The sequence below is a fragment of the Cryptotermes secundus genome, unplaced genomic scaffold (genome assembly GCF_002891405.2).
Source record: "Cryptotermes secundus unplaced genomic scaffold, Csec_1.0 scaffold649, whole genome shotgun sequence".
Taxonomy (NCBI): domain Eukaryota; kingdom Metazoa; phylum Arthropoda; class Insecta; order Blattodea; family Kalotermitidae; genus Cryptotermes; species Cryptotermes secundus.
In genome coordinates, this window is record NW_019738882.1 from 2,154 (window position 1) to 67,947 (window position 65,794).

General features: G+C 38.0%; 3 protein-coding genes and 1 long non-coding RNA gene across 15 annotated transcripts in view; 2 read left to right on the forward strand and 2 right to left on the reverse strand.

Annotated features, from left to right (window-relative positions):
• The first annotated feature begins 2,712 nt into the window (after positions 1-2,712).
• On the forward strand, positions 2,713-6,987 carry LOC117282841. The gene is made up of 3 exons (XR_004513748.1): positions 2,713-2,821; positions 3,874-4,549; positions 5,327-6,987. It is a non-coding gene; the product is annotated as an uncharacterized LOC117282841 (long non-coding RNA).
• Positions 6,988-16,241: 9,254 nt separating this feature from the next.
• LOC111871233 (U4/U6.U5 tri-snRNP-associated protein 1-like) lies at positions 16,242-24,110 on the reverse strand. Of its 4 annotated transcripts, none has more exons than XR_002843994.1 (7): positions 23,877-24,010; positions 22,924-23,076; positions 21,063-21,141; positions 20,113-20,253; positions 18,910-18,991; positions 17,539-17,654; positions 16,242-16,761 (listed from the first exon to the last, which is right to left on the reverse strand). XR_002843994.1 is itself a non-coding variant. In XM_023864193.1 (7 exons), the coding sequence occupies exons 1-4, from the start codon at positions 24,088-24,090 to the stop codon at positions 20,135-20,137; spliced, it is 411 nt and encodes a 136-aa protein (XP_023719961.1). In that variant the 5' UTR covers positions 24,091-24,110; the 3' UTR covers positions 16,242-16,761; positions 17,553-17,654; positions 18,910-18,991; positions 20,113-20,134. The 4 variants fall into 4 exon arrangements, 3 of the variants coding, with proteins under 3 accessions (XP_023719961.1, XP_023719958.1, XP_023719960.1); XM_023864193.1 differs by lacking the exon at positions 23,877-24,010 and adding an exon at positions 24,031-24,110 and having other exon boundaries at positions 17,553-17,654; XM_023864190.1 differs by lacking the exon at positions 23,877-24,010 and adding an exon at positions 24,031-24,110.
• Positions 24,111-24,178: 68 nt separating this feature from the next.
• Positions 24,179-58,111, forward strand: LOC111871224 (guanine deaminase). Of its 9 annotated transcripts, none has more exons than XM_033754168.1 (12): positions 24,179-24,190; positions 24,841-24,941; positions 25,132-25,856; positions 34,099-34,261; positions 37,922-38,029; positions 45,358-45,621; positions 46,000-46,218; positions 48,867-48,974; positions 51,677-51,784; positions 51,893-52,058; positions 53,535-53,690; positions 56,562-58,111. In XM_033754168.1, the coding sequence occupies exons 6-12, from the start codon at positions 45,391-45,393 to the stop codon at positions 56,756-56,758; spliced, it is 1,185 nt and encodes a 394-aa protein (XP_033610059.1). In that variant the 5' UTR covers positions 24,179-24,190; positions 24,841-24,941; positions 25,132-25,856; positions 34,099-34,261; positions 37,922-38,029; positions 45,358-45,390; the 3' UTR covers positions 56,759-58,111. The 9 variants fall into 9 exon arrangements, with proteins under 9 accessions (XP_033610059.1, XP_033610056.1, XP_033610057.1 ...); XM_033754165.1 differs by lacking the exon at positions 24,179-24,190 and adding an exon at positions 24,199-24,430; XM_033754166.1 differs by lacking the exon at positions 24,179-24,190 and having other exon boundaries at positions 24,523-24,941; positions 25,132-25,296; positions 25,668-25,856.
• Positions 58,112-60,353: 2,242 nt separating this feature from the next.
• Positions 60,354-65,794, reverse strand: part of LOC111871223 (vacuolar protein sorting-associated protein 13) — a gene marked incomplete in the record, with an annotated part of 172,647 nt that continues 167,206 nt past the window's right edge. The window contains 2 exon segments of the mRNA XM_023864160.2: positions 60,354-62,831; positions 64,528-64,689. Of these exon segments, the coding sequence (XP_023719928.2) occupies positions 62,793-62,831; positions 64,528-64,689 (201 nt within the window).

Genomic DNA, 65,794 nt, shown 5'->3' on the forward strand with positions numbered 1-65,794 from the left:
TACTGTGGTGTCAGCTAGATTACCTAATTATTATATCTCCTTCTTTACTAAAACCGTCACAACACAACTATATCGAGGTCAGTGCCTAGTTTTGGCTATTAATAGCCATCATCAGGCAAATATATGGCTAACATATATACACCACTGAAATGCAGTACTAGTAAAATCGGTTACAATAATATTAATTATACAAAATACTTGATGTAAAAATACAATAAATTAGGTAATATAAAACAAAAGTTATAGTATAAAACAAGAATAAAATTCTTCGATTGATGCTTTACATCATCGAGTCATTTGTTGGTTTTTGTTATTTTGTTGTGTTCCCTCGGACAAGTTGGAGTATTCTATATTTATGTGTATATAAAAACTGTTATTGGAGGCTCGTGGTGTAGATGTAGTAATATTAATTTTAATTATTTAGTCGGTGCCTCATCTTACCAAGCACTGTCCGTTCTGTAGGGAATGTAAACAACAAACAGAACTAACTTTGCCAACAAATGGCGGTCACTTGGTCAGTATAGTTCGCTTGCGGACTACAGGCCATGGAGTTTTTTTTTTTTGGAGACAGAAGATAAAAGCTCCTGGATTGAATGGTAGCAAGCACTACCCAAAGTCAGCCTCCTCTTAATTTCCTCCTGAATCAAATCTCACTGAGATTTGGTTGCGCAACCAAACAGGGAACACACAACACGAGACACGATATAGTACACTGAGAGTAAGAGGAATGACTCCCATAGTGGTGGAACTATGCGCCGTGTTAGAATTGGGACAGATAAGATAAATAATCTTAACAAGTTTTTAGTATATAAATATTTATTATAATTGATGAACATTTTAAATCATTTTTAAATTTTACAATGACATAATGGTAGGCAATGAAATAGATTAGCGTAGATGGAGCACCTGATGATGGCACTATAGTGCCGAAACATGTTGTGAAATAACAAGTGAAATTGAGTGCACTAAAAGACGGACACTGCATGCATATCATGGACAACTGATGGTTGCCTGATGATGGCCTTGTGAGGCCAAAACACGATGCAACAAAATAGAAAATGTTATTTTAACGACATTTTATGAATTCTAAATTTGATTATAAATGACACATGACATGTGTTTGCATCATAGACGGAAGTTAAGGAATGAGTTGTTTTATATACTTTGTACTTTTCCCCATACACCAAGGTTTTTCTATATCTGGATGCAGTCTAATCTCCTTTCTTATATTTATTCTGTAAATAATTTTGTGACAAAATCTAAGACCAAGACATGGTCAAGTGACTTCTTTTATTTTGTGAATGACTAACACTTCTTAAAGACAGTCTGTCAGTTTCCTGTACACTGTGATGTACAATCACCCCACAGATTCCAGGCAGTGAAGTGTGGGACCAGAGTACAATACATCACATTCAGAAATCAGATTTAGTACATGCACACGCACAGAATGCTCTCTCACACAGTTCACTTCATTGGTTTTCAGTTTGTAATAGTTCTCTTCATCACTACTATACTACCATAATTCCAAACAGCCTTCACCATTAATCACTACAACGTATCACCAATTCAGACTCACACCCAGCCAACAGTTCATTCACTCATTTCATTTATTTATTTACTGCAGAAGCTGAAACTCATATCTTATAAAGAAATTGTTCTCAGTATTTTATAACTTAAGATTATGAGAATAAAAAGTGACTTTTTTTGCAACAGTCCATTTCGTGTGTCTCTCGACTTGAGTTGCATAATAATTATACAAATGCAAATGTTAGTGGTTTTAAAAAATGTTTCATGCTCTCAATATGTAGAAGCTTGAATGAAATGACAACATTGATCCAATACATTCAAGAGAGTAACAGCATAAAGAATATTAACCTTTAATGTTTATATAGAATGTATGAAGAAAATGTCTGCACAGCAGTGTCAGGTTCACATGTGTGACCATACCGCAGACACTGTACAGCTTAATGTTTATTCTGTGTCTCACATTCATCTGTAGATTTCTACTTCGCTGGGATGAATGTGAGAAACACAATGCTATAGCATGCATTGCTCCCAACATCATATTACAAATGCTGGTTATTAGAACATGCATAAATTTAATATATACATTGTACATATATTTGAACAAATGTAATATTTAATTCGAAAAAGAATTCTTGCAGGACCAGCAGGGCATTTGGGTCAGAAACTTACAGGTAATTCCATGTAAACATGTAGCTACATCCATCACTACACAGTAATATAAACACTTATAATGGAGCAAAACTAACACCCTCATCAGTTTATCCTGAAAGTGCACAAAAAGCTCTCACAGCTTTTGTTGCACTAACACACAACGGAGTAAGAACCTCTGCAGTACAAGATATCAGGTTGCAACATTATTTATCTGGAGAAAGTTTCCCACCAGTGCCTGTAAAATATGAACATTTCATTTACATCGATTATTAATTCTAGCAATACGTGTAAACCAGTGATTTTGGAGGGAGCAGTAAAAAAATGCTGGTGGTATAATAGCATACTTTCTTACCGACAGGGCTGGTGGTAACATAGCATACCCTCTTACCGACAGAGCTCTCGGCACTAGCGGAAGCTATTTTGTAAAAAGAGAGTGTCCGCTGGATGGCGGCGGCAGTGAAGCTACATGACGTAAGGTTGGCTATGTTGTCCGCTAATAGAATTGAGTGACCGTGAGTGACCACCCCCTGATCTTCCGTTATCTGTGGAGGATCCTTCGGCCAATAGAGAAGAGGAAGGGGCCGACTTAGGTTATGTTAACTTGAGTGGAGATTACAGGATTTTAATTAATTAATAATATTCGGTAATATATGTTTGTAATTTAAAAGCTTAATGTGCATACTGTGATGATTTTTTTATATGAATTTCTTCTGTAAGCACGAGATCAGGGTAGTTTACAAATATTGCTCATCATACATCTTCATGGATATATAAATTTGAGTCATATAGACGACATAGACTCTTATTAGAAGTGCAGCTGCAGTTCTGCAGTTGGGGTGTGGTTGAACGTGTCTGTGCTTGAGCTCCGAGGTGCTTGTAAACGTAAGCCCGTCATTGTGACCGAATGAATTAACAGACTCACAGTTAGTATGCTGTGGAATGAAACATATATATATATAATGTGATGACAAAGATATAGATGTTGATTTTATGTGTAAAATAATGAATACTTTTTTGATTTGTTTCATTCTGGTCCATCACACTAATTTATGAAAAAGTTAAAATAGTTCCGTGAAAACAACACAGCGGGCCACAAACAGATACAGGACAACATTAAAGAACCGTCTTCTCGAGAACGACAAGGTGGCATACATTCGGCCCCCGTCAAAAGAAATAATAAGAGGGACGACACAAACCAGCTTGGTTTACGATTCCAATAGAATCTTAACAAACTATCTAAAAATATTTTAATGTATTGGAACAGCCGCTGTAGTTGTAAAGACTTTAGATTTTACAACCAATTGTATATTATTTATATTGTATGTATATGTTTTAACTTTTAGAACATGTACTGTAATGGTGGCTTCTAACAGTATTGATGTAAAGGTGTCCATCTGAAGATGGTCGCTGAAGAACGAAACATGTAAGGGCATGAATAATTGAAATAAGAAAATCTTAACTAGTCACACTGGATGGAACTATTTAACTTTTTCATAATGAACACTCTTATATTCGTGTTAGAAATTGAGAATTTGAAGTATGCCATTGTGGGATCATATGTTGGAGAGAGAGAGAGGGTTTAAATGATTCATTATTTGTTAGAAGAAAGAAGGAAAGGTAATTGGTCATAAATGTGTAAATTTATTAATACGGAAATAATGAAATGCTCGGAATTACAATGTCAATGTTGTGTAGGATTAAACTTGGAAGTGAGTAAGATCACAATGGAATTGGAATCTGCTCTAAAAATTATAGAAATTTTGAAGGAAGAGCTGGGCAGTGCGGTTGCATTGTCTAGTGCTAATAAAAGTGTCATACAAAATAATGAAAATGGATCTCAAATATGTCCAAGTGAAAAAAACTGGATCCAAATACAAAGAAATCAGCAAATGAAGATAACAGATAAGTTAAAAGACCACGAGGAAACATATGTAACAACAAGTAATCATTTTGAAATTTTATCTAACCTCAGTGAGGTTATTAAGTCTACTGAAGCAACAAAGGAAGAAATTCTCAAACCAAGTAAAACTGTACAAAATAATATCAACAAAAGTAATTTTCAAGCAAGAGACAGTAAATACAAGGCTGATGCAAAAGGACAGATGATTAATAATATTTCAGTGATAATAAATGGTCTAGTAACATCTAATAACAATAAAGTTCTGAACAGTGACATCTTGCATTCATATGACGGTGAGGAAACCGTTGAGGCTAATGCAAGGAATAAGAAAGAGGCTCCCAAGGAGAAAGTTGCTGTTCAGCAGCAAGTGCTTCAAAGAACAAAGGAAACCACACTATATTAATTATTGGAAACAGCCATGTAAGGAGATGTGCAAGTAAACTGAGAGAAAATCTTGATAAAACTTATAAGGTAATTGCAATTATAAAACCAGGAGCTGATTTATTTACCTTAAGTAATTCTGTAAAAGATACTATTTTAACCTTAGGAAAAAATGATGATCTTGTATTTAGTAGAGGTGCAAACGATATCTCAAAAAATAATTCTAAAATGGGACTAAGACAGATTTTAAACTTTATAAGTAATAATACTCATACTAATATTATTCTGTTAGGTATACCACATAGACATGACCTGGCAGATTGGTCTTACGTAAATAATGAGATAAATGCCTTTGATAGGAAACTGTTTAAAATCATGAAATGTCATGAACATGTCACAGTAATGAACTGTGAATTAAACAGACACTTCTTTACAAGACAAGGTATGCATCTGAACAGGAGAGGAAAAGAAGATATATTTAAACATATAGCAGCAACCTGTGTGACAGTTTCTCAGTCTAATAACAATTTGACCCCAATTTGCTTGCTCTGGAAGGAATCTGAAAATTATAATGCAAATGATACTAGTTTGTTAGTTAAAAGTTCAAACTATGATGATCTCTGTGTAAATATAAACAACACTTTTCATAGTATAAATGAATGGTTCAAAGTAAACCAACTTTCTATAAATTTTGACAAAACCCACTACATTCAATTTACAGCTAGAAATAGTAACCCTAAAACTGAAATAAAAATAGAAGTTTTACATTTTGTTGAAATTAAAAGTGGATCAAGTTTGAAACCATACATACAGATTCACATGCAAATCAGAACCTGTTTTTTGATGCTATTCATGTAATTGTTTCAGGCCTGTGACTCACCAGCATGAGACCTCAAGGGACTTGTCTGCCATAAGAGCAAGGAGCTGTTGCTGTGCATTCGTAGCAAGCAAGTTACAGCGTTTCTCTGACATCCATTTTGCTGCTCTATCATCCATGCTTGGCTCTTTCAGATAGCCTTTTCTCTTGAGGTTATGCCATAAAAATCTGGGCATGTCAAGACTGAAGCGAAAATCTGTGTATGTCAAGACTGAAGTGAAAATCTGGGCATGTCAAGACAGAAGTGAGAATCTTTGCATGTCAAGACTGAAGTGAAAATCTGAGCATGTCAAGACTGAAGTGAAAATCTATGCATGAAGTGAGAATCTGAGCATGTTAAGACTGAAGTGAAAATCTATGCATATCAGAGCAGAAGTTAAAATCTGTGCATGTCAAGACTGAAGTGAAAATCTGTGCATGTCAGGACTGAAGTGAAAATCTGGGCATGTCAAGACTGAAGTGAAAATCTGAGCATGTCAAGACTGAAGTGAAAATCTATGCATGACAAGACTGAAACATGGCAGGAAGATAATATTACAATATTACAGGAAGAAATATCAGTTTGATGTGTGCCGCCATGTCAGACTGATACTTATTTGTTCGACAAACTGCCTCTCTTGCTTTACTATGTTTGCATGTAGGAGGATAACACATATGCATAATATCATCTGACTTTGTGTTTTGCTTTGATGCTGTCTGTGTGCGGCATCGGTTACTATTCACTTGCTATTCTTTGTTGCCGCTACATGTTTCGGCCTAACTGATGGTCATCAGGTGTACAGACTGTTGTGATCATAGAACCTGCTGCTTACCGTGATGCTGTTCTGTTTCTGTAAATGTAGAGGACTCGGATTGCATCTGGTTATGTGGGTTAGTCATCTGTTTTTTGTTTAGGTGTCCTTGAGCTGCTGGTGTTTGCTTCATGGTTTTGTTTGGCTGTGGCTGTCTTGAATGTTCTTGCTGGGGCAGGAATTTGTTTTGTTGATGGCCAGCTAGTGCACAACAGACATGGGCAGCTCAAGGACACCTAAATAAACAACAGATGGTTAACCTAGATGCAATCCAAGGCCCCCACATAACAGAAACAGAACAGCATTACAGTAAGCAGCAGGTTCCTTCATCACAACAACCTGTACACCTGAAGATGACTGTCAGTTAGGCTGAAACATATAGTGATGACAAAGAGAAAACTATGAGAGAATAGTAACCGATGTGTAACACAGATGGCATCAAAGCAAAGTGCAAAGTCAGATCTAAGCAGTGCAACAGGATGCGGCAATATAACATTATGCCTGATATCAGTTTATGTGAAATTCATTCATGGTCTTCTGGCTTATGGCATGGTTACCAAAGTTTTCTGCTGGTCTGTTGAAGCCAGGGGCAGTATGTTCGCTGGTAACCATCTACCAAGCAACACACTGTCATAACTTAGGAGACCAGAATAAGATTTTTCACCATTGTGAAAGATTTAAATCTGATAATGTGTAAACTTGTTTGTATATTCAAATCTGGTGGATACTGTAAGGAAGTAATCACTAAATCACAGGAGTTCTGTTTTTCCGTATAAAGAAAAGAACTTGAGAGGTAAAGTTATCCCTGTAACAGGCTGCGGAGGCCCCTAGGGTTGTCAGATGTCGAGGGTCCCACATTTTCTCTAGGCATTCAGCTCAAAAATGGCAGGAAGGTTGTCAGCCTTATGCACTGGCCACCCTTAACCCCCCCCCAGGAAGTTTGCTGGTACTCATTTCTGTTAGAGGTCAATTACAGACACTGCACAGTGTAGATAAAAGTAATTGCATATGCCAAGACAAAAACACCACCATCCAGTGTGACTGTTTAAGTTTTATCATTTGAAACTCATCACCCTTACATGTTTCGATCCCTATGGATCATCCTCAGAGGGCATCAATACTTTTTCCGGAGACTACTATTACAATAGGTGTTAAATTATATACATACACATATATTGTCTGAAATACACAATGTACACAATGTTCATCCTTTCACAGTCACAGCAGCCTTCCTGGTATTAAAAATTTTAAAGTTTTTTAAAAACTTTTTGTTTAAGAATAAAATTTATAAGCCATGCAGGTCCATGTCAATTCTCCTATTGTCTTTCTTGTAGGTGGCTGAGCTTGTGCCGCCTGTCTATCTTGAGAGAGGAGATTCTTAGTATTATCCGTGTTTACTCTTGGCTTGCTGTGTTGTTTGCTGTGTAATGATAGCATGACAAAGCTGATATTCGTGGCTCAGATAATTTAGCATTTTCTGTGGCAGAACTGTGTCTCTATTCCCATTGTTGTATGTTGCAGTTCTCACAGGCAACATGCATTTTGATGGAGTGTGATATGGGAGTTCCATAATGAAACCTGTCTAAAGCATTATATCAGCTTCCGCTTTGGTTGGTCTAAATCACTTTCATGTATGACTTACAGAAGTATTAGAAGATACAAACATTTGGTAAAGTTTTAGTTGATGTGTAAGATGACTCTGTATGCTTGCACCGTCTCTTTTGCTAGTTTTTATCGAATAAAGTACAGCCAATGATGCCTCTTTCCTGAAACTCGTCCTGTAAACTATGGCTCTCATATCTGCATACAGTATCAGCATGTGACAATTTGGATTAATTGATGGGCTTTTCTGAACACCTGGTAACTTGAAAAAGTGTTGTCTTCTTAGACGTGAGGCCTTGTAGACTGGTAGAATGTTACCACCATTTTGGAGGAACATGCAAAGTGATAAGACCCTGAAGATGGAGGCCTCATATTCGTAAGAAATGTTGGTAACATTCTACCAGACTACATGGTATCACATCTCAGAAGACTGAAATCTTTGTGGTTACAGCCAAATTCCTATGGAAGATCTTAGCCGAAGACTTGTTCGCTTAGAGAGTATACATTGTAATTGCACATACAGGGAATACACAGTCATGAGTAGATAACAGTTGGTTTTGATACGTAAGTTGCTGTCTGATTGCAGAGGTAATAGTAAGTATAAATTGGATAGGAACTGCTGCAGCTTTGGGGGTTGGGTAGGGGGTGATGTTAAGGCATTTTTCTAATTGGTACAGTTAGAAATTTCTTGGCAGCTAATTCCTCAATACTCTGACAAGCCATAGTGGACAGTTTAGGCATCGTATTGATGTAGAATTCTGTAATGTAAGTGTATGGAAGTATGACTGCCATAACTTGGCTAAGGTAAAGACGGATGGGTTGTAGCACAGTGAAAGCAATATGAATCATTTTGTTGAATTGCAACGTCATCCATAGAATGTTTGACAGTTTAGGACTTTACACTGTTGCAAGATATTTTACATTAATTGTATCCAAAAATTATATACACTGAAGCGAATATAAACATTCTGATGTATGTGAGGCTGTTTGGATCCTTCTGGGTGGGATATTTGTAATTTATTTTAATAAATACTCTTCAGAGCTGATTATGTCTTTGCTTCATGTTTTAGGAGAACCTGTTACGTGTACACCCTAAGGATGTCTATAGATAAGATGACACATGTAAGGGGAATTAAGAATTTTATGCACATTGTCAAGGGTTTTATTTGATAGATCCATACAGGTCAGTCGACTCCTCTGATGCAGGAGAGATTGATGCACTACGAGCCTTGCGTTGTCACAGGAAAATGCGGATCAGTATGGGCAGAACATTAATGTCCTGAACAGAGTTTGAGGTCACCTGAGACTGTATTCATCTATGACAATGCAGCCAACTAGTTCAGCCTTCATCCTCTCTGATACATATTTCTGCTTTACAGTGTGCTGTCAGGAAGGACTGGAATTGAATGACCCAAACTGAGTGCTGATGACATTAATACAACCAATAAAGAAATAAAAACAAGTAAAGTTATCCCTGTGCTCAATGCAGTACCACACTCAGAATATGTATAGGGTATAAATAAAATGAAGTATATGAGAACACACAAAACATCTGCCATAAGAGTGACATTGTAAATGCAGTTAACAAATAATTTGAAAATATTTAAGAATTTTAATGTGTGAGATGAATAATAATAAAAAAAAATTGGATTAGGAGTAAATTCTGGAATTGTCTTTTTATAAAAACACCTCTCTTGAATACTTCAAAACATTAAAATTCAGTAGCATGTTGAAAGAATACATGTTGGTAGTGTTTATACAGGTAAGTAAAAATGCTTTCACTTTGATGCATAAAACGCTGCAGTCACGTTCCCTGTGGACATGAACTTGGAACCTTCAGAAGGTAAGTTCACTGCCTCGTTCCTGAGACCCACACATCTACTGGTTGAATTTGCATATAAAATGATGTGCAGTGAATTTACAACTATCCTCAGAGCCTGGTCAGAATAAATCCTTACAAGACCAGTCATGTTACATGACAATATGAATGGTATTTATAAAGATCAAGACTGGATGTATCAAACTGTTTAACCTGTACTGAATACAGCAGTCATGACAAACATTCGCTCAGTGGTAAGGCAGTTGGCTTGTATGCACCAGAACATGGGTTCAAGTCCATGTGGAATGGGAATAGAATGAAGTAACGACTCATCATGAAGGGGTGGGGCCAAGATAATATACATGTAGTCAGTGCTTAATGTACAATTTGCAGGTAGAGTAGGAAATGCAAACAAAACCCTGTACTTTTTGTTCCAGTAACCTACAACCTTCAAGAACACAGCACTGCCGCAGCCCCAAGCTTTCAGCCTGGGATTTGATAGTTTGGCTGCAGATGTAGATGTATTTCTGAAGATTGGGATGCAGTAGCCAATCAGCATCAACGGTCAGAGCCAAGTTAATAGGCATGAATCTAGTGCTAACTGCAAGAAATGTAAACAAACCTCTGAACTGTCTGAACTTGTAACCTCAAAAATACCTTCAAGAGTACATTTATAGCTACAGGATTACTGAGCAGTGTTGCAGATGAACGTTTATGTGTTAGACAGAATATGAGGATAATCTCTGCTAGATTCACCATCTGTTCAAGCCACGTTCAGTAAGCTCTCTTAATTTGTGCTGAAATGCCTGCTCTGGGAAAATCATTTATTCTGTATGTCTCCTGTGAGGCATCAGCAGACTGGTTGACCACAACCACTTTAATCTCAGGGCTAAAGCACAATTTCCATGTGCAGCAGCCCCTAAGTTCGCTCAAGAGGTTTCATGAAGATACTTTTCATCCATTACTCTACTTGGTATTGGGTGTGAAGCTTGCTTTCAGTGTAAAGCAGATGAGCCAAGTGGATGAGTACTGACCAGTTGGCTTGCAAGAATGGCTAATTGAAGAAATGAAGTTCATCCTCATACCCTATCTAGGAGATAAATGTTCAACTGTGGCAGTGATGTTTAATCCTCATCAGAACGTTCACAGCTTTGGCTTGAAATGTGCTCTTGAAGGTTTTAGAGGTTATAAGATCAAAACAATCAGGGTTATATCATTTCTTGTATCTTCAAATATTTGCATTTAGCACTACATTCATGTATTTGTACAGAGACTTGGCCCCTGACCATTGATGCTTAACTGGCTACTCATTTTTCGGAAATAAGGCAACATCTGCGGGCAAATGCCCAGAGCTGCAACAACTCTTGTGTTCTTGAATGCCCTTGAGGGTTATTACATAAAAAAATTACGGGTTTTATTTACATTTCCTATAAATAGTGAAGTAAGCACAGAATTCATGTGGACTTATGTGTCCCCGCCCCTTAATGTTGGTTGGTTCCTCAGTCTACGTCATTGGGGGGGGGTACGATGATCACACCTCTGCCCTCCCCCGAAGGCGTGGTTTCGCTTACTTTTCCCACTGAAGTGGCCCCGCCCCTTAATGCTGATTGGCCACTCATCAGTCATGGTCGTGTAACTTCCGCATGTTCGTGTTCCTGCCGCGGGGCATCGGAAAGTACCGGGTTTTTGTTTACATTTTGCCGCGGTGCATCGGAAAGTACGTGGTTTTTGTTTACATTTTGCCGCGGTGCAACGGAAAGTACCCTGGTGATAACAAAAAGTTCCGGGGTTTGTTTACATTTCTTGCTGTATGCACAAAATGTGCTCAAATACTGTCTTGCTCCGGGTTTTCCAAATAACCTTCGGGTTTTCAGAAAAACCTTCCGGGTTTTCCAAGTAACCGGGTTTGTTTACATTTCTTGCTGTATGCACAAAATGTGCTCAAACACTGTCTTGCTCCGGGTTTTCCAAATAACCTCAGGGTTTTCAGAATAACCACCAGGTTTTCCAAATAACCGAAGTCCATTAAAACGAAAAAGTACGGGATTTTTAAATTTAATTCATTTGCGATCAATACTGTGCTCCTGAAGGTTGTTCAAGGTACAAGGTTTTCCTCATAAAGGAAAGCCATCAAAATAAAAGTACCGGGCTTTCCTGCTAACCGAAGACCATTAAAACGTGAAGTACCGTTTTTTTCTTTCATTTTATTCCTGATTGCCGAAAGTTTGCTCAGCTTCGTCCATAGCATATGTAGTGTGGTGAAATATGAAAGAAAAAGAATCTTCCTGTGGGTGGTGCATCTTGAATACTTTACACATTACCCATAGACAACTGCTGTCATCCTTGTTAATAGCAGCAGTAGTAGTAGCAGCAGCAGCATCGTTGCAAAATACTCATATTTGTAACCGACTTACCTGTAGGAATGTTTTAACAATACATCAATCATGGATCAATAGGTTCTGGGGAGCATACACAGACAGCAATGTGATCTCATAATCGTGTTTCAAAGGAAAAAAGCTGTGACATAAGCTGATAATATATTTCTGGGCTATCAGCCATGTCTGATGATGGGGAGAGACGTTTCCTGCGACATCTGTGATACTTAACCAACTGACATGGCTGAAAGCCAAAGCAGATTTCATCCACTGTAGCTGCCATGAAAGCTTCATATCTTGTGTTTGACGTGAGGTTTACACTGTAGTTAAAAGGTAAAGCAGGGTAGTTTTATTTCAAATGTACACAGAATTTGTTACATGTCACAGGAAATTGCAAATGTGACTAGCCATACATGAATAGATAGCTTATAGCATTTTTTTAAATGTGCATGCTGAAATTAATGACTCCTGATTTCTTTTCCATAACAGCAATTTCATTGAAACAGAAATGGCTACCTTCCTTGAACTTTGTTCCCTAGGTTATACAATTACTTCTCAAACAAATATTTCTGCAGTCCAGCCACAGCTGACATATTTCATGTACAGGTATTTGTCAATTAATGCACTAGTTGTGTTCCCAAAAGGAGTCACAGGGGGTGCAATGACATAAATTACATCAGGCAGGCCGAATTTTCTATCTCCCTTTGCATTCCTGCTCCACACTTGTGCAGCATCCTAACCCCCCCTTTCTTCTAACCTCTCTTGATGGGCCAGCAAGCAGTTCATACTAAAGAGAGTGTTAATAGGTCTAAATTAATTGACTGCATTAAAATGAAACAACATATTTCTAACTTGCATATACCAAGGAGTACCTGTACTTCTGTAAGTGTGGCATGACAGAACTACATTTTCACCACTGTCTTATGGAGGCATTACTTTTCAACATACCCGTCCAGGATGAATGTTGCTAATAGCAAAGCCCACCAGTGGACACATCATGATCCACAGTCTTATACTCAGTTTTGTCAAGATGTGGTTTGATATCTTCCTTCCACCACTTTTGATTTCCCAAGTGGATGCTTTCCAGCATGTTCCAACAAAAATATTGTATGTATTCGTGTTCCCCCATCTCAGCTACAAGTCCTTGATGCAACTTTCCTGACAAAACTGGAAAGCTGTATAATCATCAAGTTCCTTGGTGGGGACGTTGCGTGCTATAACACTGTGTTGCAGTCTGGCAGGCACACACCAGGGTTCTGGCGAAACACACCATGCTACAGTCTGATAGGTGGATATTAATGTTCTGGTGGAATGTGTGCCTCCAGCTTTAGGATGACTCCAGATATCAGACATTTAGATTACGTATGTACAGATGTTTGACCTGTTCCCATTCATGAATAATATGCATTGAAGCGTCATGTTGTGTTTGCAGTCACAATATGAAATCAGGTCATCCACAAACAGCAGTTTCATTTGGCTGATGATACGGGATATGATACTGTGTAGGTTGGTAGAAGTTTAATGACATTTCAGAGGAACACACTGCCTTCAGCTTCAATTTTCCATCCTGAAGATGGAGGAAGTATATGTCTGCAGTGTTGGTAAAAACAAATTACAGAGCATTACATTTCAGGAGACGTAGCCTCAATAATACTGCTGAAAAGTCAGGATGTGATAGAATGTATGTAGCAGAAGTCTACCCTTATGAAGGCAGCGTTACGTTCCTCCAAAATGTTGGCAGACTCCTACCCACTTATACAACGTCACTCCCAACTTCGTCATGATCACTGCCATGAATATCTCACATCTCACATGTAACACTGGTGTTTGTAGATGACTGTACTTCCACTTATGAACAAGAAATATTGGCACACTACAACACTACAGTAATTGTGCTTTACTGAATAAACTGAACTGTGATCAGTTCAGACGAATTACATTACATAAAGAAATCAATTCTCAGAGCGTTGTTTGAATGAGTCTTCATCACAGTAGTGAGTTTGTTAGGAAATCTGTACAAATTAATAAATGGCAAGTCTACCACTACAACCATTTAAAGCTATTGGCCTGACGCTTCAGTGGCCCTGCCTGGGCTCCAACTGCATGTGGCCACCTCAAGTTTACAGTTAAACTTTTAGTGCATTCAAATACATTATGAAATTAAAACATTTCTATATCATTTTTCCTAAAGCTGATATACATTTAAATACTACACCAAGTGAAACTATTTTATTGTACCTTTCTCAACATGATACTGACTAATAAAGAAACAAAATCTTCAGTTTCTTTTGATAGGTGTGTCATACCTTCTGTTTGAAAACCATTTACTGAAAAATTAATCACCTATGGTGAGGATAAATAGTAATGACCATCAGTAACCATAAGCAGACTGCTCTGAGTGAGAATGTTAGAAACTAAAATCAACTCCACACATAATTCCAACCTTGCAAGTAACCACACTAACTGAACAACACATTCTGCATGCACCTAACGGAGTAGGTGTACATATTTGAAATTATATTCCCTATTTCATGAAGAAATACACAAATGTAACAACTTTTGTAATAATGTGATTTCAAGTTAATTTCTATTAAAACTATTTCTATTAAAAGACCAAAACATATTGAAACTATCTTAAATAATTAGGTGGCTGGAATGAATGTTGCTGAGGATATCAGTTATACATTACTGATATCAAGAAAATGTAAGTTTGGGAACACCTGGAGTCTGTCTGTGTACCTTCTTATGTGAAGATTAGTAACACATCAGGATTACAATTCAGACTTCAGATAATGTCCAGCATTGACTTATATATTCATTTTTGGTACAAATCATTATCACCACCTCCAAGAAGATGCCTTAAGATCAGTCTTACACAGTTTCATGACCTGATATTACTATTGGCCAAGTCTTGTGTGTCTTTCAAGTTTTCATATACCTACAGAAGACACTTCATCATCTGCATGTGGATTAAACACAGGACTTCTATAACCATATATAAGATTTTTAACCACTGTCCATTGTAAATAATTAAAGCTGTTTTCAATTCTTCATCCTTTATGTTCCAGTTAAAATGACCATCTTCATAAGGCTATTATCAACACATAAGGAAACTACTGTTACCATGTCATACTTACTGTATATATGTTATGTCTTTTAACTAATACTAAGATGTACAGTGATTTGTTAAAACATCTAAAATTATTACAGAAGTGCAACAACATGAACCAAATTGATTCTAGATTAAAACAAATACTGAACATTATTTTGTAAACAGACTAATTGTAATAATTTTTAGATGCTTATCAAATCAATGTACATCTTAATATCACAGAACTATAACGCTTATTTTGGACTCTATTCATCATCTGGTATATATAAGACAAAAAACCACAACGTTTCAGAGACTGGATCTCTCTCCGTCCTAAGGTGGATGGGGCAAGATAAACCTACTCAGTTAGGCCTGTTAGAAAGAGCTAGTCTCAATCAATCCAGTGATTGAGACCACAAAAAACCACAACGTTTCGGAGACTGGATCTGTCTCCACCCTCAGGTTGATGGGGCAAGATAGACCTACTCAGTTGGGCGCATTAAAAAGAGCTTGTCTCAATCACTGGACCTTGAGATTTGCACCTCATCAGAAAGGTTATGTGATTCAGGGTTTTTGCCAACTGGAATTTTAGATGTTCTAGTTTCCTAAAAGAAGGGTATATACCGGGTCCATACCGGTTACACAAATAGACTTTAAAGGATTCTGACAATGGTGTATGCTGTACAGAACTATAAGGATTATTTTGGACTCTATCCATTGTCTGGTATATATATGACAAAAAACCACAACATTTCGGAGATTGGATCTGTCTCCATCCTCAGGTGGATGGGGCAAGATAGACCTACTCAGTTGGGCCTATTAGAAAGAGCTAGTTTCAATCAATCCAGTGATTGAGACTAGCTCTAGTAGCTCCATCCACCTGAGGATGGAGACAGATCAAGTCTCTGAAATATTGTGGTATTTTGTCTTATATATACCAGATGATGAATAGAGTCCAAATTAAACCTTATAGATTTGTACAGCATACACCATCGTCAGAATCCTTTAGTTAAAAAGATATTACATTTATATCTATGGCACGCAACAGTAGTTTCCATATGTGTTGATTATACCCTTCTGAAGATGGTCGTTTTGACTGGAACATGTAACTGATGAAAAATTTAAAACAACTTTTATCAATCACACTGGACAGTGGTTAAAAACCTTATATACAGTTACTAGTGTGATGGACCAGGATGAACAAAGTTACTTTTGTAAACCATTACAAATGTTTCAGAGATATATCAGTGGTGCTTTACAATGATTTGCAGTAGACTGTACACCTTCTGATTCTGTTGCTTGCATAATTTTACAGCTTTTCATACTGACCTACAACTGAACAAGGGTTTCTTTCTTCCCTTGGAAGGATACAATATTGCTATTGCAATCAAGAAAGGCCAAACATAATTACTTCATGTCTGATTTAGCATAGAGGCTGTTCATCTGGCTCAAGTCCTATAAGCAAGCAACTAATCACTAGAAATTGTACTTTCCAGCTTACAGGTGCCAACAGGTTACCTAAGGAAGCAGGAGAACCACTGTACTCATTTGAATGTGACATGAACTCTGTGGCCTTCCTTCCAGTACACATAGGCACTGTTGGCAGCTGCAAGCTGTGTCTTATTTAAAACAGAGATGATATTCCAGACAGTAAGAAACATTAAAAACATAAGTCTACGCCAAAGTTCAGAGTTGTTGCCAGCATATTTCATGAAGAATTTGCAGTTTTGTTTTTGAGATGGTTGCCCTGAAAAAGAAAGAAAGAAAGAAAATGTAGTAATGCTCGTGTTCCGTGCCATAGCTCAAGTGGTTAGACGCTGGCTTCCCATTGTGGTGGCCCATGTTCGATCCTGGATCTGGTCAAGTTGGATGTGTGGTGGACAAAGTTGTGCTGGGTCAGGTTTTCTCCGAGTACTTCAGTTTCCCCTGCCAATCTTCATTCCACCAATTGCTCCACAATCACCCTCACCTATCATCTGGGGCTGGTACAATAGGCCAGAAATGGCCACAGTACAAGGGACTTAGTCCCACCCCACTAGCAATAAAAAAAATGCCCATGTTAAACTTTAAGATTTCACAAAAACCTCACATGGTGATTTTCTTTTTGAAAATAAAATTTCATATTCTGCATCAAAAACAGAAATTTTTATTAAAGCTTCACAGTACCAAGGAGGAAAATCTTATTAATTAATCCATCATTAAAACGACACTTTATAGTGTACAGTCTACAAATTATAACAAGACAAGTGACATGCTCAGAGAAAAACAAATATATATACTTTGCAGCAGTATAATCACCATGTGACATTACTGACATTACTACATGGCTTCCCATCTACTCAGCCTTTAAGTTAAAGCTATGAATTACTGTTATTTGCAATGTCAAGATTAGACAAATTTTGAACTGAGTTCACTGGATTCTTCTAGTAATATGTGTTCTTGTGTCTAAGTCTGTCAGTTAATGAATACAATTTTTTTAATTAGAATGGTTGTTCTTTAGAATGAATGCAGACAAAAAGCATACTCATGTCTGTTTACCGCCACTAAGGACCACGAATGGAGACTGCATTTCTTTCTGTTTCTGCTGCAAGAGGCTATGCGGTCCGAGTGAGTGTCTGTTGAGCTCATCTGTTTCATCAACTGGAAGAAGAAGAAGAAGAAGAAGAAGAAGAAGAAAAAAAGAATTTATTTCCTTCAGATGGGGCACAGTCTGTTTGCACTTAAACATTCTGTAATATCTGCAGCTCCTGTCACTGATTATCCTAAGAGTTGGCTAAAAAGTTTAAGTGAGTCTGCTGCTTGAAGTCACCAATTTCCAACCCATGGTCTGTGTTTATGTCTGCTACCCTAATGACAACTGAACAAATATGCTGTGTTTTATGAGCAGGCTCCACCTGACTTGCCACAAAGTTGCAGTATTCACTTCTGTCCCAGGACTGAAGCTACTGTGTATGTTTGTAGTCAGCAGAAAATGAATGCACAAAAAGTGTGGATGGATAACTATCTGCTATGTGGAATCGTGGACATGTAACGATAACTACAATTTGATTCCTTATGGAGCACCATTTAGAAATAGCATCAGACGGGTTCACAGTCTCACGTGCAGCACGTCCTTCTATAGAATTTTCTAGAAGTTTTTCAGTACATTTTTTGACCTATAAGGTCACTGTCGAGTGTTTTAAAATTATAGATTATAAATGAGGAAATTGCTGTGCTTCCATATTGTGGTTGTTGGTCGTCACTATGCGGTCCCTTCTATGTGCATGTATATATGAAGTGGCGGGTTGACCTGCCTGTTGTGTTATGCTGCATGTCCCTCTTGCACTGCATAACACAACAGGCTGAACAACCCGCCACTTCATAGAAGGGACTGCACAGTGATGACCAACAACCACAATATGGAAGCACAGCAGTTTCCTCATTTATAATTTATAAGTTTAAAACACCTGATAATGACCTTACAGGTTGAAATATGTAGTGAATAACTTCTAGAAAGTTATATAGAAGGACATGCTGCATGTGAGACTGTGAAACAATTTGGTATTAAATGAAGTGCAGCAAGGTGCTACAATATACTAAAGTAAAGCAAAGCTATCCCTGTAACAGCCCGTGGAGGCCCATAGGGTTGTGAGATGTTGAGGTTCCCACATTTTCTAGACAATCGGCTCACAGATAGCGGCAAGGTTGTCAGCTCTATGTGCTGGCCGCCCTTTACCCCCAAGAATATTCCTGGTACTCATTTCTATTAGAGGCTGAGTCGACCCCAGGGCCATAATGTGGCTGGAAGGATTAGGTCAATTGAAAAAAGCCAATGACTTCATCGGGACTTGAGACCATGACCTTCCGGCTTGTATTAGAAGTAAGAGCTCATGACCAGATCTGGATTTATACTCACTCCCTCCTGTTCAGTTTTCTTCATTCATTTCTCCACTTTATTTTTGCCAGGTCCCTTTCCATGAAGTTTATGAGACAGGTATCTGAAATTAGAAACAGAGACAACATCAAAGTCACTGTATTTTAGGATCTTACAGAATGTAGCCATGCTTCCAAGTAACACATAAAATCCTTTCAGCCTGAAGTTTCAGCCAGAAAAAAAGGGTATGATCCAATTATAGTTCAATCTGTTATTTTGCGAAATAATAAAAATATGTTAACATTCCGTTTTCCAGCAAAACTTACTCATACAGCCAATAACCAGAAATGGGCAGCACGTCAAAGTCGGTGGGATTGAAATGATTAACGCTAAATATTTTAATAAAAGTACAATGGGACAGTAACAATTTCGAGGCATGTTTGTTCCTAATTCATGGAACTTATCTGCAAAATGAAGCATTCTGCCACATTCTATGCCTACACAACAAACTATATCAAGTACAAAGTATTTACACACTCAAATGACACAATATGTTGGCTAGTTACAAACTGTCACATACAGAATGGAGAAAAGGAAGTCAAAACAACAAGTATATGTCAAAATGTTCTACTGAAAGCATCTGAGGTGGAAGACAATAATCTCACCCCCCCTGATAGGGCAATCATGATAGTGCTGGTCAGCAGAGGGACCCTTAAATTTAACATGGGCTCTAACCCATTGGGGGGGGGAGGTACCCTTTGTATTCCTGAATCTGGTAGGTGTGAAGGCATCATCTGTGAGCAGAAAAATCTGTACACAGATATGACTGAGGACCGAACTCAGAACCTTCTGAATGGGTATAACAGCTTAACCCAGGACATTTTGCTTAAGGATCTACTTTAAGTTTCTCTAGTGTTGCTCTCAGCTCTGTCGTCATGTTAATATGGCTGATGGTAGACAACTGAAAGAACATGGGGTGTGGCAAGATGACAATACAGAGTTTCACATAAATCCATCAGTTGGTTCACACATTACAGTGATGATGGCATACATGAATGATAAACACAGTGTTCCCATAATCTTGTCTGTTTCCACTGAAAAACTGCTTCCTCCTTGTAATTTTTTCTTAAAATGGCAATTACTGTGGAAACTTTTTCTGCTCTAAAGAATGTACTACCATTGCACAGGCTACCCTCCACAGTGCAACCTATCTTAAAAAACTGATATGCTATTATCTGTGCTAACCTTAAAGCCTCCTTTGTATTAATTATGTGTCCATCATAATCTGTGTAGTCGAGTTTAACATTAGGTTTGTAGCCCTCCTTTTCTTTGAAGTCTGAGTTCGGACCACTGTAGCGCTTGCGATGCCCAAACTTTTCATCATCTCTGAAAAAGATAAAGCAATGCTGTATATTAAATTCCTTAGGCTAATTAGTCTTGCTTGCTTACTTTGTCCTGTCTTGACCATCATGTACACCTCCTTAATACTCAAGTGGGTCAATCCTGAGACAAGACTAGACTTGCAATCCAGTTATAGAGGAGATGACAAAGTATTCAAAGCTCAGATATTCTTTACCCTTCAAAATCTCCTACTCTACTCCATAATCAAAGCAAGTGGCCAATCCTTGTGCCCATGACAACTCTCTTCCCTAAAGCCTACTGCGGAGAAGACTTGAGAGCTACAGGACAACTTAGGTGACTTAGTCTGCCCAGTTATCCCTGTAACAGACCGTGGAGGCCCATAGGGTTGTGAGACATTAAGGCTCCCACATTTTCTAGACAATTGACTCATAGATGGCGGTGAGGTTGTCAGCCTTACGCACGGGCCGCACTTTACCCCCATGAAAATTCCTGGTACTCATTTCTGTTAAGAGGCTGAGCTGACCCCAGGGCCATAGTGCAGCTGGAAGGATTAGGTCAATTGAAAAAAATTAATGACCTCGGGACTTCAACCCACCTTACAACTTGTAGCATAATGCCTCAACCAACTATCCTACAGCTCCTAATATTAAACAGTAATGATTAATGTGTTTCTACTAAAACCCCTAACAAAACTGCAGTATATGATTAAATATGGTACACCATTTATGAAATATTTAAAATATAAACGCACAATTAAAACCAATACCAAAGTGTCAATATCTCTTAATTTCAATAGGCCTATGTTATGCATAAAGAATCTGCTAATGACTCACCAATCTCAACTTCATTCCAAGCTCCATGTTTGCCTTCTTCCTGATGTTTCTTCTCTTCAATCATTTCCCTCTCAAAGTCCTGTAATGTAAATTTTGTATGAGATTAGCACAACGCAAATGTGCAGTCCAAAAATTACCATTTCATTACCTTGAGATAGACTGACACCTGAACTGCTTACCCACCGACCACTGTATAAAAAATTATTGCACTGTAAAGTACTGATTACACTGTGTAGGATTTGAGCTTCTGACAGCAGTGGATTTGAAGAGTTCTGTCATCTGGGATATAATAACGATATTTTAAGTGCTCTCAATGACAGATTAATTGTGGGAGGGATTTTCTGTGATCTAGCAAAAGCTTTCGATTGTGTTAATCATGATATCTTACTATCGAAATTAAATTTCTATGGAATAACTGGCAAAGCTAATGAATGGATCAAATCATACCTCAAAAACAGGTATCAAAGAGTTGAAATAAATAATAAAAACTCCAGTCATAATGCATTTTCAAACTGGGGAATTATAAAGCATGGTGTTCCACAAGGATCAATTTTAGGTCCCTTACTTTTTNATCAAAAAGGAGTCTACTTTACTGGCATAAAAGTGTTCAACAATCTGCCACAAAGTATTAAAAACTTGGGCAATGATACTAAAAAGTTTAAATCAGAGTTAAAGAATTATCTACATGCTCATTCCTTCTACTCTTTAGATGAATACTTCAATGTAAATAGAGAATGATCTAAAATTAAGTTATATTAATTTTTAAGCTAAAATTGCCTGTACTTATGTATGTAACCTTTTGACTTGTTCTGTATCCAAAGGTACTAACCTACTTAGGATTTATAGAATGTAAATAAATTTAATTCAATTCAATTCAATGCTGTGTAGTCTGTCGAAAGTCAACAGACATTTTGGAGACACATGTCGCCTTCAGGGTTGAAGAATAAACAAAGCAAAAAACCAGCGCTGGCAGGTAACAAAGCCAAGCTTCCTACCTGCTTCATGCTTGCTTCTTCTTTCGTTTATTCTTTGACCCTGAAGATTCAGGTGATATGTTCCCCTGGAAATTCGGATGATACCCCAGAAGACAATTCTTGTGACTATACTGATCATCTTGAAACGTCTTTGCCAAAATATATCTTTTTAATATCACAGTATGTTTCAAAGTTACAGTTCTATTATAAACAAACTCTCATTCTGCCAAGCAATGTATGCCTGCCAAACTAATTCTGAGTTTGCAGTGACAATATTGTGACAATTAATATTCAATTCACTTTGAAATGAATAAAATTACAAGAACTATTGGTTTTCCATTTAGTTATGTTCTGAGCTATTTATTCATCCCTATTTCAATTTCACATATAATTCCTAGTAGTGTCTTTTCTACCCTTGTATCATGCACATGGCATAGGGAGAAAAAAGAAATAAAAGATAAAAAAAAAGGCTGGATTTGAGATTAGAGGAGATTAAGAAAGGCACTGTCTTCTGGGAAGTAACATCCTGTAAGTCCACTGACATTCCTTCAAAATGCTTATGGACTTTACCACATTATACGGCACTTTATTTCAGAAGGTACCACTTGTCAAGAAGAAGAAGAAAAAGGTTCTACCATCTCAACTATCACATTCTTAATGTATAACGAGTGCTTTCATTTCTAGGAATTCTGTTGGATGTTTCCAGTTCAGTAATTTATATATCCATTATCATGGAATTCAATTGTAATTAAAATATATTCTAATTCTGTTGCAGCTGCAGTAAATAACTGTAGATGGGCAATGGACTGTATCTAGTCTTAACACATGCTGAATCAAAGTGCCTTGCCAAATGTACATTTATCTGCGGATGGTTATATTGCACTCACAAGTAGTTCCTGAGCGTCCTCATCCCTGTTGCCAGCCAGACCATAAGCGGGGATGTCACCCAGTGTGTGGCAGAATTCTGCTGTAGCATTTAGCACAATGGAACCACCTTCCGTGTTTCCCTCTGAGTTTATCTCCAATATTGATTCTGCCACCTACAAACATCACAAATCTCAAACAGTTAAATTATGTAGTTATACAGCATCCTGTTTTGTAGTATCCATAAATGCAAAGCTGTCTCTATGATTAATTAGTTATGCTCCAGATGGAGGTGAGTGGCCAGCTCCATGTGACTCCCACACCCAGGGAAACAGCTCCTGGTGCCTATTTGACAGGAGGCCATAACAGGACTCAATAACCAAAATACAAGAAAGGATGATAGTATTAAAAAAAAAGTAAAGCTATCCCTGTAACAGGCCGTGGAGGCCCATAGGTGTGCGAGACGTCAAGACTCCCATACTTTCTCAACAACAAGCTCACAGATGGCAGTGTGGATGTCAGCCTTACATGCTGGCTGCCCTTTAACCCGCAAGAATATTCCTGGTACTCACTTCTGTTAGAGGATGAGTTGACCCCAGGGTCAGTGTGACTGGAAGGATTCGGTCAATCTAAAAATCAAATTACCTAACTGGGAATCAAACTCATGACCTTTCAGTTTGTGGCACAGTAAGAAGGGACGATAATATTACTTAAATGTGAAGATATGATTTACTGGTTTGAGGCCCACCACAACAAACTGAGAGAAACAATTTAATAGCCCTCAGGTTAAATTACAATATAGTTTCTCTAGGGTACAATGGTGTTGTACAGTAACAAAGATGGAAACATCATAATGAACTTTACTACAAAGTTCTGTGCAACATTTAATAACTGGAACATATGGAAACACTGCAGGAACTAAACATGGCACAGGATTCTGTAGCTAGGGACAATTTCATCACCTCCTACCACCTACCCAGAGCTGCTCCTGTTCTGTCTCAGGGATAAAAAGCAGACACTCAGCTAAGGGGAAGATGGTCTTGACTGTTTATCTCTTCTTGTAGCAGTATAATAATTTTTTCTGCTGATTTGAGTTCTATTTTAAATTTATGACAACAAGTACTCGTTACCTCACGTGTTTCACGACCGTTCACGACTATCTTTGACGAAAACTTGAGTGTCGTCACCATTCTTCGCGGGACGAACTGCCATTTTGGACATCGATAAGAGATGAGTGATGATCAATGGATCGATGGTGATCGATCTCTCGGCTCTCGGGGATGGGTTAAAGTAGGTAGGGGTATGTAGCGTATGTAGTTATTGCAAAGTTAAGTTGTACAGTTTCGCGGTTGATTGTTGGGAAGTATAGAATTTGATTTGATGTAGTGAATAAGAGCTGACGTTAAATCGCCATGTTACTATTTATGAAATTAAGTTAGAAATCCATGATATGTATGCGGTGGCCGTCTTGTAGTGCACTCAATTTCACCTGTTACTTCACATGTTTCGGCAACATAGTGCCATCATCAGGTGCTTTATTTGCGCTAAGCTATTGCATTGCTTGCCATTATATGTCTTTGTAAAATTATTAAAGTATTTAAAAAGTACATATTCGTCAATTATAATAAATTTGTATACACTAAAACTTGTTAAGATTATTCATCTTATGTGTCTTAATTTCAAACTCTCGTATGGTTCTTCCACTACGGGAGTCTTTTTTTCTTATAGTCTGTGTATACCGTGTCTAGCGATGTGTGCTCCCTTTATGACTGCGAGTGTTGTACAACATTAAGTTAGAAATTTATATGAAGTGAAAAATTCCTTTTAAGATATTTCTGTAGGTTATGCATCTTTCGATGTAGCTTAAAAGGAGGTGTGTAGAATTTCGAAACTCACCGTGTCCTGTGATTGTGTTATAATATATGTATTGTTTCTTGCAGGATAAATGGGGAAAAAAGAAATTTTGCACTTAGCCAGGGTTTTCATCATCCAGTAGACAGACAGGTTTGAAACTCTTCAACTTTCCCAGGTATTCAGCATGGTAAGTCTGGTTTAATGCCCGATGTAATGGCTTTATTATATGTTGCTTCTCCAACGAAGACATTAAGTTTAGCTGCTGTCTGTATTAAATGTATTAAACTGTACCCCTCAACGTAGCATCAGCACTATGTTTGTAATACTTATAGATGAATTATTTGTAGGTTTTGAGACAATATGTAATACTCTTACAGGGCTGAGGTGTGGGCAGGAAGAGTTGGGATATCCTGTGCTATTGATTCTGCTAGAATGGTGGACTATAAATTTTTGTGTAGCTGAACAGATTTGCAGTTCCATGTAGCTCAGATTCTGCAGCACAATCACTCCCACAACCTCCTGATCATCACACACCATTCCAGGTAAGCGCTCTATGCTTCTTTTATGAATGCAGCGGCTAATAATGAGGACTAGTTTTCAAAGCTGTCCCTGGAACCCAGTTGTAATCAAACAAACGTCATTGTCATTATTTATTACTATTGAAACTGTATATCAGTATACAGGTCATGGATAATTAAAAAATGTTTGAAAAGCAGAACATGCTTTCAGTAATATGATTTATGAGAGAATGAGGTGGTAAAGACTTTACTATGAGGAGTAAAGTAATCAGTGAACAAATTTTTTATAGAGGCAGTGTGTTGTAAAGTAATATTTATTTCCCAATGCGAAGAATTATGTTAATGCTCCATGTACGGAAGCACACTAATTTCGCATTTTTCTTTTGTTCATTGAGCACGGTGCTGCAGTGAATACCTTGCAACAGCTGCACATATTGAGGAGGCTGACAAACTTTTTGAGAGTTTAAATGGTGGAATGCCTGTTGACCCTGGAGAGCACTGTGTTGCCCACTAAGCGATAACAGTCCCCAGTATAGAGCACTGGTTATCCACTTCAGCAGGATCAATATCAGGATTCAGTGTGGGTAGGACTTTTGTGGAATTTATTTAACTATTTTAATATTTTTGTTATTATTCTGTTTTATTATTATGGGTATATTCCTTCTTCTTTTCTCCATATTACTCTGTCCTGTATTGAACTGGTGGACATGAATATAAGATTTTCAATAATCATTGCATTTCCTTAAGATATGTTATTAATTTTGCCAAATATTGCCATCCAGTGTTGAAATGGAAGATGAGTATCAGATTTCCAATATTCTGTAAGATATTATAAAAGGTTAATTAATTCCATCCAGTGTGACTGATATTACTGATCTCCAGTCACAGTGGACAGACATAATTAACCTTTTATAATATTGTTAGTGTGACAGACCAGGATGAAGCAAATCAAGTCTGTAAGATATGTTGTTATATTTGCAATTTATTCTTGTCCAGTACTGAAGTGGAAGATGAATATCAGATTTCCAGTATTCTATAAGATGTGTCATTAATTTTGCCATATAATCCTGCCCAGTACTGTAATGGAATATCAGATTTCCAGTATTCTATATGATATGTTATTAATTTTGCCATATAATCCTGTCCAGTACTGAAGTAGAAGATGAATGCCATGTTTCCAATATTCTGTTAATTTGCCATATAATCCTCTGCATTACTGAAATGAAAGATCAATATTAGATTTCCAGTATTCTGTAAGATATGTTACTCTTTCCCATATAGATTTCAGTGTTCATTGTAATTCTGTAAGATGTGTTGTAATTTTGCCATATAAGCCTGTCCAGTACTGAACGTCATTCTAATGAAATTAATAATAAATTGAAACGTCAGTATTACTGCTTGCTATATGTGATTTATAATGATTTAATGTAACCAAAAACTATGTTCTGTGTGGCTTTCAAGTGTAAGTTGTTACCAAAGGTGTGAGGTTAAATAGAAGTATGTCTGATGGAAACACACTTTTCTTTAAAGTTCCCCACCTTCAGCTTTCCTAAATGCAAGTATTCTATGTATGTTATAGTTCAATGTCCAATGCATTTGGGTAAGGAGATGTTGGATTGGTAGGAATGAAATGTTATGGCTTTACAGGCACTGCTGAGAAACTTTCTGCTTTTGCAATCCCAACCTCTTGTGCTGCAGGCGTTCTTACTCCATTGTTTTTTTCTCTTCTTTTTCTGAATTGGGTTCAGTATCACCTCACTCATATCCTTTGGAACAGACATGAGTGAAGTGATATTGAGCCCCATTCAGAAAAAGAAAAAAACAATGGAGTAAGAATCTCTGCAGCACAAGAGATATGGTAGCAAAATTATTTATTGCTACTCATGTGAACTGTGTGGTCCAGGAGGTGGAAGAGGGTTTGAGGGGGAGAGGATGAGGCATAGGATGGTATGGTAGCATTCTATTTTATTGATCATGCTGTTGGTGGCCATTTCTCATTTAGTTAGGATATGTTTGCGTAGAGATGGCAGGAGTAATGCCACATGACATCACCACGGCCATTTTGCCCAACATTAACGAACATTTAATGGGTTGCTCGGGGACTACTTGACTGTACTTGACGTATCAGCTAGGCATTGTCCTTTAGGGACTGAGAAAAGCATTGAAAATCTTCAGTCAGGATACCCTCTCCCAGGCTCAAGATTCGAACCTGGCACCTTTGTGCCAGTGCATTAACGAGGCTACAACAAAATGCAACCCATTTTAACTGGGGTTCGATTCTCGGCAGAAATAAGAGATTTTTCTCTTCTCCATACCATCCAATCCGGCTGTACAGTCCACCCAGTCTGCAATCCAATGGCTACTTGGTGTGAAGTATCAGGAGCCTGGAGCTGATGATTTATTTCCATCTAGTACAGAGGTTAAGAATGCATGGAGCTATACCTCCAATCCCAATACATTTTCATGGCATTATGCATAATCAAGGACATATATAACTTTATTTTGCCTTACAGCTTATCCTAATATGGTACATTCAAACAGCCGTAATTATCATACCATAAGTCATTCTAGATTCATGTTAACCAAAATTACCTTGATGCAGCAGAACTTGCACCCGATTTCCTAATGAGTACTGAGTCTGGGAAATTGCATTAATAGAATTACACATAAACCTATCCCTGTAACAGGCCATGAAGGTCCATTAGGGTTGTGAGACTTCGAGGTTCCCACATTTGCTAGACAGTTGGCTTACAGATGGTAAGGTTGTCAGCCTTATGCGCCGGCCACTCTTTACACTTCAGAAAGATTCCTGGTACTCATTTCTGTTAGAGGCTAAGTCGAACCCAGGGACATAGCGCAGCTGTAACGATTAGGTAAACTGAAAGAAGCTCCACCTCATCATGGCTCGAACCCGTGACCTTCCATCTTGTAGCATAGTGCCTCAACCAACTACACTACTGCCGTGACTCACTATTACACATAAGATATGTCAAATTATATTGATTGCATTTTAAACATACGAGGGGAAGTCAATAATTATCCGCAATGCAGTTGTATTTGTTTCTGTTGGCAGCACTGTCGTTTTGCGCAGCATCGCCATGCGTGGTTTCCTTGTCATTACTTCTGTGCAGGTTTGATGTTGCTAGGTCAGTTCCATCGTCACTGCCTTGCCGTTAATCATGGCTGCTCCGCTTTCTGTTTGCACCAAAGAAGAGCAATGTTCAGTGATCTGGTTTTTGTGGTCGGAAGGTGTATCAGGGGCCACAATCCATCAAAGACTTTCAGCACAATATGGGAACAGTGTTTTGCCACAACCGAGTGTCTACGAATGGATTGAAAAATTCAAAAATGGTCGCACAAGTGTTACGCATGAGGAAGGAGCCGGACGACCATCCACAGCCACAAATGAGGACAACATTGAGCATGCATGTGACATGGTTCTGTTAGACAGACAAGTGACTATTGATGAAGTGGCAAATCGTCTGCAAATTAGTCAGGTTCTGCCTACGAAATCATCCACAACACACTCGGGTTTCATAAAGTCTGTGCAAGATGGGTCCAAAAACAACTCACAGTGTTGCATAAACAAACACACTTGGCCATCTGCCAACAACATTTGGATCGCTATGGTAAAGAACGTGACGTCTTCTTAGACAGAATCATCACTGGTGACGAAACATGGATCATCATCGCGAGCCGGAGAGTAAACGGCACAGTATGGAATGGAAACATCCACAATCGCCCAGCAAGAAAAAGTTCAAAAGCCAACCATCCGCAGGAAAACTGATGCTTACAGTTTTTTGGGACTCACGAGGCCCAGTACTGGTACATTATCAGGAGAGGAGCACAACAATAAACAGTGCTCGTTACAGTGAGATGCTTACTGACAGGCTAAAGCCTGCAATTCAAAGCAAAAGCTGAGGACTACTGTCGAAATGTGTTGTGTTGTTGCACGACAATGCCTGTCCACATACTGCTGAAACCCCCTGGAAACTCAAGTTTGATGTAATGGCTCATCCTCTGTATAGTCCTGATCTCGCCCCTTCTGACTACCACTTGTTTGGTCCACTCAAAGAGGCATTAAGGGGCCGTCGATTCACCTTGGACCAAGAAGTGAAGGAAGTGGTGCATGCGTGGCTCACTGCTCAGCCGAAAACCTTCTTTTCTGGGGGCATCAGGAAGCTTGTGCAATGATGGACCAAGTGCGTTGAAAAGCAAGGGGACTATGTTGAAAAATGATGTTGATGTAATTTTTCTATTTGTATTGAAATAAAATTTATAGCTACATTGCGGATAATTATTGACTTACCTACGTATTTATGACATCACATGAACTTTGCCCAAATACAGCAGAAATATTGCCTCACAAGCAAACAAACTCCATGGTTTTAGTCCGTGAGCGAACTATACCGACTGAATGACCTCTGCTTGTTGGCGAAGTTAGTGCCAACTTTTTGCAGATAGAGGGTGTCGCATGGTCAGGCAATGAATCCCTAAGGCCGTTAATTTCGGTTTTATAGACCGGAGCCACTATTTCCTTCAAATAGCTCCTCAATCATCCTCACGAGGCTGAGTTGACGCCATACCAAACCCATTATTTCTAAGAAAATCTGGTAGTGCCGGGAATTAAATCTGGAACCTCTGGGTCTGTAGCCAGAAACTCTGACTGCTAGACCACAGAGGTGGTCATATTGACCCACATGCAAAGAATAAATTACTGAATGCACTTTAAAAATTGGTACCAGAAATATTTAGGACAAAGATGCAACATGATCATGTAGGGATGTAAGGTTTTGAATGTTGAAGATTCAATAGCACTTGAAGTGGAACAGATGTTTATTATAGATATGCATGACTTCTGAGGTTCTATGAGTAAATCACCAATCAAACAAAACAGACACTGTGGTTTTAGTCCGCAAGCTAACTATACCAATCGAGCGACCGCCGATTGTCGGTGAAGTTAGTGCCAACTTTAGTGGATAGAGGGTGTCACATTTTATTAAAATGGTTGATGACTGCAAGTTAATTATAAACTCATGGAAATCGGTGAAGATAACTGAAGATTTTTTACCAGATAAATGTTTATGTTATTTTATGACACTGTCAGTATCTGAAAAAAAAGCAGTAACTAAACTGACATACTATCCCAGCGATTGAGGGAATTCATGAAAAATCTGATGTCCTGACTGACACTTGAACAGTGCTTCTTCTGAATGCGTCTAGAGAGCAATCACTAGTGCAATCCACACAGTAATATAATGTAACGGTTATGTATGATCAGCTTTTCACGGCACTAATTACAAAAAAACTGAACTTACCACAAACCACAAAATATTTGCTGCAACATCCAGTGTCATAAAAACGCTCATGAACATGAAAATACTCAATGATTAAAACTGACACAAAACAAGAGAGCTACATGGATTGGCAATGCAACATTACAACAAAATTAAAACAGTATGAGTCTCACAAATCCAGTGTGAGCTCTGCTGCATTAATATTCGTTAAATCAGCTATCAGACCTTACTATAATTTGTATATCATAATTAACTGCTATTATGTAAAAAAAACTGTGAAGTGCTGGTGATGCATGTAGTCTTACAGGTTACATCATATTCCTTCCTACCCAATGCCCTGTAGTCACAAATTTGTTTCTTTAGTACAACTCTAAAAATTGCCACATTTTTGGACATGCCCACAAAATATTTTGTATAGAGCAAGAACATGTCCGGTTACTTAAACATTTATGGTTTGTATGTAAACTTGGACACTTAGGGCAGTAGATCAGAAACACCTGGAGAGCTTCAAAATGTGGCGTTGGAGAAGGATGGAGAAGATCAGTTGGACCGATTATGTGAGAAATGAAGAAGTGTTAATTTAGAGTCAGTGAGCAGAGGAATATCCTACATGAAATAAGAAAACAGAAGGCTAACTGGATTGGTCATATCTTATGCAGTAACTGCCTTCTAAAAGAAGTTATTGAAGGAAAGATAGAGGGGCGGATAGAAGTGACCAGAAGACGAGGAAGATGCTGGATGACCTTGGGGACAGAAGAGGATATTCTCTTTGAAGGAGATAGCTCTAGATTGCATTAAGTGGAGGAAATGTTTTGGAAGAGACTGTGGACCTGTTGTCTTGACAGATTACTGATGAATGTAAACTTCTATAAATATATGTAAATTCTGAAATATCTCCATATTTGGGTTCTTATTCACTTAACATATGAATACATTTGCTAGCAGGAAGTTTTTTTCCTGTTTATATTCTTGCATCACTAAGATTTTTGTGGTCCACCAAATAAGCTATCATACAGGAAACTAAGCCTCAGTTTCCTTTTCTCTCATCCAGTTTAGATGACCTTCCTTAAAGTGGCATCTGTATTTCCGTGATTAACATGATCTATGTTATCTACAAGTGCTTGGCTGTACTTCTATTTCCTGCCAGTAGGGTTCACTATTACACATGTAACCAAACCAACACAAAGATAAATTACAAGTATACACTATTCCATCAGTACATACTGTTTGCGAGTTCTCCTGATGTTAAAGATATACCATGGCTAATGTATCACAGCAGGTAATTAACCCATTTACTTATACTTAAAGCTATTATTCCACAAATTTTACAACATAAAGTCTGTTGAAGTAATGTACCAGGAATGACACGGCTCCCAGAAAGAGCTTATCTAGAGAACTAAAGAGAGGTATAGACCACACAGCAAAGCATACCACATAAATTAGACAACACAACAATAGTAGCAATCAACATCCTGGTAATAAGAGAGAAGATAAATTTGTGCTCAATAAACAGTTAACAAAATGAATCTAGCCAATAATCGAAGAAGCAGACGAAGAGATGCATGGTCTACTACAGCAACAGACACTAAGCTAAAAATTAGTAAAATCAATTTTGTTTTTAACTTTCACTTTCATATGTATCTTGTATTTAAATCAACATCTAGCTGTCAGAATATAAATGCACACAGAAAGTAGTCATTTTAAGCCTATGTATGTAAATATGCACACACACTTTATAATTCAATAATGAAAAAGTGTAAATGACAACACCTGAGGATGACCCTATAAGGGTAAAAATATGTAATGGAATATAAGTTAATAAATTACAGTTGCACTGACGGTGGAATTTATATTATTAGTTATACTCATGCGACAGGATGTAGACATTAAGAATATTATAAGTTACCTAGAGAACAGTCTGTGGCTAGTAGCTTATATATGAAGGTTGTACCGAAAGTCATGAGCAACTTTTTTTTTTTTGCGTGCAACCTGGGAACAGCAGACGAAAGAGAGTATGGTGGTAGGTGGAACCAGCTGTTGTGTTAACCTTGAGTGTCTTGTGATGTCAATAGCTTGCATCATGTGACCAGTATCACTCCTAACAAAATGGCCGACAACAATATGTCGTTTCACCAGTGTGCTGTCATCGAATTTCTTGTGAAAGAGGAAATCCCTGCTGCAGAAATTCACCAGAGACTACAGCGTGCTTATGGAAGTGTGTGCATGGGTGAGAGCAGTGTTCGAAGATGGGCGAAACATTTTAAAGATGGGAACACCAGCATTGAAGATGAGTCTCGGAGCAGCCATCCTCGAACAGCCTCAACTGAACGCAACAAGGAAAGAGTGGGTGAGATCATTCAAGATGACAGGCGTGTGACTGTTGACACAATAGCCCCAAAACTTGGAATAGGGCACAGTGCAGTACAGGAGATTATTGAAAGGTTGGGCTATAGGAAAGTTTGTGCTCATTGGGTCCCGCAGTTATTGACCGAAGACCACAAAGGTCAGCGAAAAGCCATCACCTTAGAAGTGCTGCAGAGATATTGACATGAAGGCGATGATTTTTTGCTATATATTGTGACAGGTGACAAAAGATGGTTTCACCATTTCGAGTGTGAAACGAAATGGTAGAGTATGGAATGGCACCATTTGCATTCTCCATCAAAAAAGAAGGCAAAGACAGTGCCGTCAGCTGCGAAGGTGATGGGCACAGTCTTCTGGGATGCAGAGCGGTTTATTCTGGCCGAATTTCTGGAACCTGGGCAAACCATTAATGCTGCTTGTTATGTCCAGACGCTGCACAAGCTCTGTCGTGCATTGCGCGATAAACGTCTGGGATGAAACATCATCAACCTGCATGACAACGCTCACCTCACATTGGAAGCAATTGCAAAGATGGGATGGGAAGTTCTTCCACACCCCTCCTATAGCCCTGATCTGGCACCCTCTGACTACAATCTTTTCAGATTTGTGAAGCATCAGCTGCGTGGACGTTTTGAGACAAGGGAGGCAATTCAGAAAGCAGTGCGTCACTGTCTTCAGATGGCTGGAACGGAATTTTACAGAAGGGAAATTTTCACTCCTAGAATGCTGGGAGAAATATGTACAAAGAAGTGGTGATTATGTGGAAAAATAAAGAACGGTCTGTAGATTGAGGTGGTGTATTTGGTTCGTCAATAATAAAGCATGTTACTTTACAAAAAATTGTTGCTCATGACTTTCAGTATGACCCTCGTATGTGGTGCAGCTGATTATACTTAAAAAGTTTTGTTGAGTGTGAGGATTTGTCATTGCTATTACACGGTTTGGGATTACCAAGCACTGAACTGTCAAGTGATAACATGTTGCATGAACAGAAGTTATATAGGTCATGAAAAGCAAGCAGTCTTTTGTTTCAGTGGATCATCCCTGTCACATAGGTACTGATAATATTGTCACATGTTTGGAATCCAGAAGGGACACTTCCATGGAAACGCTAGAATAGACTCTTGCATAGGAAGTAACAATAGCGATATTGTAACCCTAACAGTGAGCCACTGCATAGAGAATGCCAAATCTCCCCAGAGATGAGTCTCCACGGTTATAACGAGGGCTCATTGCAGAGCAGTGGCCGAGGCTATAAGAAGGGTTGAAGGTATTCGCCAAGTCAGTCGGAACCTAGGCACCACAGCTGAAGTCCAGCATTGGCCGAGGTATAGTTGAACAGCAGTTGAGACACTGAATTGTATAAGGTTAGGAGTAATTATTATATGATTGATTTTGTAAGTGTAGAAGTGAAGCACAATAAAGATTCGCTAAATTCGAGACCCACGTGAAGTTATTTGTCGCGTGACATACTCAACATGTGACAATATTTTGATGTGGATATGTGAAGTGTCGTACATTACAAAATGGAAATTGTTTACAATCAACTATTTTGTATGTTATTTATGGGAGATGGTGTTAAACACTATGGACTGAACACATCATTAACATAGGACTAGAAAGGAATATATGGAAGAAAGCACAGGAAATTAATAGCACTTAAGCTTAGTGCTGATTAAAAAGTTCATGAGGATTTTTGCACTTTTTAATTTAATGGATACAATTTGCTATATGATATTCTCCTTTCTGAAATTTTCAGTATGCACTGCATTAACACACACCATGCATACTAATAGTCTGCAATGTGTCTGTAAATTCCTGTAATTTGTTTTAAACAAGGTGGCTGCAAAATAATATGTAAAACGGAATTTTGAACAGTTTTACCATTACCAAACATTCTTGAATTATTACATTTCCATGTCAATTGTCACTCACTACATTCAGTCTAATGTGACATTCACAATCTAAGGGATGGGTAACACAGCACCTAAGATACAATGTTTATTTTGCGAGGTCCCTTGGCTTGCTGTGTACACTTTACAAAAATACCCCAGATACAGAAGTCCAATTCTGTTAAGATTGGTTAAAAGGTGGTCCATTTCATAGGTTTTCCTGGACGAATGCAATGCCCTGGCAAAGTGTTTCTAAACACTTCCAAATTGGGCAAAGCAAGGAGTTGCTCCATCCTGACAAAATAACTCTTTGTAAAAAGTCAGGATTTTCTTATAGTTGTGGAATAAAAAGCTCTTGTAACATGTTAAGGTTTCATTTGTTCAATTTCACACTGGAAACATTTTACAGCCTGAATGACAACCAAATTCATGTACAGATCTCACAGCTTCTGAAATCTCTGAGAAACTGTCATTATATCAGAACATGGAGTTTCCACTGAAACAGAAAGTTCTTTTTTTATTGCTAGTGGGGTGGGACTAAGTCCCTTGTACTGTGGCCACTTCTGGCCTATTGTACCAGCCCCAGATGATAGTGGCACAATTGGTGGAATGAAGATGCCAGGGGAAACCGAAGTACTCAGAGCAAATCTGCCCCAGCGCCACTCTGTCCACCACAAATCCCACTTGACCAGACCCAGGATCGAACCCTGCCCACTGCGGTGGGAAGCCAGTGACTAACCACTTGAGCTATGGTGCGGCCCAAACAGAAAGTAAGTACCAGTTAATATTCACAACAAAATAAATAAACTTATCCACATCATACTTATATCAGTATCTACAATAATAAAACTACTGACCCTTCTTTTAGGCATATTCATTTTCAGATGCTCTGTATTCGTAGTTCTAATGACACTGTCAGCAAGTCACACCATACATGATTGAGTGTGTGAATTACAGTGAATAACGAAAGGGAAGGGATTTAGCAGTAAGTAAGTACATTAGGGTCTAAGGTAGTACCCAGCATTTATCTAGAGGGGCTCAGGAAAGCCATACAAAAATCTTAAGTCATGCCAGTCAACGCGTTCTGGCCTACAAACAAACTGGGCGCCTCCTGAATACAAGTCAACTTGATTGCTGCACAGCATGGCTGGCTTTTTTGTGGATTCTGTTGTATGATGCTCATACAGTTTGCATTATACATGCATACTATGCATACTGCACTTAACTAATTCAGATATATTTCAATTAACAGCACTCATTTAACTGGTAACTGCATGCCGGCTGACCAAGAAGCTGGGGAAAGCACAATAGACCACTGTAGGTCACGCTGCAAGGGCCGAGAAGGCACACCCCTTATACAAGAGGTTGGGGAGAAGATGAGTAGAGTATTGTGTGGGTGATGGTGGTGACAGGAGAATGGGGAAAATCTGACATAGCTGTGCGACGTTTTCTGTGCATCACGCTTTGAAAGGCTAAGGAAACTTCAGTATAGTACTGTCATCTGTTTGATTTATGCGGTTTCACCTGCTGCATCTCTTTCTCTTGGGTGGTGGGATGGGAAGGAGCAGGGGGGAGACAATAGTCATATATATATATATCGAATAGCACCTGTGTTCTGTTCAATTTTGTCATTAATATTAACTCTTAAGTTGATGGATGCAACATGTTCACATGAAACACTAGTATCCACCTCAAGACTACACGTCTGTTACAGCCCTGTGGACCCCAGTCTGGATATATGGAACCTGAAAACTTATATGACAGTGCATTCTTTAAGCTACTGTTATAATTACCACATGCGATGATCTACATACAAAATAATCCTACTTTTTGTGGTGCAAGTCTTTCATATAGCACTAACCAGAGCCTGCATGGCCTTTTAAATCCTCTTCTTTCATAAAGTCAGAATTTTGTGAATATGCTGAACACCAAAGTCCCTGTTAGTCTAAAGTTCAAATTCAAAGCTCTAAGCAGTATCTCCTAGTCATTATATCTGCATCACCATATCATCAGAAGTAAACTGATTCCTATCCCATAACTGTACTTACCTTAGAGTAAAAAAGAATTGTCTGTTTTATGTTTAGAAATCATGGAGGCATTGCCTCTGTATTTACTACAAGTATTTCCAGTTAATATGCTGACAATGAAATTAATGCCTCAGTCCAGACACAGACAACTGAAAATGGAAACAAGAACTGATCCTAGGACATGATGAAGTATCCCAAAGAACTAAACTGTAGTAATCATATCCCTCTGGAATTGTGTTATGTAATCTGATGAGTACCAGCATTTCACAGGACCCCTTCTACTCTGAGAATGGTGGCAGCAGTTTCTCCTGAAACTTTGGTACATATCTACCATACTCTATGGCATTAATGAATGTCAGGGTTGTGTTTAACACTCCCACTTTGTATTTGGGAAGTTCCACATCTCAGCCCCAAGACTGATTACCTTAATTGAGTTCTTTGTTGGATCTCTTTAGTGCCGTTAGGTTAATGCTGTGATAATACATAAGGCCGAGTCACAATGGCCCCTTCCACATTCTTTCCAACTCACTGTTCACCAATCATCCTGCCACCCACTGCTACAGTCTTACTGACAGTGTTCTCAAACATGCATAAATATGGAGGATCTGAGGATCTCACAGCAGAGGTTCAGGGATATAATGCCATACTGAAAGTCAACCCATGTTTTGGGGGAACATGTCAACCCCCTTTTCATTTTGAAATGTAAGAAGATAAATAAATCGTGGTTTATCAATCATTGGCTGGTTTCTTGCGCTTTAACCCTGAAGATGTACGTGACTTGTTCCTTTGACACACCAGTTGACCTTCAATGGCCTACACAGCATTATATCCCATAAGAGAGAATTCTTCAAACCGTAAATAATTAATCAGTGTCTATTATACATAAAAATGCATGTAAAAGTGGGTAGGTGAAGGCAAGGAAAGGAATGGTAGATTGTATATTTATGCTATCACTGATTCTGCATGTTCCTTGTTTCTTTCATGCCTCTTATCCCAGTTAACATATTCATACTTTAAGCCCCTGAAATATGTTATTCTTTTGTCTTATTTGTCTTGAATTTGATTTCAGAAAGCATATACTACAAGTTTCATAATAGCTGGCCCAATTGTGCACTCTGAAGATATCAGAGCACTGACTATTATTGAGCATGGGTTTATTGCAGTTGTGAGAGGCAAGGTAAGTGCATAAGTGCTACTAAAGGAAAAGTTTGTTCTAGAGAAGCACTTACATGTGGTGACTACATAAAACCTTTTCTGAGGAAACAGACTTAGCTTGCAACCCTGTAGAGACCAGTAGTAAGACTTAGATGCAAATGGGATGATAATATTAAAATGGAACTAACAAATATGATGGGGTTGTTTGGAATAGACTGAGCTGGCTCAGGACAGGGGCCAGTGGAGAGCTCTTGTGAACATGGTAATGAACCTTCATGTTCCATAAAATGGTGGGAAATTCTTGAGTAGCTGAAAAACTGGTGACTTCTCAAAAAAGAACTCAGTTACATGGAGTTTCTTGGTTAGACATAACCTGTACTACAGAACTGTTTCTATCAATGACATATTTATTTTCATATGATTTTAAGACAGTATACAGCATAGTCTTCTTAGGGATCTGTTGTGTCAATGTGGAGTTAATGTCTGCTGTTTCAGACAATGTATCCATCTCCATCATCAGGGCGACATGTGATGAGTGTCGAATTCTCATGCTATATTTATATTTATATAAAGCTCTCTTTCATTGCACCCCAGACTGCATGGGCAGAGTCAGATGGCTTGTTGTCATGTCCCAGCACAGGCCAGTCATCTGAATTCATGCTGCTTGCCACTGGTCCTTCCTTCTAATGTTTTTCCAAGTAATCTCATATGTTTTATTATGTTTGTGGCTGGGGGCCATTTGCTTAGGGGGGATCCCATATCTCTGTTAATGGTGTCGGAGTTAAGCTGGATCTCAATGACATCCTTAGCTACATGAAGTGTTCATTGTAAGACATGTATTAACACATATACCATGAAGATAATGTGGATCTATATATCTACTCCCACATACATCTTCATGGCGTAGTGCTTAATTAGTTAAGCACAGGGACAGTTTTACCTTTACCTTACACCATGAAGATACAAATAACTAAAGGTAGTACTTGCCTGCTTTCCCTCCTTCAGAGTACACAAAATACGTCCACAGTATGCTCAGAGAGAAATCGTTCTCCCTGCTCATATTGGTAGGGTAGTGGTTCACTTCTGCTGCATCTGTCATGAGCTTCTTCCTGAACCTGATTTCCTGGCCAGGATGCTGGTGTTACTGAGCAGGATATGATGACCCAGGTCAGTGCTGTGGTCTGACACTGTCAAGTTCCTCATTTGATACAGTTTGTTGTAACAGAGATCAAGTTCCACCCCAACAATGTGAACAGGAATGGCAGGTTCCCTCTGAGCAGATCATGGAAACCTCTATCCACTTCATGAAAGAAAAGGTGAGGAAGGTTCCCTAAAATGCATGATCATTACTTCCTCACAAGGTGACATTCCTCTATCCAGACCTTTGAAAAAAGGGCTGATTTCTCATTTCCCATCTGCAGGAGCCCTGAAATGGCCCATATTTCTACAAATTCTCCATGTTCTATTTTCCTTCCTGCAAGGAAAAGACAGTTATTGTAATGGATATAGATCTTGAAAGTATGACCATATCTAACAAGTCTGGGTGATCTACTGATGTTGCGAAAGTGCTGTACTATAATACATTATTCATTTCACTGGAAATGGTTAGAAACTAAACAAATTGTTTAAATTAACCATTTTCTCTCCCAACTATTTAATTTCACTTCTATATTCATTACAATTTAAAATACAGGGCAAATGTCCATGTGAAAACAATGTTACGAGGACATGAGACAATTCTGTCAATAAAAGAGGCCATTAGTAGGAACCAAGTCCTTGTTAAACAGTATGTAAGGAATAATTTAAAGTAACCAATATATTTATTCACATCATTATAGTAGTGGCATTTTAAAACTCAGCATTAAGTATCTTGCATGCTCTTACATTTCTCCTCCTTACTCAATATTCCTTTTGTACTGTACATATACAAGGTGTGGCAATAAAGAACCCGGATTACTTTTATGANACGAAACTACTGCACACCAAATGTAACCACATCCCCACAACCCATGAATTATCTCCTACCATACAAGATATCCATAAATGATCTTCTTGACTGTTTTACTGCTCAGAGCACAGTTAATAAATACAATCCATTTGAAAGAGTAACTCAAAAAGTATTACAAAAACCTATACTGTTCAATGGCGACACCATGAGCAGCCTGAACAATGTGACACCAATATTTATTTCATTTATTTAATGAATGGATCAATATACAGTTGATATTGGACAAGTGATGAACATCATAATAAATTAAGAGGCCTCAAATGAAACATAAAACAATCAAAATATACAATTAGAAAGATTTCATCCATAATCTTCTGTTTATGATTACAATAATTACAGACGATATTACAGGTCATAAGGACAACAATAAATTAAAATGATCAGAAATAAGGTTCTAAATATACTATAATAAAAGTATCAACACCCTATTATAAAACCCTCTTTCAGCTTCCTTTTGAGAAGGTGGTAATTTTTTACCTGTCCAATGTAAATGAAATTCAAAAAGGTCTTTCATGTATTTGGAAACACATACAAATGAACCTAAATACTAATGTAATTGTCTTGAGTCGACCCAAAAGAAGAGACTAGGAAGATCAATCTTGTGTGAATATAGAAATTATGAATTTTAACAGAAAGCTTGGCAAGCATTTGAAATCGTCTGACCATGAGCACCATAATGAGATTAATTGTGACAGAAAATATCATACTAGACATGGTTTGCAGTTGAATTTAAAAGGTAAGGAATATGTAGCTAAACAGTTACTTTTATAGAAACAAAATCAAATAAAAATGAACAGACTGTTATACCTTTAAACTGGAAGAAGGCACAGATGAAGGATAAAATGGAGAAGTGTGAAAGTAAGGATAGTATTAGTTCAGAAGAAGTTTAGGTAAACTTATCTGTGGATAAAGGGAAACAGTATGGAAGGATGTCTTCCTTGTCGTTAGGTAAGCGAGTCAGGAGACAAGCAGCAAATAGAAGTGATGATTTTTTATGGTAACACCTCAAAATATAAAGAATTTGAAGCCTTTGCATAGTATCTGGGATCTAACACAAATTCTATCCATAATGTGTATATATTTACCGTCTTTTAGTGAATTCAGTTTCACTTGTCACTTCACACTACATGTTTTGGCATCATTCTGCCATCCTCAGGTGTATCAATCACGTTAAACCATTGCACTGCCTGCCATCAAGTGTCCATTTATAAAATGACATAAAATGTGTGTTCTTCATTGTTCAATAATAAAATTTATATATTAAAACTTGCTAAGATCTATCATCTTACATGTCGTATATCAAACTCGTGTGTAACGCCATTCATCCGCTATGGGAGTCCTTCTTCTTATGTTTTACTTGTGTATATACTGTGTCTTTCTAATGTGGCCACACATATATATATGTTCTGGGCCCACTGCTGTTTAATGTCTATATTAACTATTTCCAAAATATCCTAAAAATTAAAAAAGTAAAAAGTAAAGCTATCCCTGTACCAGGCCGTGAAGGCCCATAGGGTTGTGAGATGTTGAGGGTTCCACATTACCTTGACAATTGGCTCAAAGATGATGGTAAGGTTGTCAGCCTTACGCGCCAGCTGCGCTTCACTCCCCAGGAAAATTATTTAATTAATTCCTGGTACTCATTTCTGTTAGAGGCTGAGTAAACCCCAGGGCCTAGTGCGGCCGGAAGGATTAGGTCAATTGAAAAAAATCCAATGACCTCATCGGGACTTGAACCCGCGACCTTCCAGCTTGTAGCATAGTACCTTAACCACTACGCTACCACGTACCCCATCCTAAAAATATAGCACATACTATTTTGTATTAGGATAACACCACAATTATAGTTACTTCAAATGATCTAAATACTTTGAATAATAAATTAAATAGAGTAATGAACTGCATTTCTAATTGGTTTCAAAATAATCATCTGGTATTTAATTTGGAAAAAACTCGATTTGATTAATTTACTAGCCTAAAGGCTCCAGAATATACATTATCAGTAACATATAATAATTTTGGTCTTAAAGTTGAAGATAATATTGAATTTTTGGGTATGTTCATAGATTGTCATCTTAATCGGAAACAACACTCTGAAAAGTTAATAACAAATTTAATACAGCATGTTTCATGCTGAGGAAGTTACAGTTCATAGTTAGTGAGCATGTCCTTCGAATGGTCTATTTTTCTCATCATCAGTCACAAGTTGAATATGGTATTATTTTTTTGGGGTTCTTCCTCAGCAAAGAAAAGCATTTTTGCGGCCCAAAAAAGGGCAATTAGGGTTATGTTAAGATTGAGTCTTAGAAGCTCTTGTAAAGAAAGCTTACAGAGAATGGGTATTTTAACTGTTCCTTGTTTATATATATATATATATATATATATATATATAGAGANACATGTTTCCTCAGTAAGACTATCTTTGATTTAGGGGGGGTTTGCTGTACTCATCAATCACAATTTATAATAATCTGCCACAAAATATACAAATTTTGAAAGACAATGCGAATATTTTTAGGCATATATTGAAAACTTTCTATTTCAAATGCTTTTTATTCAATAGACGAATACATTTCAAGCAAAAATTTTGCTGAATAAATGAATGTACTGTTGTTTGTAATTGCTGATGATGTGCCTAAACTGTGATTGATAATTTCACCCACTATATTTGGTAGTTATAATGGTGTATAAGTGTCTTTTCTCATTCATAATTTGTTTGTAATTGTTGTTGACTCGATTGTTTCTTTGCAATCAAGTCTTTTATAACGAGTTCTATACCCGGTCCGGATCGGACAACGGATCAATGAAACTATGTATGTATGTATGTATGTATGGGAGAGCAAGTGCTCACTTCTCAGGAATGACTTGGTTCCATGGAGTATGAATAAATATTGCATCTTGTAATTAGTAGCCTGCTACTGTAGATTTCCTGCTTGTGTGCAAGCTCATGGTTGTTAATGTGATTACAGTTTTACAACTGTATACTTCTTCTTCTACCATTTTATTTTGTAAATAAAATTTCTTCTTGTATACATGGAGTATGCAGTTAGTATATACTTGCATTTGGTGTAATAAAACAACCTTCTGCCACATTAGGGAATATTGTGATCAAATTTTGCAGAGGCGTCAATCAGCATAAAACATGAGGGAGATGTGGAATAGCAAAGTCTCGCGCACGCACAATACACACAGTTGCTTAGTACATACATGAACAGGCTATGGGCTGGATAGCTAGGGTTGTATTTCCCGAATGGGAATCAAATTCTTCTCTTCCTTACAGCTTCAAGACTGGCTCTGGGACCCATCCTACCTCCTATCCAGTGGTACCGGGGGGTTAAACGGCCGGGGCTTGAACCTGACCACTCAACACCAGCTTGTGCCCAAGCCAAGAATGTTGGAGCTATACCACTATTCCCACGCGTCTTAGTGGCATGGTGCTCAATTAATCAAATACAAGGGCAACGTTACCTTTGCCTTTCTACGAACATACTGTGTATGAGACACAGGGCATGCAATGAAGTAGTTTGCTGTACAACGAAAAGCACCTGAAGATGGCACTTTTGTGCTGAAACATGTACTGCAAGAGAGAAGAGTAAGGTGAATAAATGTATGCACTGTAAGACGGTTAAAATAAATCATGGACATAAATCAGTGCAACAGGACGCTAAAATATAACAATACTGTGTACAAATTATATCCAGATATAACGGAGAGCATGGTCTTAACAAACCTCCAAATGGAACATCCATGGCTGTGATATCACTCGTTCATGCTTCACAATACGCTTGTACTAACCAATAATTGATGATTTACATGGTGTATTCCGTGTGTTTACTATGGTCCTGTTACAACAAACTTCGTTTCAAGAAAGCCAACATGCTTAACACTTTGGTAGAACACTAAGCCATTTTACAATTCTAGCCAGGGATTAAATTGGAATCAGATTCACGTAGCTGGCACCGATTATTCAACATTATTATTCCTGTACTCCTTGAGCGGCCAGAAGATGGCACAGCTGAATTTCTGGCGCTAAATTTAACCTTGTGTACTGATCATTCTGGTAAATTGTACATGGCAGCGGTCACTGTGTAATAAAAGACTAAACTCGCAAGAAGTGTTTGCGGTCATCCTTTGTATGTAAACCAGCAGAAGTACCTGCTTATCATCTAGGATATGGTTTTCTTCCCTGTCAATATCATAATATGTGGTGGCATTTGCCAGTCATCTGTTCCCTGTCAACAGACTTTTGGGAAAAATTATAGATTATAAGAGAAGAAAATATACCGGACATAATTACCAAAAATCATAAGTTTTCTTAAAAGCTGTTGATCTATATCCTAAGATCTGTAAAAATAGTCTTAAATGGATGAAGCATAAGTTTTTAAGCAATTTTCCGGCTGCTCCCCCTAAGAATCTTGGTGACAACCCAATTGAGAACATCACAGTTCCTTGTCTTTAGCACTTTAATGATGGAAATGAAAAGAAAAAAAAACGTGGCTTCTCAATAAATAAATATACTATGCTGTTGACTTTAAAATAAATTAGAAATGAATCCAAAAAATATTTCTCACATCAATATTTAGGCATAATGGTCAATAAAAATGGAACTATATACATAACCAAATGAGCGTTTTTCCATTACTATACACAAGCAAAAAGATTGCAAGAAATTAAGAGTTACTTGTGTAATGAGGACTTGAACCACATCAAGAAACTTTTGCATTACCATAATATCCTCGGAGAGTCTAAAGCTGAAAATACATTCTGCATTTGTCAATGTATTTGCAAGTTTCAGCAAAACATTTTATTAGCAGAGACACTGCTGAGATTCTTTTTTTCAGAATGAATTTTCAGATTGTGATCTTTTATGTTGTGTGACACACATAAACAGGTCATGAAATCCTCTTATCTAGTGACAAGACTGACTTTTATCTACAGACGAGATATTTACTTTCTCCTGACATGACACTTTTCTATTTAAACATTTGGAAAATGGGCTACTTTCTTACACCCTGCTTCTGGTACACTACTTCTGTTCCTCTTGTGATGAAAGACAATATTATGGCCGAGAAAAGGGCCATTTTCCTGCTCACAGCACTTATTGGTCTGGATTGTTTTCCATTTCTCCTCCCACACCTATGGGTCTCAACAACAACCTTCCTTGCAATCTGCATATATTACTGATTTCTGAACTTTATTACTTCTGCCCTGAAGATGGAGGCAACATGTTCCTTCAAAGGGTTGGTATGTGCATACAAAATTGCGAAGTATTACAACCCAGGTGACCTAATCTTCTTTCTTTAGTCCTACCTTATATGGGCTGATACTCATGTGGATTTCAGATTGTGTCAGTATGCAGGAACACAGAGAAGCTGATGCAGACTCAGCAAGAATATGGAATTGAAGATGTGAATGTGTATTATCTTAATGAGGGAGAATTTGTAATGCCAGGCTTTGTTGACACACACATTCATGCACCTCAGTATCCAAATGCTGGCTTAGGCTATGACAAACAGCTGCTGGATTGGCTTACAACATACACTTTTCCTTTAGAAAAGAAGTACGTGGATGTAGATTTTGCCATTGGGGTTTACGAGTCTGTTGTGGTAAGTCAACATCACATAATGATAATTAGTTGGTATATTTTATGAACATCATAAATGTAGAATATGGTATACTTCAATGTTATGCACATTGCCTGCTTACTTGGTTTACCCTTCCACCCTGAAGATGGAGCCAATACATTCCTCCAAAATACTGGTATCCACTTACAAGACTACCCTGTGTCATAACCCAGACCACAATCTGAAGTTACTGCTGTGAAAACATAAAGTACCAGCAACATTATATCATAAAGATAAGAGTATTTACTAAAATTAACAAAATGAGGTCAGATTTATTAGACTAAGATATTATTTTTATAAAGATCTAAATTAACTGTGTACTGTTACCGACACCTTCTCTGCTTACTGCTGTACTTCCAGAGAAAAACACTGGCAAGTGGAACCACAACGGCAACGTATTTTGCAACAATCCACTATGAGAGCTCATTATTTTTGGCAGATATTGTGGAACGTCTGGGGCAACGTGCATTCATTGGAAAAGTGAATATGAACCACGGCACTCCAGAGGGATATGGGGAACATATATATGATTCATTTACCTGCACAGAGCAGTACATCAGGAATATTCAGTGCAAGAGGGTAATTAATACTTGATTTCTTATTCTAAACTAGCAATGCCCATGTGCTAATGTGCATGTCCATGGCCACTGGCCAAATGACGATTTCACCATCCCCTATAGCTGTAGCATTTGAGACCCGGGCATCTATCAACTAGTAACCTGAAAGAGAGACCTTCAAAATGAAATGTCATGTTTTACTTGTACCTTAAATTGCAAAATTTTACAATTTACAGCATTTTCTGTGTTCTATCAAAATGCATCTTCCATAGTAATGTTAATAGAGCAATGTACAGATGCATGTGTGAAAAAGATGGTTTATAACTTGAGATCTAGATTCCAACTTTAGCAAGTGGCACCATTCATGCTGCAACAATAAAAACAAGTTAACCTCATGAACGCTTATGAATTCCTGATTATGATATGCTGCACCATCTGTTAACATACTCTACAGTCAGTGTAAATGCAATCCATTGAGTGGTGCCTCCATCTGCATACCTGTGTGTACTGTTGTATCCTGCGGTTGAGGGATAAGGTTGGTCTTGGGCGAGCGGATCCCTTGGGAGGCAGAATGGGGTATACCTCTCAGCAGTTGTAATATACTCAGGTTTATTACTAACAAATGAATTACAAGAATCTTGAAAGAACGTAGAAGTGGTAATCTGCCTAAGCTAAGGGCAGTACCGACTCTTAGATGGAAATACAAGCAGCCGCAACTAATTGTCTGATCTAAAAAGCGCCCGGGGCATCAGTCCTTGGGGTTTTATACTACACTTAAGGACTCACTCCCAGATTATTACCAAATATGGTTACAGAAATGGTCACTTGGACTTCACTCCTTGCGGCTGTACTATTCATAGCGTTGTTCGCCCCTCGCTCCAAACGTGACGTAGTGTCTCGGGTCACAAGTTCAATTTATATCCGGCTGGCTGGCAGCACTTGAATGGAAGAATACAGCTTACAACAGCTCATACATACATTCTGTTAAAATAACCCAAATCATGTGCAATACCTCGGTATTTGTACCTATCCCTACAGGTAATTTAATATCATTATGCGTTAAACTATCCATCCTAGACCCCTATACAACACTACAGCTGGTGCACAGCAGACAATATATTCCTTATGTATAAGGGGCAGTCAAATGAAAACAGGTCACCACACATACCTCACACGGTGCGCAAGTTGGTAACACTGGAATTTTCTCACAGTATGAACATCTGGTGGGGACTCTGGAAAGCACAGTTACAATGTGCACTTACACACCTGTCGTTTGTTTATTGTGCTGGAAGTAAGGTTAGCACTATGTGTGGTCATCCAACATCAGTAATGGAGGTGGGTAAAGAAGAACAGTGAAGTGTGGTATGCTTCTTAACTGCTGAAGGAATAGGAGGATGAGAAATCCATCGTCGCATGTCTGTTGTTTACGGCGAACACAGCATGTCACGTTTGTGTGTGCTGGCATGGCATAAGAGATTCCGAGAGGGATGTGTGTCACTGCAAGGTGATGCTTGCCCAGGACAGGCTCATCGTGTCATCACTCCTGATGTTATTGCGGTGTTTGATGGTTGTATCCAGGCAAACGGATGGATCACTGTGGAATAAATTAGTCTTTTGATGGGTATAAGTCACGGTTCTGTAAACACCTGCTGTACCTCAAAATCTGCGAGCAGTGGCTTCCACATCAACTCCTGGAGGAACAGAAGACTCAGAGAATGGCTGCATCACTGGGTCACTTGCAACGATACCATGAGGAAGAGTATGCTTTTCTGTACCGTAGTGCCATTGGGGACAAAACTTGGTGCCACCATTTTGAACCCGAGAGCAAATGGCAGAGCCAACAGTGGAAACACGTGAATTCTCCCCCACTGAAAAAATCCAAAGCTGTACACACAAGTTCCGGGAAAGTGATGATGGCATTCTTCTTTGACTGCAAGGGCCCTCTGCTTGTNAAAGATGTGGTTCTGTAGACAGGCCACAAGCGTTTCCAAGGATGGGACTGACCGTCTTATCTCCCAGTGGGATAAATATATTAACAGTTTTGGATATTAATTTTGAGGTAAGAAATGTTCTTTAATATGTTTTGGCTTCTGACCCATTTTCATTTGACTGCCCCTCATATATTCAGGAATGTTATATGACCACTGGCAATCTCCAAAGCTAGCTTGCTAAAGCTATCCCTGTAACAGGCCATGAAGACCCATAGGGTTGTGAGATGTCGAGGCTCCCACATTTTCTCTAGAAAATTGGCTCACAGATGGCAGTGAGGTTGTTAGCCTGACACACTGGACGCTCTTTACTCCCCAGGAGGCAGTCTCTAAAATGCCTCTATATGTACACATGTGTGCAAGCATGATCATATACACAAATTTGCAGGTCTTAAAATGATCTGAATTGCTTTGAAAAGAGGGACACATTAACTTATAGACTGACACTTCCGAATTATTGTAAGCTGGTTGTTTGGATGGAAGATACATAGTGCAAGTTCACCTGTTTGATTGTTTGACAAAAATCATTGTAAACCCCAGTCCAAAGATCTGAATTTTTGTTATGACCAGAACATGATATACATGTCAATAATAAATTTGGAACATAATTTTATGAAAGGGAGGTACACTGTGACTTTATGTGGTTTTAATGAATTTCATGTTTCTGTTCTGTACACTACAGAATGAGCTTGTTCAGCCAATTATAACGCCAAGGTTTGCATTAAATTGTGACATGCAGCTCATGATGCTTCTGGGTGAACTTGCTGCTAAGTATAATGTGCACATTCAGGTGAGCACTCATTTTTATATGTACCATAATTAAGTGCTGTTGGTTACATTCTACTAATGGTAACGAGTTATATGTATTGTCACATGTCAATAGATGGCGTTTGGATTGGTAATCAGGTTTATTGGACTCTTAAATAGCTCATAACTACAAATGACCATGACAGTCTCACTGAGTGACATACTCCAAAGATCACTGTAACTACAGCACACACAAAGTCTCCTCAGTCTTCACTAGCCGTTGCTTGGTAATGGATTCCAACAGCGGATGTTCCCCTTTCTTTTGGGTTCTGTCCTCAGCATCTCATTTCTCACAATTGCAACTCTCTGCTGATTCCACCATGAATGTTCCTCTGCCTCTGTGGCTGACGTTCTCACAGGCCGGCTGCCATCTCGCACCAACCTCCTACTTTACTAGTTAGTTAGTTAGTTAGTTATTGGAGAGGTTGGGTTTCCCCATGCACTTAGACCAGTATTGGTCCATTGTTCTTCCCTCTATAATATTCTACGAGTCTCTATACCCTACCGATACTGGTGCATACCATCAGTCCCGACCGAGCCAGTGAGTTCGGCCTCTACTGGCTTGGCGGTATCTATAATGCTTCCCCCATCTATCAGAGGCGTTAAAGACTACTGTTGGGCGGGAAATGTCCTGAATTTTGCTCAGAGACCTCCTTTGGAGACATGAGGTTCTTTTACGTGCTGTAAAGCTACGACACGGGACCCATGGCTAACTGCCATTTCAAGACTGCCTGTAATGGCAGCTGGTCCTCATTATATAGCCCAAGCATGGACTGCACAGGTAACATCTCTTCCATTATTGCATGTTCTCTCATTGCCAGGGAAACATGTCCACAGAGCTGTTACCTAGCAATGGCTATTGTACTGTCACCTGTTTACACAACTGTTACTAAGTAATGGGTCTGTATTTTTGTTTTCGTTACTTCTATGTGCATCGAAGGATAAGTAAGAATCAGTGTTCAATCTAACCCTGCTTTATTGACAACTTTTGATACACAAGGGCGTTTTATATATATTCACACACATAACCATGGTAACACATAACAATAGAGAGATTCTGTTTTTACACATGTAACAGTAGTAACTCATAACAGTAGAGAAATTAGAAACAGCACATGTAGCGCAGTCTATTATTGAAAATTGTTTACTACGATGTTGTCAACTCTAGTATTATATTTTAACATTAGAGAGTTGCCAACATAACATGTATGTCACAATATGGCGTCTATCGGTGACAAATTGTGAGGGGCTCGAGGTGCTATAGTGCATGAGGAGAATGAGTTGTGCATTAAATACTTATGCACACACAAAATTGTCCATCTATTCCTTGAACCAGGGTACATCTTACCTTGTGTATGAACCTTATGGACTTGAAGTGGAATTGTGCTTGAATTTCTCACCCATGTAGGAATACTGCAAGTTTGTTGGAAACAGTGTCTTCTAACTTTCCAATGGTGATGGAAGTCAATGTCATTAACTGAAAATGACCCACCAAAGATAAAATGGAAAATCATTCTTTCTACCTAGCTTTTATCCCTTCATGTTCTCAACTTCTTCATATTGAAACACTTCCCTTATATAAATAAACGTTAAACATTCTTAGTTATAACATACAATAGCATGAAGAAGTATACATATTGTGATAAAAGCGACTTCCGTAGTCTAGGGGTAACGTTCCGACCTCATGACTCAAGGTACGCGGGTTCAAACCCGGCAGAGGTCGTGGAATTTTTAAGGGTGGAAAAATTCAGGGAACAAGTCCTCTGGGAAGGACTTTAAGCCGTGGGTCCCGTGTCGTAGATTTACCGCACGTAAAAGATCCTCATGTCTCTAAGAGACCTCTGAGTGAAATTAGGCAACAATTTCCTGCCCAAATAGTTTCCAATGCCTCTGGTAGATGGGGGAAATATCAGGTACCGATGGCCGACCTTGTTGGCTGAACGGGGCTGATAGCACGCACCAGTAAATTAAATTAAAGGGGGAGGCACAATGGACCAATAACTGGTCTAAGTGCATGGGGAAACCCACCCCCCTCTAATAATAATAATAATAATAATAATAATATTGTGATAAATGTGACAATTGCTAGGCAACAGGTTGGTATCACATGATCCTGCAGCAATGAACAAGTCCACTGCTAGCCAACGGCTCGCCAAACACACATTCCCATGACAACAGATGACAGAATGACAACTAACTGTTTGGGGTGGTGGTCTATTCGGTTTTCCTTAAGTTATAAAGGTAGGACATGTGAGAACACTGAGCAGAGTTCATTCATAGGCAAGTTGTGATTCTTCATTAGGTATCTGCAAGAGAGTAATAATTCAGTTGTAAGAGCATTCAGTGTTCTGCTGTGGAGTGTTAACCAGTGGACATTGGAAGCTGAAGAAGTGCCCGACTTGTAAATCAGAACTAAGTTGTCACACAGAAGAGAAGACGCACGTAGTCCAGTAAAGAATGGAGCAAGTTTTAGACAGATACTGCTTGTGAGCTGTTATAATTCACTGTAATTGTAAAGAAGTGCCAATAAATCCAATCATCCAATCCAGAAACCATTATTAGTAGTCATTCGTTTCTTATTCACTATTATCTGATCTCTCAGTGTAATATGATCAAAATAAACTATACATAAATGAAAGTATAAACATTTTTAAGGATACTCCTTTTTTAATTCATATGCTATAGACTCACATTTCTGAGAGCACAGGCGAAGTTGCAGCAGTACAAAAACTCTACCCTCAATGCAGAAACTATGCTGATGTGTATGACAGAGCAGGATTACTCACAAACAAGGTGATGTAATTGTTGGATTAAACAAAAATTTCCAATTGAAGCAATTTGTCCATGTTCAGTAATGAAGTCTGAAAGCTTTATTTTAATGAAGAAATGGGAACGTTGCAGACAGTGTTGGCCCACGGCATACACCTCAGTGATGATGAATTGAAAGTTCTGGCCGCTCGAGGTACATCCATCTCACACTGCCCCAACTCAAACACTTCACTCAAGAGTGGCCTCTGTGATGTTCGCAGATTGCTGGACACTGGCATCAAAGTTGGACTGGGAACGGGTAATATTTTATCATATGGTAGAACACAAATTCTGAAATTTGATGACTGCTGGCCTGTGAAATGGCAGTTAAGATTCATATTACACTCTTTAGGCTTATGATAGTGTGCAGTCTGGCATGTTGATATCAGCATTCTGCCTACATATTCAGAGTAGTAATGCCCGATTGGTGTGCTAGAAAATGCAAATATAATCTAGACAAATGTTGATTTTAAGCTCTCATTGCAATGACTGATAAGTATTGTCTTCTGGGCTGTAACACTGTCTAGCTTGGAGGCAGCCCAGCATGAAGGAACTTATCACCTCCATCTTGAAGTTGAGCTCAGCTTGCCACTTGCTTGGTTTACTCTTAGAACCTGAAGGTGGAAGCAGTATGTTCCTTCCTCTCTTGAACTACATGGCATTACAGCCCAGAAGACTGTGCTCAAGTTGCTAATTATTTAGTGTTACGGTTGTTCTGCAAACAATAATTTTAATATGAAGATTTGAGGTGCTTGTGGTGGTGACTACAAAGATTACTGTCTTATTAAATTTTGCATTTATATATCTTTAAAAGCACACAATATATTCAACCCTTAATGCAACTATTTTCACTTTTATTTCTTCTCCTCATGACATGTTTCAGCCTCAAACAACCATCATCATGTGTTTTGTCTATGCCAGTGTTCCTCAACCGCCAGGCTGCAGCCTGGTCCTGTGCCCTGGCATCAATTATATGGGAACTCGTCTTATAGAAAAAAGAATTTACCAGGCTGTTGTCTGAAAAAGGTTGAGAACCACTGGTCTATGCCAGAATCGTTGCACTGTATAAAATGTTCACTTATTTATATACTTATATATATACATACTTGCGAAGGTGATGTTTTTTGTTTAATTTACTTGATGTACACTCAATATTTATTTTCATTGATTGATATCACTTTTTAATTTAATTCTGGTTTGAAATTTCTTAAAATTATATCATTCTTGCACCTCTATTAGGGGTGTCATCCACTTGTCAAAATCATATAGCTCTATGTTCTGACTTGGTGTTCATGTGTTGCTTCTATTCATAAGCCCTTTGTGTTATTTTTTTCTATTTGTATGTTGTTCCTTTCCCTTGCATATGATGCTGTTACCTCTTGTGTGTGGACGTTTGAAAGTGTAGACACTACAGTACAAATTCAAATGTCCACATACAAGAAGTAACAATCTGCTGTCTCCATCTTCAAGGCTGAAGAGTCACTCTTCTTATTTTGAAAGCATATGATAACAGCACATTGTAGCATAAAGGAAATGTATGTCGTTCAACCTGTGTAATTTTTATGTCATTACCATCATGTAAATTTATTCTAAATATTGAAGAACCTGTACAACAGACTTCATGACTGTCTTTCTCTCTAACTGTAAAGGTCACACTATGCCATTATAAATTATAATCTTTAAGAGTGAGAACAGTATGGAAGCTTTGCTAGTAGCTGATGTTTTTTGCATCTAGATGTCTCTGGTGGCTACAGCATTTCCATCCTGAATGCTATTCGGTCTGCACTACAAACCTCAACTCATATCTTTTTTAAAAAGCACCAGGGCAGTGGCTATATTCCTTTGTCTTATCATGAAGCATTTTACCTTGCCACATTAGGGGGAGCCAAAGGTATGTGATTTAAAGCCTTACTGATACTAATACATAGAGGATTTTATCTTGAACATTCTGTTATTCAGAAAAAAGAAGATACATGGGATGAACAATTAAGAATTTCTGCAAATTTCTGCATAAGTGCAGTTGTTAAAACACCATGAACCATGGTGTGTAAGTAACTCTTCATACGTATCTAGCAGCGTATGAGTTTGTTCATGTAATAACAACTGAGTCAATTTTCTAAACACAGTGGTTCCAAAAAGCTGGTACAATGGATAAAGTCCACAACGCCTGAAAAAAACTTTGAATGACTGCAGTTCAGTTCTGGATAATAGTATTAGGATAGCTCTTTTTTTACTGACTCATTCAGCACAGACGTGATACCTGCCTATCCTAAAATTTAAAGTGTACGAAGGTTACTTCCACAGGAGTATATGTGGCTGGAATGTGAAATTAATTATTTATCATACAGTGCCAAGGTTAAAAATACATGGAGCATTACCTCCAAATTTATTTCATGGTGCTCAGATGCAAGGATATCTTTGCTCTAGCATATCAAAATTCTCTATCATTCCATAAAATCCGAATACGTTCTGAACCTCTGTAACTGTCAGCGTTAATATCTTCTACTCTTCTGAGGCTACTGGGATACTCAGTGATGATCAGTATTCTCTATGTAATACAGCAATTAAATCCTAAAACAGTAGTGTAAGGTAAAACTGTCCATGTGCTTAACGAATTAAGCACTACACCATGAAGGTGTATGGGGGAGTGGATTTATAGATTCACATTTTCCTGACCTCGGCACTAGCTGGAGATGAATGGTTAGCTTCATGCACCTGCCACTTTACCCCTGGGGAAAGAGCCCCCATAATCAATTTGACAGGAGGTCGGGTGGACCCCAGAGCCAGTCTGGATAAAGTGGAGAAGAGAAAATTCTTGTTCCTACCAGGACTCGAACTCTCTGAGTCTTCAGTCATCCAGCCTGTAGCCAGTCACTATGCTGAATAAACTATCCTGTCTCTTTGTTTTTTCCTAAACAATTAAGTAAAATAAAAAAGGTAAGAAGACAAAGTTATCCCTGTGTTTAACTAATTAAGTACCATGTCACAGAGATGCCTGGGGGACTGGAGGTACAGCTGCACCATCCATAACCTTGGCACTAGTTGGAGGTTAAGTGGCAGTTTCATGCCTTGTTTGCTTTACTTCCAGGAAAACAGGCTTCAGCACCCGCTGTATAGAAGAGTGGGTGGGCTCCAGAGGGGGGGAATCTGTCTTTGCTAGAATCAAATTTTGATTTCTTGGTAGTCCATCTGCAACCTAGCCATTGTACTGTCAGAGCTATCTTAGCTTGCCTAAAATTAATTTCATTTTTAATTTGATAGTCAGCACCTTTTAAGTTAAAATTTTTAACAATTTCAATAGAAACTAAGTGTCCAGACAAAGTCATACAACACCATCTTAAGCATTTACACACATTTCCTTGTTATTTTAACTGCTCAACTTACTTCTCACATAGGGCCACGCCATAGCTCAAGCGGTTAGTTGTTGGCTTCCCACTGCGGCGGCCTGGGTTCAATCCCGGGTCTGGTCAAGTGGGATTTGTGGTGGACAAAGTGGTGCTGGGGCAGGTTTTCTTCACGTACTTCAGTTTCCCCTGCCAATCTTCATTCCACCAATTGCTCCACAATCACCCTCACCTATCATCTGGGGCTGGTACAATAGGCCAGAAGTGGCCACAGTGCAAGGGACTTAGTCCCACCACACTAACAATAAAAAAAATAATACTTCACATCTCAAGTTGTAATCATTCATATTAATGAATTATCTAGTGGGAAATGAAAAGGATTCACATTTCAAATTAATACGAATCAAGCTTTCATCACCTGCAGCAATTTAACATTTAAAAAGCCTTTACATGTTCTGGCCACTATTGGCCATCATCAGAGTGCACAGCCAATACTACAGAGCAAACACTTACAAGTATGATTAACAAGTTATTTAAAAGGGATTCCTACAATCAGAAATTGAGAGATTAAAATATTAAAGTAATTAAGATAAATTATAAAATGATCAACAATATCAGTAAAATTAATTGAAAATTCTTATTATATGGGTATGTGATTCTGGTGGTGGCTCTATCTTCTTACTGCTGGTATGTAAAATCTCTTGCATAGCTGGCAAAATGTTTGTCTGTAATGTTGTGTGTGTTCCAGAGGGCCATGGTGGTCAGTGGAATGTGTTGTAGTTCACCTGTTAAATATTGATTGCTGCACCTGATGGACCTTCATACTTACTAGTCATTATAAACATTTCATTTGTTTGTGATCTCCTAGTAGAACAAAATATGAAGTGTAAATCAAGTGCTATCTACAAATGAACCGCAAAACATTTATTTATCCTCAATCATTCCTGCTTATTCTGTGCAATGGAGTGCCAAGTTTTGTTGCACTGAAAAATAATTTTAAGCAAAGAGGCACACTTGCTGCAAACATAATTAACAAATTCCACTGGGCAAAGTCCTTGAGACGCCAGTAGTTGCTCTGCCAGTTAAGACATTTCCATCATCTGGAACCCAAGGGTTCATTATTGTGTGCACAAAAGTCCAGCTGTTTCACTCTCCTGAGCCAGATTAATCCAGTCCACACCTTCTTATTTCTTTAAAATCCATTTTAATACTATCGTCCCACTCTACTTCAATGTTCCAAAGTGATCTCCTTCATTCAGGTTTCCCTGCCAAAACTTTATATGCATTTTTCTTCTTTCCCTTGTGTGAAAATTGCTCTCCTCAGCTCATCCTCCTTAATTTGATCATCCTAGCTAACTTAGTTATCACATTATAAAATGGCAAGAAATATACCATTAAAATTATTCTTTGTATTTCAGCTCTTTCTGTGGATGACAAGACTGGAAATTTTAAAGTGGGGAAGGATTTTGATGCTTTGATTGTTAACATGAGGAAACCTGGACCTATTGACATCCTGGACAAGACAGATATAAAGGACCTGATACAGAAGTTTCTGTACACTGGTGATGATCGCAACATCAGCAAGGTGTATGTTGCTGGGCGTCAAGTGAAATAATGTCTGGCTACTACTGAAGTACACTTTTAATTCTGGGGCAATACCTCTAACTAAGCTACAACACTTCTTACCACACCTTCCCCAATTCATTATTTACTTATGACCCTACCACTCAACATTATACAGCACTGTTAAGTAAAACATAACTAAATAAATAAGTAAAGTACAGTGTGGTCACAAATTATGCAAATCTGAAATAGCGTGATATAATAAACTCTCACTTTATGTGCAAATTTTGAAATAATGTGAATCCCAAAAAATTTGGCAACGATCAATTCCCATGAGAAAACTCGTCTTGAATTATGCAAAGTCTTCAAGAATGCATATTCGCATAAAATGAGACCACACTGTACATTATAAAATGCTGAACATTGAAAGGATGACATGGAATTTGAACAAAATGTTTCACAGGGTTCAAGTTATCATGGAGACATGAAGAAAAAAGTTATTTGTGTACAATTCAGTTTTAATAGCAAAATAATGCTATGCAAGTTTTGCATATGGTTTTTAACTTCCCCTCATTTATTCAAACTATTGTGAGAAGAAAGCTAGTGGTAGTCAATAAATATACAACTATGTATGTATACACAACAATGTAGGTACAGCTTATGTAAGTCTGTATCATAATCTGACAAATATAAGGCCTTGCACTATGTGAATGTAATTTTTTGTATGTTATATGCAATAAAGGCCACAACCCTGAGCTTCAGAAATACTCTGGTTGACTTTCCTCTGCAATTCATGGCCATAATGAGGTGATGCATAAATGGGTAAGTCTATTCTATCAAACAATGCACACATGAAAAAGCCCGTGACTCAAAAAACAGCACTGGGTGAAAAAGAAAAGAAATCAAGTGCAACGTTTCAGAATTGGCAGACAGACATGCATTGTAAGTCCAATGTAGTATGTACTACACTATGACTAACCGTGGTTTCACATGACACACAAAATCTACACTTGTGCAGCCATCAATGATGCAAAGTTGGTGTAAAGGTACTTGATAAAAGGTGAGTCAGAACCTGATATATTTTGGGTAAACATATTGTACTACTGTACTTCTTACATCAAGTGTGATTAGCAATCTTTTCACAAGAATGCTGCCATTGGAGGCACATGACTGGCCATACATGGGACAAAAACAAATTAAGCATTCCATATTAACAGTCAGCTATTCAGTCCTTGCAGCTCTGAACAAAACACCTCTATGCCCATAACAATTATGTGAGTTGTTGAAGTCTTGTACATTTTAGATTTAAGACCAGAGTTAAAAATTAAGTCTCTGTATGTGCATATGTGTGTGTGTGTGTGTGTGTGTGAAAGAACCACGAAAAAAACGTTATTCTGAACTTTCATGGACCCTGTCCTTCCTTTAAGCTGTCTGGAAGGGTAGCATACTTCATTATAAACAGTGAAGACTATAGCAATCATTCAGAATTACTGGAGTTTGTTTGTCATCTGGTATTCTAAAAACTAGAAACATAACAATTCAGAAACTTGATGTTTCCTTCCTCAGGTGAGGGGGGGAGACACATACTCTATTGGGTCCCTTAGAAAGAGCTAACCTCAATCACTGGTCCTGAGTAGGTGTCTGAATAATGGACAAAGTACAAAAACCCAGTAATTCTGAGTGTTATACAACATTGTCAGAACCCTTTAGAACCTACAGCAATAATGCTAAGCAAGTTACTTACATCAGTAACGCTTCTGGTTTATATTCATAATGTGTCGGGTTCAAATCTCAGCCAGAACACTGAGTATTCTGACTGTGGTATTTTTATGTATTCTTCAGTCCCTCCAGACAAATATCGGGATTGTACCTCAAATTTAACCATGGAAACTTCCTTTCAAATCCATTCTAACATACTTGATGACCAAACATCCTACCATTTGACACTATACAGCCTTAGCTATTGATAGCACTGTTAAAAATATTACAAATAAATAAATAAATATGGTAATTACACCACCGATAATATCAACGCTTTTGTTTTGGTAACAGCCAAATTTGTCATGACAGGTTGTATAAATATTGATTTCGTTAATAACTTACTTTCCAACTCAATTTCCTTTCCATCTGACACATATGCAGCATTTAAAATATGAAGGAGAGAAAGGAAAAAGTTCTTACCTAAGTAAAGTGCAAATGACACAGTGATGACAAAAAGGGGTTATGATATTATTTCAAGCATCCTGTTACATTCCATTTCTGTATGTATAATATAAACTCCATCATAAATGTAACACTTTATTGTAGTTCTTGTCTCCCTTCTTTCACACTACATGTTTCGGCTGCAACTGGCCATCATCAGGTGTATTTCACTTAATGTAGCTGTCACACTGCACTCAATATTAACATTTAAACTCCAGATTTCCAATTGTTCATTGCTCTGTCGTCAATTGCCACCCGATATTCCAGAACTCCCTGTCAATTATGTTTAAAAGCTTTATTAATATTCACATGTCGATTGGTTTAACATTTTAAATTCTCAATTTAGCTAGCCATCACGACAAGGACCGTAACGGATCCAGCAACATCAGAGGACGCGGAAAAACAGCGAGACCTCCAAAAAGTGAAAAGTGCAATCAATATAATAAAATTGAACTTTAATTCATGAACTTTTTAACCAATAATATAATTAAAACTAGTTAAAGTGAACTTGACGCAGTGATGAGCGTTAAGTAGGAAGTGACTGAATAGCAAGTGAAAGTGAAAGCATAACTAGTGATCTGAATTGAAATTCGATTCGCAAATTTTAAATTTTAACTTTTGACATTTAGAATAATATTTTAACTTGTGTTTTGTGAGAGGAGCTTGATATATTATTGAGCGTGGGACTGAATAAGATACAGGATCAAATAAGTGAAAAGACGAATGTCATTGCGTGTAATTATACAGCTGTGTTCGTACACCTGAGGATGACCTCTTGAGGTCGAAACATGTAGTGTAATAATAATAAAAATATGTTATGTGGTCGATAAAATTGACTCTAATATTAATTAAATACACAACAGGATGCAAGAAACAATTAAACATATCAAATACTTTATATGATGAATGATTAGGTCAGTTTTGACACAAAACTGCCAAATTTATATTTGTCAGGATAGTGGATTATTTTCATTCACGGAATGTTTCCAGCATAAAAAAGCACCCAAATTACTTGTATTGTGTGAGAAACAGGGTCCTGAATTTAGCGTAAAGGATTCATTTATTTACCAACAGCTATCTGCTGTGCTCTGCACAGCCAAATATTAGTGTATAACATCAGCAGAAGATTTCAATCAGAAACCGACAAAGACATCATGATGTGCCTGTGCTCGTACAAGGTTCCTGTATGCTTGGGGAAGATATGAATGAAGAAGTATATATATCAGAATACCAAGAAACCAGATAAGATTGGAAACCACTACTTGACAGCTTCCTCTAGGAAAGGGTACACTTAAAATGAAAGCCCACATACATATGACTTTCTTATTCAAGAATGATGAAAATTCTCTTTTACCTCCTGGGACAACAGAAAAAGTTGTAATGAAAAACTCAAGCATCGAGCTATAAGCACAAAACATTCACCTTCTTTCCCCCTCACCAAAAAAGTGAACTATCTATAGTAAACAGCAAACTGAAAATATTAATAAAGAATCCCATCCATATGATAATATAGAAATATTTAAGCAAGATTAAAACCATGGCTAATTTTGCTACTGACAATTTACATCATGAGAAGAATATTCACACAAAAAGGAATGGAAACAAACAAATTAGAGTAACACATGTGTTGCAGCATACTTGGTACTGAGTGGCTGAAGCTATATGCAGGATACTCTATCACAACACCATCGACAAGTTCCATAACAAGTTCCTTTTAACTTAAATTATATAACATATTCCTATAAAAACTAATTTCACAATTACACAAGCTGCAACCATTATACACATACCTGGCTATATGAGGTCTCATTCTGAATTTCACAAACAGATTTTGTTTTCAACTTCTACACAAAGTAAATGTGATTTCAATATGAATGAAACAAGCAAATATAATTTAATGTAACTCCTTATGCAAGCTGGACTTGCAACAAAGATTTTGTTTTAACTACTGTAATCATAACTCAATCACAAAGGAATGGTTCTTAGTACTGCCTGAATTATAAGATACAACAGCTGCATACTCAATAATGGTAATGGACTAATAAACACTACTTATTAATTATACCTCCATTATATTTAATGTCACATTTGAAAGCACACTTTATCAGAAGTCTAAGAATCACAATATATATCCATAACATCCCACGTACATCTCTAAACTCATTTACTTGCTGAACTTGGAACAACAGTGTTTGTATTTTTGTGGTATTAATGCATAAAATTCTGTGCTGAATCTCAGAGTAATGATTTTCTGGAAGTTGAAGATATTATCCTACAAGTGTCAAGTGTTGACAATGTTCAATCTTTATAAAAATTGGTATATCTAACAGCAAGTGAAATCTGTTGGCATTTTATTTTAAGTACACAGTTACACTTGGAAGAAGTTTCTTTTCTGCCATATTTGAAGTTCTTAGAGAGTGTTTATATATACTGTTCACTCAATAATTCTGCTGTGCTCTGATTCAGCACTCTGGGAAGTAAATAGGCATAAAAGACATTACTTACAAATTATACCTGCATCATATGTAAAGCAAGGATGTTTTTATAAAGCTTAATAATTTATCACAAATCCAAGAGTCAGATTATATAGCAATGACACTAAAAGTAGGTTTCTAAAACCCAATAATTCAAGTATCTCTACAAGTAGTTGTAACATATTAACATAATTAACATATGCAGGTTAATCAAATAACATCAGTATCAAAATAAATTCATACAGCAATAAGAAAGCCCACAACTGAGAATATGATAAGGCATTATACCTACATTTACATTTTGAGGCTATTATCAACTACTGTAGTGTACTATCTTTTGGAATGAGGTGCTATGTAGTCTGGTGGAAGTTCACTGATGCTTTGGAGGCAAATACTGCCTTCATCTTCAGCGTAAAAGAGTACACCACACAAGGAACCAATAAGCAGCACACAGATTCCTGCTCCATGTTTGCTAGGCTATAGCTTTGAACTGAAAATGGAGTGAGCACATTTCTCTAAAACATCCATAAACTTCTAGCAGACCACATGGTGTTACCAACCCAGAAGACAGTGCATTTCACAGTCACTACTATTGGAACTTCAAATTCAACATCAGGTACTGAGGTCATCATGGATATTTTCCTCAACAGTTGTTTAGTAAATGATGATGTTCATTGGGTATCACACAGACATGGAATTCAATTAAACAGAACCAAATTCTATTGGAGTTACATAATTCAAAACTGTCCATGTCAGTGAAATATTGTTTCAAGGAACATTAACTCATACACAACATCTCTCAATGATATTCATTATGTCTCATAAACATTAACCAACCAGAACAATCAACATTTTTTCAAGAATATGTAAAATATATTCTCTTTTACAAAACCAAAAACAAAGTTACTATATGAATGTCACATTATAGACAAAATGGGTATGGCCAGTGAAGAAATCAACACTGATTCCTGATCACCAATATGCACATCTTGGCTCATAATGACCAAGCAATCATATTTCCATGTCATTAATACAGAACAACATAATAAGCACATTCCTTATTGGCATGAATACCTAGAGCAGACCGCATGGAAATGCTATGAGAACAATGGCCAAAATTCATCATCAAACTAAACATGCCATTTCCCAGTATCTTGGTGTTCATATTTCAATGAAGAATTTCAACACAAGTAAGAGCACCTTGTTGAGGCAAAAATATTGAAACAATTGTTGCTATAAGCTGCTTTGAGTGTCATGCCATTTAAGTGTTATAACATCGCCTGGAAGAGTCCATAGATAATATTCTAAGACAAAGGCTTCCTTACCAGCTGTGTATGTTTCACTTAGAACACAACTTTATGAAGCACTGAGAAACTGTGTTCACAGTCTGAAACACATTCTTACAATATGTTACATCTTCCTTAGCTCCAGCATTTTATTCACCAACCACTACAAGAGAAAGGACATTTATCATTTCAGTAGGTAAAATATAAAATGTAAGGTACAACGTCTAGACTTCCTGAAAATATAACACGTTGCCAACAAAACTGGGAGAAAGATGATAGAATATCTAAACACATATTGCTGGGCTGTATGCCATATGCTCTTTGCTTCTTCACAGTGACTTGCAAGAATATAATTTTTCATGAAGTAAACATCATAGATATGCATGCTTAGTTTCTACCCTGAAGATGGCAGCAACAGGTTCCTCAAAAGTGTTGGTAACCACCTAGAAGACTACACAGTGTCGTACCCCATTAGGCCAAAATACAAATTTTCTTTTCCATGAAAAACTCAAATCTCTAACGACTTCAGATTTAGCTCTAAGTGAAGGACACTTGAAATACACATGCTGCCTTGAAGAGCTGGATTATAAACACCTAGGCATCACATTTACCTTGCACACATGAGCAACTGCATGCACACTTTTTTTAATTCACTGCACCAATCTTTACTCTTTACTTATTTGAAAAATCTTGCTCCCCTGAAGGATCCATAAATACAAGTGTTAAGTAACTTTTCATACTAATGGCAATGTATAGGCTTTGAATCCTGATTTGTTTCCTTGTAACAGGTGGAAGACTAAACACGAGTGGTTTAGACCACTATTGGCTGAGAGACAGTATTTAAATATGAGTCTTATAGCAAATTGTGCTACAGAGGGTTACATAACTGGGCTAGAACAAAGTGTAAATATGGATGCAGTGCATGCATGAATAATATTTCTGGTTTTGATATGCAGTGCATGTCCTGACCCTGAAGCATGTCAGCAGAAACTGCCAGTCAGGAGGAGTTTTGTAGTTCACATGAGACAGTATGATGTACAATGACATTAGTACATTTGATTTGTTTCATTCTGGTCCGTCACACTAATAATATTATGAAAAAGTTAAATAGTACTGTCCAGTCACACTGGATGGAACTATTTAACTTTTCCATAATCATTAGTACATGTTACTAGTAACTGCAGTTGCTGTTTGTGGGATCTGAAGGCATGAATATTTCAGCCCATGATTTTGTGTTTGAGAAGCAGGCAAAATAAAGAGAGAAACTAAAATAAACAAAGTGCGGTTCTCACAGTGGTGACTAGAAAGGGATGGGATGAAACATCGTATAGTCTGGTAGAAAGTTTCAGAGGAATGTATGACTCCATCTTTGACACTTGAGGACAAAGGCAGTACATTCCCCAGAACACTGGTAAATTTTTGGCAGGCTGCATAGTGTCCCATCCAAGAATACAGCACTCTTCAAGACAATGTGTTCCTAGTTACATTAACCTACTTGTAATTTCTGTATATTTCCTATGCTGTGCACAAATCTACATACCTTTAATGCTCACATGTGTGACCAACAGCCAAATGCAACTTATATATTGTGGAGTTACAAAACTTCTCAGCAAATGAATTCAGAAATGCCTAAGCCATGCAAAAAATAAAGATGTAAGAAAATATAAAATGTAGATCATGAAATGAATTTCTCACATGCAGATGCTGTCATGTTAAACAAGGAATTGTGAGTCATTTCAATAGACTCAACTTGTTTGATGATATTTGCTTCTTACGTGTGAGGAATTCTTCTTTGTGCAGCAAATTCCTGTTAGCAACTGAAACAAGAAATGACATGAGACAAAAACAAGACCACTGACCTCTTTCTGATCTTTTCCTTGAATCAGAATCACCTTGCCAGACTCCCCATGGCCAAAGAGACCCAGCACTTTCTTCTTATGTTCTCCAGTAGACAAGAAGATGCCTTTGTCCACAATTCGAGGTGGTGCACTCAGAGATTCCCAGGTGTAGTCCCAGTCCACCTGCACAAAAATTAAATATGGGTGTGAGAAGGAAAGGAACGATACCACAAGAAATCTGGAGGATGCTGGAAATTTGGTATTCTCATCAAAAATTACTGGTTCCAGTCCCACTGACATGGTCTACTGTCTCCATAACCTTTGCACTAACCATTTATTCTACACAATGCAAGATATATAGTCAGAACTATTATTTTGCTGGATTTGAGGTTCTCAAAACTCTATAAATATGAGGGGCGTTCCGTATATAATGCCTCCTATTTTTTTGTGTTAATATGTAACATTTGAGCTGGGTGTTGGTGGTGTTGTAGTAAAAGTTGAACCTTCCCACCAAGGTACTGACAGTTTGGTTGTCATGCGACAGAGAGCGACAGCAGAGCAGTCTACCAAAATGGCGTCTGACATAGAGGTGTGTACAAAACAGAGATGTGTTATTAAATTTCTCACTGCTGAACAAACTGCATCAACTGACATCCATGGATGCTTGCTATAGGTGTACAGAGACGATACAGTGGATGTCAGCACAGTGAGGCGGTGGGAAGTGTGTTTCAACAGTGGTGAAAGTGAAGTGCACGAAAAGCCACATCCTGGGCATCCCTTCTTAGCTGCCACTCCTCACAAAGAACAGCACCTCGATCAGCTCATCTGTACAGATCAGCAGATAACGACCGGGGAACTGTGTGTACAGCTTAATATCAGCTGTAATGCATTGGAAACAATTTTGGGGAATCTGGATTATTGCAAAGTTTGTTCCAGGTGGGTCCCACGGATGTTTACTCAGGACCACAAAACTCATTGAATGGAAGTCTGTCAGGACCTGCTGCACCAGTTTGAGTCTGAAGGTGACAGGTTTCTGAACAGCAACATCACCGGAGATTAGACATGGTGTCACCACTACGAGCCGGAATCCAAAAGAGAGTCCATGGAGTGGCGACAACCAGATTCCCCAAGAAAGAAGAAGTTGAAGACACAGCCATCGGCAGGGAAAGTGATGTGCACGGTCTTTTGGGATAGGCGGGGGGCGACTTTATTGGATTTCCTGGAGCCTGGGGGGACTGTCAATTCTGAATGCTACAAGACAATGCTGACTAAGCTGAATGCCCACATC

What these genes read in the sequence shown, in the direction of transcription:
- LOC111871224 (XM_023864164.2), top strand. Translation starts at nt 31,828, where the DNA reads ATGGCTAATGTATCACAGCAG. An exon ending in TGGCTAATGTATCACAGCAG is followed by an intron (nt 31,849 to 37,921) that starts GTAATTAACCCA and finishes ATTTGATTTCAG; the next exon opens with AAAGCATATACTACAAGTTT. An exon ending in AGTATAATGTGCACATTCAG is followed by an intron (nt 48,975 to 51,676) that starts GTGAGCACTCAT and finishes CATATGCTATAG; the next exon opens with ACTCACATTTCTGAGAGCAC.
- LOC111871233 (XM_023864192.1), bottom strand. Translation starts at nt 24,090, where the DNA reads ATGGTGACGACACTCAAGTTTTCGTCAAAGATAGTCGTGAACGGTCGT. An exon ending in ACGGTCGTGAAACACGTGAG is followed by an intron (nt 23,077 to 24,030) that starts GTAACGAGTACT and finishes TGATGTTTGTAG; the next exon opens with GTGGCAGAATCAATATTGGA. An exon ending in AGGACGCTCAGGAACTACTT is followed by an intron (nt 21,142 to 22,923) that starts GTGAGTGCAATA and finishes TTTACATTACAG; the next exon opens with GACTTTGAGAGGGAAATGAT.